The sequence below is a fragment of the Miscanthus floridulus genome, chromosome 7, assembly GCF_019320115.1.
Source record: "Miscanthus floridulus cultivar M001 chromosome 7, ASM1932011v1, whole genome shotgun sequence".
In the NCBI taxonomy this organism is placed as follows: domain Eukaryota; kingdom Viridiplantae; phylum Streptophyta; class Magnoliopsida; order Poales; family Poaceae; genus Miscanthus; species Miscanthus floridulus.
Window position 1 is genome coordinate 108,574,288 of NC_089586.1, and position 63,916 is coordinate 108,638,203.

The following is a 63,916-nucleotide window of genomic DNA, read 5'->3' on the forward strand; positions in this document are numbered from 1 at the left end:
AAACAATAGTGAGGGCCTGTGATTCCTTTAAGGAGGAGTAGCAGAAGGGTTGATAATGGCAAGAAGGTCATGGAATGTGCCCATGAATTTAAGAGAAAATGGTATCTAGAAGACAATGCAGGTATAAGCAAAAAACCTTCTAAACCCCATCATGTCTCTAAAAACCTGTTAATTTCTGTGGCCAAGGATATTGGCATAGATGTAGAGGATGGACATCCTATTTTAGACAAGATGGCACAATTAGATTTAGCTAGAATGGGTGATATGCTTTCTGAAGGTAGTCATGCTGGTTGCTCTAGTAAGGCAGTTAAATCTAGTTTAGGTTCTCAGGATAATATCAACAACCTAGATGGTAATATCAACACACCCGAGAAAAATGATTAGGATGGAAATCCAGGTCCGTCTAAGGACGACTAGGAATTAGGTTGGTCCAAAGTAGGGCCTAGAAACAAGAACAAGAAAAAATATAAATGATAGGTTTGCTTTGAAATATTAGAGGTCTGGGTAAGCTTGGTAGGGTTCTAGCCCTGATTAGTAGAATCAAGGATTCTCATGCTAGTTTTGTAGGCATTATGGAGACCAAGAAAAACTCTCTATCAGTAGGTTTTCTGAAGTCTTTGTCTAGTAATGTTCCTTTTGCTTGGCATCATTTACAAGCTAAAGGCTCAGCAGGAGGAATCCTGGTTGGTGCCAACATGGATATTTTTAACATGGTAGTTGGTGATGTCCTAAAGTTTTCGGTTAGTGTAATGCTTACTAACAAAGCTAACAGGTTTGTCTAGAAGTTTGTTGTGGTTTATGGACCAGCTTACGATGATCTTAAGCAAGAGTTCTTAGAAGAGTTAGAAACTGTGATGGGCGCTTGGAATGGCCTAGTTTTGGTTGGGGGTGATTTTAACCTTGTTAGATTTGCCTCTGATAAAAATAATGGAGTGTATATCATAGGTGGGCCGATGAGTTTAACAGCCGAGTTAACAAATGGGCTATGATTAAGCTGAATCCTAGTAATAAAAAATTTACCTGGACTAATAATCAAGAGCACCCTATTTTAGCTAAGATTGATAGGATCTTTGTCTCTGGTTTGTGGGATGCTGCTTTTCCTTTGTCCAGTGTCAAAGCTCTAGATAGATTTCTAAGTGATCATAATCCTCTAGTTTTAGATTATAGGATGAATACCGGTTTTGGCAAAAAAGAGGTTTCGTTTTGAGAAATGGTGGCTAGAAAAAGAGTCCTTTTGTAGTATAGTGGAGAAAGCTTGGGAAACTCCTTGCCCACTGTCTAGTTGTATGGACAGATGGCAATTTAGAGTGAGGACCTTAAGAAGGATGATTAGGGGGTGGGCAGCAAACGAGGTAGCTGCCTAGAATAAAGCCAAAGTGGAGTTGTCTAAGGAGTTCACTAGACTAGAAAGTTTAGCTAAAATGAGGGAGTTGTCTAGTGTTGAGAGGCAGGAGTTAGCTCAAATTGAAGATAAGTTAGAACAGATTTGGGCATTAGAAGAGATTAGGGTTAGACAACATTCTAGGGATAGAAACATTCTCGAGGGTGATAAGAATACGACATATTTTCAGGCGGTTGCTAACCAACGGAGTAGAAAAAAGAAAATAAAATGCCTTGAAAGTCCTACTAGTCTGGTTTATGACTAGAAAGGGATGATGAGAGTGGCAGTAGATTTTTACAAAAATCTGTTTGCTAAGGACCCAGAGCCTATCTTTAAGTTGGGACAAAATTTTTGGGAAGAGGAGGATAAGGTCTCTAGGAATGAAAATGAGTTACTCATAGCACCTTTTTCTGAGTCAGAGATCAATAACGCCATTTTTAGCTGCTATGCAGAAGGTGCCCCTAGGCCGGATGGCTTATCCTTCCTCTTCTACCAAAAGTTTTGGAATCTCATTAAAAATGATGTGGTGCATCTTTTTAATGATTTTCATAGGGGTGACTTAGACCTTAAGAGACTCAATTTTGCCTTGGTTACACTAATTCCAAAGGTAGGGGAGGCAACAAACATGAAGCAATTCAGACCTATCAGTTTGTTAAATTACAGCTTCAAAATTTTTTCTAAATTGCTAACTCTTAGGTTGACCTCTGTGGTTCAAAGGATAGTTGCTCCAACTCAATCTGCGTTTATAAAAGGAAGATATATTTTAGAAAGCGTAGTAGTAGCTCATGAGTTGGTTCATAGTGTGCATCAGAGTGGTGAACCTGGGGTTATTCTTAAACTAGATTATGAAAAAGCATATGATAGAGTGTCTTGGAGTTTTCTCTTTGATATGTTAGAAGCCTGAGGCTTTGATCTAGTTTGGATAAACTGGATTAGACACATTGTTGTGGGAGGATCTTTAGGTATTATGGTAAATGGGGAAGAAAGTTCCTATTTTAAGCCTGGCAAGGGCTTAAGACAGGGAGATCCTTTATCCCTTTTCTTTTCAACTTAGTTGGAGATGGTTTGTCTAGAATGTTGAAAAAAAGCTGTAGATAGAGGAATTGTGATAGGGCTCCTAGAAGACTTTAGGCAAGGGGGTATTATGGCTCTGCAGTATGCAGATGACACCATGTTATTTTCTAAAGCTGAGGAATCGATGTTGGAAAATCTTAAATGTATTCTTATGTGGTATGAACAAATTTCGGATATGAGAATCAATTTCCACAAAAGTGAAATGATCCCATTCAACTTGGAGGATGATGAAGTACATAGATTAGCCCATATTCTCTCCTGCCTTGTTGGCAATTTCCCTATTAAGTACTTAGGTATTCCGCTATATTTTGATGTTCTGACCAGGGATGATATACAACCTTTAGTGGATAAAATCATGAACAAAATTGCAGGATGGAGAGGAAGGCTTATGTCTCTTGCTGCTAGGGTAGTTTTAATCAAATCCTGTCTTTCTAGTATACCTATTTATCTCCTGTCATTTATCAAATTCCCTAAATGGACCATTAAAATGTTAAACACCCACATGGGTAATTTTCTTTGGGATGGTTCTGAGAATAAACATAGATGTCACTTAGCCAACCGGGAGTTAGTTTCTATACATAAGGAATTTGGTGGTCTTGGGGTCCCTAATCTGAGAGATCTAAACTTGTGCCTTTTGGTTTCGTGGCTTAAAAGATATAATTCGGATAGAGATAAACTCTGGAAAGAGTTAATAGATTTCAAGTATGATACTTTGAATCCTCATGTTCTGCTCACTAGAGCTTCTAATGCTTTTAGTTTTTTAAGGGTTTTATGTGGGCAGCACAGGCTGCTAAGATGGGTTATTTGTGGAAAGTTGGAAATAGGAGGAAAGTTAGGTTTTGGGAGGACACTTGGTTAGGTTCGTCCAGTTTGGCCATACAGTTTTGGCCTATTTACCGGATCATTAATGAGCATGGTAAGACAGTTGCAGAGTTGTGGGATGGATCAACTTTGAAATGCACCTTTAGAAGAACAGTAAGTGAAGACCTTTATCAGTTATTGTTAGAAGTAGTTGAATTAGTTTCAATAGTACATCTTTCGGATGAGGAAGATGAGATGATCTGGAAGTTTACTTCTAAAGGAACTTACTCTTCTCAATCGCTTTACAAAGTCATTAATTTTAGAGGTATTAAGCAAGTGCATGTATCGGCTGTTTGGGGGATTAAAGTTCCTCCAAGAGTCCATATGTTTTTATGGCTTTTGATTAATAACAGAACTTTAATTAGGGATAATTTAGCTAAGCGTAGAAAAATAGAGGATGCAACTTGTCTTTTCTGTGTTGAGAATGAAGGCTGACATCATTTGTTTTTTGATTGTGTTGTTACTGGAAGATGTTGGACAGTTGTCTCTGATATCTTAGGAATACAAGTAGGTGGTGACATAGTCAGTATAGGAAAGCTTTGGTTGAGTGACAAAAAGAATAGTGTTATTAATATGATAACCTCTGCTGTGTTGTGGTCGATTTGGAAACTCAGGAATGAGCTTTGTTTTCAGAGGTCTGGATGGAAGAGTATGGAGGTGTTGTTCGACAAAATCTTGGGCCTGCTGTAGAACTGGACAGTTCTGTGCCCGGTAAATAAAAGGGAGCTGCGGGATGGATTCTTGAAGAACCTGAAGACTGCGGCAAGGATGGTCACTTGGCTTCCCGATATCTCCAGAAGCGCAATGCAAAGTTCTTCAGAAGCATGACCACTGCAGCCCAAGATGATGGTGCTCAGTTGCCTGGGAAGTGCAAGGCTGCTGGTTTCTCCGAGCTTTACCTGATGAAGGGTTTTTTATATGAAGCTTTCCTGTGATGTAATAGGGGTGGTTCGTAGTGCTGTTTTTTAGTGGCTGCTTCTGGAGTTTAACTCTGCTAGTTTTGTTTTGCTTGGTAGTTGCTGATCGGATGTTCACCGCCTGCCAGTCGGGTCTGGACGCCCTTTGGGCAAACTGTGCTATAAACGGTTTGGTCTTTTGATAATATTTGAAAGGTCGGGGCATTATGCCCTTGAACTCTAAAAAAAGAATAGAAAGAAAAGTAGGCACTAAACATTGAGATCCATGCAGCAGAATAACATTGCAAGAGTATGTACAGTTCTTTTAATCACGGAGTCAGAGATACAGATGTATCACACTCCTAAGATTCAGTTGTAGAAGTAATAATCTAGTACAAAGGAATAACAATCCAGTAACGCTTTATCCTGTAATTCTGAACACCCCCTTTCATTGAAAAGATTACCAGCGCAGATCTTTTACAAAAGCCCAAGAAAGACAATGCCACAGGAAGATACAAACGCACGATTTTATTCGAAATGTCTCATGAGCTCTGCTGCGTCTGCATTTGTTGCTGCTGTTGCAAGTTGACGAGCTTGTGGTAGGCGCCGTTCTTGTTCTCGATCAGGTGCTGGTGCGCCCCCTGCTCGATAACCTTGCCGTCCTGCAGCACCGAGATGACGTCGGCGTTCTTGATCGTCGACAGCCGGTGCGCCACCATCACGGTGGTCCGGTTCTTCATCACCCGGTCCAGCGCCTGCTGCACGACGCGCTCCGACTCCACGTCCAGCGCGCTCGTCGCCTCGTCCAGTAGCAGGATAGCCGGGTCCTTCACGATGGCTCGCGCGATCGCGATGCGCTGCTTCTGCCCGCCCGACAGCTGCACGCCGCGCTCCCCGACCTTGGTCTTGTACCCCTCCGGCAGCGAGCTGATGAACGAGTGCGCGTTCGCCAGCTTCGCCGCCTCGACGACCTCGGCCTCCGTGGCCCCGTCCTTGCCGTACAGGATGTTGTCGTAGATCGTCGTCGCGAAGAGCGCTGGCTCTTGCTGGACCAGGCCGATGTGTTTCCTCAGAGACTTCAGCTTAAGCTTCTTGACGTCCTTCCCTGCAGATTGCATCAACGCACTTAGGCTTGGCAGAAGATTTTGTCGGGGAAAAAATGGAGCTATAAATTATCGTTGAACAAGACGTACCATCGATCAAGACTCTTCCAGGCGATCGGGTCGTAGAACCGGAGGATGAGCGACAGCACGGTGCTCTTGCCGGAGCCGCTCATTCCGACAAGTGCCATGCTCTTGCCGGCCTTCATCAGCAGGTCAAGGCCCTTGAACACGGTCACGTCGGGCCTAGCTGGGTATCGGAACTCGACGCCGCGCAGCTCGATCAGCCCCTCGACCCTCTTGATGTCCTCACCTGTGTCGATCCGGACGTCCGTCTTACGGTCCAGGATCTCGAACACCGAGGACGCCATCTGGTTCCCTTTGATGATATCAGGTGCCATTGCTAGTGTCTCCCCCATGGCCAGTGCCGTCACTATGAGCACCATGAAGGACTTCATCACGGACTTGAAGCTGGCCAATTCCTTGCTCATCAGCACTGAACCATACCTGAATTTTGGAACATTTTACGTCTGGATGCAGTACAAAAACTAAATCCATTGTGTTCCATCCAATATATAACAACGCTTTACCATAACGCCAGTGCGTAAGAGGAGAAGAGGAAGAACTGGGAGACTCCGTAAAAGAGTCCGGCGCCCTGGCCTCGCCGGAAGGACCTCTTAGAAGGCTCCTTCAGCTCGTCCGCGTAGAGTTTTATCACCTTCTCCTCCGAGCAGAAGGCAGCCACCGTCCGGATGTTGCTCACTGCCTCCGCGGCGAGCATGTTGGCCTTCAGATAGGACTTGCTGAGGTTGCCGCCATAGCCTTTCATGAACATTTTCTGTTCCATAGATCATACAGGATTCTTAGTTGATTGGACACTGATACGACGATTAGGCACGCGAAGACCTTGTGTTTAGTATGCACCTCGCTGATGTGGCCGCTGACCATGAGGGGATAGGTGGCGAGGACGACCAGCGTGATCCTCCAGTTGAGTATGAATGCAATGATGAGCGATGTCACGATCATACCGATGTTCTGGAGCAAGATGGTGGAGCGGTCGACGACGATGGTGCGCACAAGCGTTGCATCAGCCTCGAGCCGCGATGACAGCATGGCGCTCGTGTTGCTGGTGTCATCGAACCAGCCGATCTCGTTCCGCAGTATGGCTGAGAACATCTTCTCCCGTACCCGCAGGGTGAGCCGCTCGCCCATGATGCCAAAGCTGAGGTGCTCAATCACGTGGAACACGACTGTCAGCACGGCGCCGCAGCAGAAGAGCACGGCAATCTTGCGCACCTCCAGCTTCGTGGTCTCCCACCCCATGTAGTAGGACACCAGCGCCTGCGTGACGCCAAGCGCGAAGAGCGGCATCTGGGAGCCAGCCACGAACGCGCTGATGGTGCCCGACACGCCGAAGAACCAATCCGGGCGCACCATGGAGTAGAGCTTCTTCATGGACACGGGCTTCCCCTTGCGCACTTCGTCATGCACCTCGCCGGCGCCGTACCTGCTGATTGAGTCCTTGTCGGAGCGGAAGCTGGCGCCCATGCTCGTCCTCCCGGACAACTCCCTTGAATACTTGAAACTGCAAGCGAACGAATTGAGTTTATCAGATCATAATGACACATTTTGGCCTTCTTTTACGATGCACAGTAGAGAATAAAGATACCTTAGTGGCCTGGTAATGCTTGCGCTGTCAGACAAAGAAGGCTTGTGCTGAAGCTGGGCGGCCTCTTGGAGTTGGATCAGCGAGGAGTAGGCACTGCACGGGTTCGCCATGAGCTGCTCGTGCGTGCCTGTCTCGACGATCCTGCCTCCGTCGACGACTGCAATTGTGTCGGCGTTCCGGATAGTGGACAAGCGGTGCGCGATCACCACGGTGGTGCGGCCGACCATGACGCGGTCCAGCGCCTCCTGCACGCTCTTCTCGGACTCGGCGTCCAGTGCGCTCGTCGCCTCATCGAGGAGCAGTATCGACGGGTTCTTCAGTATCGCTCTCGAGATCGCGATGCGCTGCTTCTGGCCGCCGGAAAGCTGTATCCCGCGCTCTCCGACCTGCGTTTCGTACCGATCAGGCAGATGGTTGATGAATGTGATAGCCTCTGACAGCTTCGCCGCGTGGTTAATCTCCTCCATGGTGGCGTCGCCTTTGCCGTAGAGTATGTTCTCCCGGATGCTCGTCGCGAACAGGGCCGGCTCCTGATTGACCAGCCCGATCTGCCGGCGCAGCCACTTGACGTCGAGCTCCTTGATGTCGCGCCCATCAAGCAGAATGGAGCCGGACAGCGGCTCATAGAAGCGCTCGATGAGCGAGACGACGGTGCTCTTGCCGGACCCGCTCCCGCCGACGATAGCGACGATCTTGCCGGCCGGGAAGTCCAGGCTGAACCTATCGAGGATGACAACGTCCGGCCGTGACGGGTAGCTGAAGTGGACGTTGCGGAACTGGATGTGCCCGTCAACCGCCGGCAGCGTGCGGCCGGCCTTGGAGCTCGCCTTGTTCACGGTGCTCCTCTCGATCATCTGGAAGATGGGGTACGCCGCCGTCCTCGCCCGCAGGAACGTCGAGATGTTCGGCGCCGACTGGCCGAGCGACCTACCAGTCACACCACGCGCATAAGAATTTTTCCAATTGATTGCTTGGCAACGCAGACCGGGCACGAAGGGCATGGACTTAAAATCTGTGCACTCACAGGCCAGCAATGACGACGTTGAGCATGGTGGTGAAGGACTCGCCGCCGTTGGAAATCCGCTTGTGGACGACGACGCTGGTGAACCAGATGAGCAGGGCCCAGGAGAGGAAAAGCACCGAGTGCATGGAGCCGAGGCCGAGGCCCTTGGCGAGGCCGCCCCTCTTGCCGTACTTGTACGTCCTCAGCAGCGCCTCCCGGTACGACCTCACGGCCTTCTCCTCGCCGACGAACGCCTGCACCGTCCGCACGTTGCCGATCACCTGCGGGCGGGCGCACGAACCTACGGCAGCGTCAGTACGTACGCGCGTCCGCGATCGATTACAAGCACACATCTAGAGAATTTGAGGCGGCGGTCGACCTCCTCGGCGATCTCGCCGGCCTTGACGTAGGACTTGCGGACGCGGGCCATGAGGCCGATGGTGACGTAGGCGTAGGTGCCGCCGGCGATGGCGATGAGCGGGACGATGGCGAGGGTGACCAGGCTGATCTGCCACACCTGCGAGAAGCCGATGGCGAAGCCGGCCAGGAACCGGCTGATGTAGTGCATGAAGTTGCCCACCTGCAGCGAGCCACGGAAACACCATCCATCGCCATCAGGTTGTCAGAACACGCACATAAACACTGGCAAACAGGCACGCCATCCGCGACCAGCAAGGGCTAGTGGGACGGTGGAGGTTATGTGGGCCTGATTTGAGGTAGCTATGGGCCGAGGCGCAAAAAGATGGAGAAATAGAGTGCAACTCTCCAATCTTTGCGGCCCAACTAGCTATGATGAATTTTCCGCAGTCGACGATTCTTCTAACTATTTCAATGTGTTCAAATCACATGTTACAACATAACTGTATTTCGATGATTTTAGGAAAAAAAGTTTATTTCGATGCCCAAAATGAAAATATACTTAATTTACGGCATATATATGCATACATACATGAAAATAAAGTCACATGAACCGGTAGCTCAGTCAAACACATACATCGAGCAAGTCGTACCATGAAGATCTGACGGTGTCAGCTCGGGTTCTGCCCAAAACAGGCCCACTGGATACCCAGTGGTAGTGGGGGCGGATTCCACGAGTGGAAAAAAAAAATAAAGGCTGAGTTTGCTGTTCATGATTTTTACAGAGTTAACTGATGTTATTTTGTTATGAGAAAAAAAATACTATATCATGACTAATAAACTGGGTTGATAAGTTCAAGCGAACATGGGACCTTCAGCTCATGCTCAACTGCTGAGATCCGAGAGACATGCATTTGAGACGCTCTAGAAGCTGAAATGGCAGCCGGCTATGCTGCCATTGCTGAACCGTTCTTTTTTTAAAGAAAAAGAAATGTGGCAATGTTTTAGATATTTTTATTGAGTAAAGAAATATTTCTATCCATTTTCTAAAAGTATATATATATATATATATATATATATATATATATATATATATATATATATATATATATATATATATATATATATATATATATATACTCCCCCCAACCAAAAAATAATCCATATTTATCCTTGTGAAGAAATAAGTAAAGAAATATTTATGTCCATTGTGAAGAAATAATCTGTATTTGTCAAAGTCGCTCATCAACACTAATAATAATTCACCAAATAATTCATAGCTTTTCTTATCAACTGTTTTATGATGCAACAGTTTGTTTGCTAAACTCACTTTTCAACACCAGTACATTTTTTTCAAAAGACGGCAAAAGATTATATTACCCATATTCTCTGTTAAGGAGAAAACAAAATACATAATGTCCTTACCAACTATGTTAGATGCCTACAGTTTGTTTGTCAAACTCACACATCAACGTTAATATATTTCATTTAGCCCAAAAAATCTATATTTTTCCTTATCAACTAGGACTCACACATCAACGTTAATATATTTCATTTAGCCCAAAAAATCTATATTTTTCCTTATCAACTAGGAGTATCTTTGATTGAATAGAGCATAATCCTCTCTAGTTTATATGTATAGTATTTGGGAGCAAAAGTTTGATATAAAATGATACTCCCTCCGTCCCAAGTAATTAAACTCCTAGAGTAACTCTAAATTAAATTATGTTGAGTTTGACTAACTTTATAGTGATCAACAACAACATTTATAGCACCAAATAAGTAGATTGTCAAAATATATTTAATGATGTAACTAGTTATACTAATTTCATGTCATAAACATTGAAGCTTTTTTTCTACAAATTTAGGCAAACTTAAAATAATTTGATTTAACTCAGAACAACTCTAGAAGTTGATTTATTTTGATTGGAGAGAGTAATTCAATTTAATTTCTACTCCAATCTATATGCATTGGGTATGAACAGTTTTATTCTAAACAAGCCATAGGTGACTTCCATGTGAACAACAAAAGCACTCAGCGAGATACTCAATTCATGGACCAAGAATCGTGTGGAAAGTGATATGTAACCCATGTTGTGGAAGACAGTTGGAACGTACATGATCATGATCATACCGCAGGAACAGTGTACAACATGGCAAGGTACGTTCGATCCATCTAGACAGACGGTGCATCATGGTAAGCCATTGATTGTGCTTCATGTCAATCTTGAGACGAGGCCATTAATGCTCATATGCTATATTGAAAAAAAAACATTTTCCACGAGTCATGGAAGCGTTTGTTGTTTTTGGCGCAAATGAGCTATTGCAAAAAACACTTCCACTACTCATGTAATTAACTTTTTCAAACGTTTTTAGATGATGCCGTTAGAACCCTCTTTTCACGTTTATAAGTACTTAGGCATGTTCTATCGTCTAATAAAATCTGCGGTAAAGATTTTGTCGTTCTTTTAAAAAAAATACTTAAGCATGTTGTAACTCTCTTTTCAAACTTTTCACGTGTTCTTTTCCTCTTAACAAAAAAAAATGCTTACGTACGGTCGTAAAAAAAAAGTAGTACAAAAACACTATGCTAGTGATTTTAAAGGATCCACCTATCTCCGATTGCCACGTCTTAGCTGGCGAACACGTACGAACCGATAAGCATACGCTGAGGTACCACGGCTGCAATTCTCTTCATCTACTATCTACTGGGCGTGTTTGATTCAAACAAACTTTAATAGCTATTCCATCGGATATTTGGACATATACATAGAGTATTAAATATAGACTAATTATAAAATTAAATGTATAGATTGAGACTGTTTTGTGAAACAAATTTTTTAAACCTAATTAGTCTATGATTTGATATCGTGGTGCTACAGTAACATGTACTAATGATAAATTAATTAAGCTTAATAAATTCGTCTCGCGAATTACTGACGGATTCTATAATTTATTTTTTTATTAGTATCCTAACACTCCATGCGACACCCTCATGTGACACCTCTAAACTCTAGACCCAAACATATGGTGTGAACATGAACACCCACTGGTTGATTTTAAATCGGTTCCCGAAGAAATGAATCTCAAACAGATCGGGAAGCGGCATGTAGCTATTCTACTTCCTAATAAGGGGGTGTTTGATTCACTTAACACCTCCTAAATTTAGTAGCTTTTAATCCCTTTTAGTAACTTTTTTGTCAAATACCTTTACTAAAAGAGACTAAACAACGTTTAGTCAGCTTGTCACCCAAACTTTACTAGCAGCTCCTAAAACCACGTCTAGACAGGGCTTGCCCTTCATCAATGCACCCTGTCCGAGCGCACTGGTACTCCCTCACTCACAGCTCACTCTCTCAGCTCGCTCACTCTCTCCCTCTCACGCTTGCTCTCCTCTGCTTTCCCCGCCACCGCCACCACTTCGCTCCACGCCGCTGTCGCTCCTCCCAACCCCTCCGCCGGCGTAGCAGCTCCTCCGCTCACCGCTTCCGCCATGGACGGCCACGGGTCCGAGTATCCAGACTATTACTCACAGTCCTCTTCTCCGGTGGATCTGAATGGCTCTGGTCCGTCATCCCCCCCCCCCCATCGTCGGCGACTTCGGCGTCTTCTCCCAAGCGCCATCGTATGGTGCAGGCTCCTCCGCTCGACGTGGCATGGAGGGGCTGGATCTGAACACCGACGCTGCCGGCTTCCCCTACATGGGCTCTTACCAGGGGCTCCTCCAAGGTGACTTTGCTCCTAACGGTAGAGGGCTTCTTCCTCTTCGTATTGGCGCTAGATCCGGTGCTAGAGGGTTTGTTCCTCCTCGGCCGATCGTAGGAGCGACCGGATCTGGGAAACGCCCGGCTTCTCGCGCTGCTCCACTGTGGGAATCGACAGTAGCCGTGCCCGCACACCGACATCTAGGATGTGTGGCACAGTTGCTTCGGGCAGCTCGTATCCTCCAACTGAAGGAATGGAGCCAGAAGATGACGACGACATCCCGCCCGAGGTGAGCTTGTTCTATGATCTGATTTTGTACTTTGCTCTGTTTATTATTTATGTTATGCATGTCTTATTTATGGTTCTGCATGTCTATTTTTTACTAGATTCTCATACTTTTCATTGATCTGATGTGTTAGGTTTTATTTGTTTGATGTACAAGTGTTTATTTGTCTAATCTGTTTGATCTACAGGTGTGTGTTAGGTTGTATTTGTTTGATCTACAAGTTTGTATGAACTACTACTGTTTAGTTGTCTGTTATTGAAGTGTGTACATGTTTCATGTAGTACTGTGTATTTGTTTGATCTATATCTGTCTATTTCATTTTTTTGTCTCTTGTTCTCAGATATGCTTCTCTACTAGTTTGACAAGGCAAATTGGTCCGATGCAAATACATTTGTGTTCTCTTGTCTTGCTGTTGATGAAACAAGAAAGAGCAATTCAAGTAAGGGGACAATGAGGAGAGGTTATGATAATTTGAGAGATTTCTATGAGCAACAGACTGGCCTAAAGCATGATTTTAGATGTATGAAGAATAGATTCAGCCAGCTCAAGACCATGTACAGTTTCTACTAAAAGGTCCTTGTGTGGTTTTGGTAATTGAGTGACAACCTAGGTGGACTAATTGTGTTTTTGTGAGGTACACAGGTGATTAGTCCACAGATACATGTGTGTGAGCAACATATGCCATGAAGGTAAAAATGGCTTGAAGATGTTGCAAAGCTCACACATATGATGATGAAGGAGCTCATTGCAAATGAGACATGACATTGAGTCATGTGATCAAGGTGAAGAAGATCAAGACATAACTTGGCTTGATGGATGGGTTGCAAGCGTGGAGGGCAAGTTGGAGGCTTTAGAGCGATGGACCGCGTGGCGGTAAAGCTTAAGTACGACTTGGCGCCGATGGACGAAGGCAATGGTGAAAAGCAAGTGAAGTCAAGATCGATGAACCAATATGATCACGTGATGATATGAAGTGGATCATATCATTGTTGATCGTGTTGGTGCATGTGTTGCATCGACATTGGAGATGAAAAGAAATACGTAAGGCAAAGGTATAACCTAGGGCATTTCATTTCACCGGTCATAGGTGTGTAGAGAAGTTTATGAGCGAATTTATGATACATGGCCATACTATCAAGAGGAGCAAACTTGTTTGCATATCGATCATCTAGCATCACTCGAGTGATCTAACTTTGCATCGTCGCTAGGATCGAGTGGTGTGACAAGTTGAGTGGCTAATCCTTTGGGAAATGTTTGTGAAAAGTTAACACACATACACATGGTGGTGTATATTTGGTGGTGTTGGCACATTTGCAAAGGAGAAGAAGTTGGAGTTGATGTGGATCAACTTGGTGAAGGAACAGAGGCAAGGGTTCAAAACTCCACTGGCACCCTATACAAAAAAGACAGGGTTTCACAAAATGGACCGAACGCTGGTCACATGGTGGCCGGATGCTAGGGTCCTGTGCCCGGTCAGTGGCAGCATAGAGCGTGCAGGCGTCAGTCTTTGACCGGACGCTAGCAGGGTGCATCCGGTCAAGCTGACGTACGGTGACATAGGCGACGTAGAAAAGTTGGAGAAGGATCAGACACTGATGCTGCGTCCGATCGTGACCGACCGGACGTGTCCGGTCGCGACTGGAACATTACTGGAAATGATCATACGCTGGGGTCCTGCGTCCGGTCACTTTGAGCAGCTACGTCCGGTCATCACTTGATCGTTGAGATCGAGCGACTAAGTTTGAACGGAAGCGACACGTGGCGAGCATCTATTGACCGGACACTGAGGTCCTGCGTCTGGTCGATACGACTGGAGTGTTTGGTCGTCCCGAGTTTTGCCCAGTGAAGGGGTAACAGCTAGTTTAGCCCATAGGGCTATAAATAGAAGTGGGTCTCGGCCATAGCTTGTGCTGAGCACCTCGGGGGACTTTATGTCCATGCTTGTGAGTGCTTAGGAGCCCTCCATCTTACATATGCTTGATAGTGATCATCCGATTATGTGAGAGAGCGATTCTAGTGCGATTGCATCATGAGGTTGCATCGAGTAACACTAGGTGATCGAGTTGCAAGCCGATGGTGCTTGTTAATCTTGGAGGTTGCCACCTCCTAGACAGCTTGGTGGTGGTCTCCGTTGAAGCCCATAATAAGCTTGTGCGATGCTCTGGAGAAGAGCTTTGTGAGGGGCATTGTGCTCGTCCCGCAGGAACCATGAAGAATAACTCTAGTTGAGCGTGTCATTGAGCTACCCTCACTTTTGGGATAGGTTTTTACGGTGCTCAACGTGTGGGCTTAGCAGGTGATGCCAATTAGCCACCGAACCACCAAGTGAACGGTCGACACAACGGAGACATAGCATGTTGACAAGCACGTGAACCTCGGGAGAAAATCACCGTGTCAGCCTTATTCTTTCTGTTGGTTTGCAATCCATTTACACAAGCTTGAGATTACTTTTATATACATTGTGCATGTGTAGTTGCTCTTGTAATTAGTTAGCATGTGTAGCTCACTAGTTACCTTCTTGCTTGTGTAGCATAGAAGTAGCTCCCTTACGTGACTAATTTGGTTTGTGTAACCTTGTTAGTCACATTGCTTAGTTTGTGTAGCTAAGTATTTGCGCTCTCTAATTTAGCATTGGTTGCCTTGTTATTGAGCAATGCTAGTGAGCTTAGTTGGCTTTGTTCTTTTGCTTACTAGCATGTGTAGGACCTCCCTCATTGCTTGAAGTACTAGTGGCATAGGTTTATGTGACCTTGCTCCTATAATTGGTTAAGTGAGCTTTAGCTAGCCCGGCACCTTTGTTGCTTAATTAGGATCTTTAGCGATGTGCTAGAGAACATAGATAGAGGGGTGTAGTCTTGGCTATACTGATAGTTTTAATTTCACACTTGTTTCGGTTAGCCGGCGCGATTAAGTTTTAGTAATGACTATTCACCCCCTCTAGTCGATATCTCGACCTTACATCTACAAGTTGGCACAACTACAAACATGTGTTGGCTGCCAAGAAAACAGAGGGATAGATGCACCACTATCTTGGTGGGATAGACATACCAAGGTAATCTTTGTGCCTAATAATTTGTTTGCTTGTTCTACTTTCATATTGGTTTTTGCTAATAGTGGATTCTTGTGATTTTTCAGAAGAAACCAGAGTGTAGGAAATTTATGTATGGGTTGCCTAGATTCTTTCCTCAGATGGTTGAGCTCTTCCAGAACACTGCTGTTGATGGCTCAACTGCCACCATCCCTGAACTGTCATGCCATGACTAAGACACAGGGATAGATCATGATGATGAAGATGGTGCTGCTACTCTAGACGACTGTGGCTTACAGACCAGTTCACCAAGTAACACAAACAGACTCAATAGGGCAAGCAACATAACTAACACAGCCTCAAGTCCTAGCAAGAACAAAAAAGTTCCAGTGAATGTTATCATGCAGGGGCTGGTCACTTAATTAAAGATTGCTGCTGAGAAAGAAGTCAATGCATTGGAGCGAATAGCACAGAGCAAGAGAGGGGAAGCTACAAAAGCAAAGCAAGCCAGAGTTGATGATGTTGCTAGGTGCCTCAATTTAGCTATGGAGGCTGGGGAAAACAAAGCTTCAAATGAGTACTATGTGGCTACCATGATGTTTAGAAGTAGCTACAATAGGTTGGTCTTTAGTGGCCTTGATACAAATGAGCAAAGGATGGCATGGCTGAGGAGGGCTGCCCACAATGCTTGAGGATAGGATAGAATGGCAGAAGACTTGGCAGATGGAGTCTCTAGTTTGGCAGCCTTAATTTTATTTTCCTTGGGACCTTAAATGTATGATGAACTATGTAATCATAATGAACCATGATTTATGTTTGGAACTTGTAATGTTTGTTGAACAATGTAATGGGTGTTGCTGCCATTATTGCTAATGTTGTTGTGTTGCTGCCCAAGTATTTTTGTTCATGTCAACATTCAATGCTCTTTTAACATCTATTTCTTATGATGACCAGGGAGCATATGAAGTGGGATTTGCTTCTGGAGTGGATCATGTTGGACTTTCTGATGCTAGTGTGGGGGCTGCAGTTGGAGTGGCTGATGTTGGTGTAGGATCTGATGATGATTGGTGGAGTACTACTGATGATGGTATCCCTACTAAAGACTCAAATGATAAGTGGAGTACTGATGATGATTGGTCAGATGTTGATGATGAAGGGGACTGCACTGATGATGAGGAAACAAGTTTGATGATGCATGCTGCTAGGTGTCAGCTGAAGAGGAGAAGGATTGCTACTGCTGTGTTGTTGTTAGGTATGTACCACTGTGACAAGTTCATGAACAAGGCTGGTTATAGAGTCCCACTTGAAACTAGATATCAATAGACTATGAGAACCCTAGGATATATGACACAATGCTATAACATGTTTAGGATGCACAACGATGTTTTTTATATCCTTCACACTTTGTTCGTTGAGAGATATGGTCTGCAGTCCACTACAAAAATGACTTCTATAGAGGCTCTATCAATGTTTTTGTGGATGTATGGTGCCCCTCAGTCCATGAGACAAGCTGATAATAGATTTGAGAGGTCGCTAGGGACATGTAGCAACAAGTTTGATAAGGTATTGTCTAGTGTGATGAAGCTAGCAGTTGATATCATTAGGCCAAAGGATCTACAATTTTCAACTATTCATAGAAGGTTACAATCTCCTTGGTTTGCTCCTGTACTTTGATAAATACATTAGAACTATAGATGGAACATATGTACCTATCACTGTGCCAACCGAGAAGGTAGTCCAGTACATAGGAAGAAAAGGAATCACCACGCAGAATGTGTTAACCGTATGCGACTTTAATATAAGATTTACTTTTGTTCTAGCTAGATGGCCAGGAATCAGTTCATGATATGAGAGTGTTCAATGATACACTTGAGAAATTTGGTGACAAGTTTCCACACCCACCTAGTAGGTATGTATGGGACTTTTACATTTCTTCATTGTCTTTGTCATAATATTTGTCATGTTATTTACACAAGTATTGTGTTGTGTAGATAATTTTTATCTTGTTGACTCAGTGGTACCCAAATTGATCAGTGTTTTCTTGCACCGTACAGAGGTACAAAATACCATGTCCCTGAATGAAGAGAAGGGCCTACACCTAGAGGTAAAAAGCGTTGTTCAATTACACATATTCTTCACTTAGAAATATTATAGAGGTCTTTTGGAGTCCTAAAGATAAAGTAGAGAATTTTATTAGATTTGTCTAGTTTTCCCATGGCAAAGCAAAGCAAAATAATAATGACATGCATGGCACTATAGAATTTCATTAGACAGAGTGGTATGATGGATGACCTATTTGACTTGTGTGATCAAAATAAAAACTATATACCAATAGAGGAAGGAACTTCAACTCAAACAATTAGAGGCATCACACGTTTTGGAGACGAAGATGAAAACATGAATCAATTTCGTGATTGGATAGCGAATGGTTTGTTTGCAAGGTCATAGCAGCGCTATGGTTTGTAATAATAAAGTTTTTTTAAACCATTTAAACATTATTTGTGAGAATATACATTGCGGCAAACAGCTACCATAGTAGTCAAGCAAAGCTGTAAGGAATGACGCTAGTGTGCAGCCAAGTAGTGCAGCCAAGCATCTAGCAGAGCAGCAAGCCAGGCGTGCATTTGGCGCCAAGACCGCACGCGAGAGGCAGCGACGCTAGCGGGAGCCAGCAACGCGGCACCGTTGGCGCCAAATGCCAGGGGCACAAGTTAGCATTAATGAGGGATGTTTTGGCCTGTTCGGTTGGTATTAAAGCCGGCGGATAAGCCGGCTGAAGCTGTTTTATTATGAGAGAAAAATATTATAGATTCTAGCTGATAAGCCGGCTGATAAGTTCAAGCGAACAGGGCAACATGTACATGTCAGGTTTAGTCACCAAACCAAATATGGTCTTATTAAAATTTAGGAGACAGTTTAGCTACCTAGATTTAGGAGCTGTGAACCAAACGAAGCATAAGGAGGTGTTTGGTTTCTCCTCCTAAACTTTAGTCGTTGTCCCATCGAATGTTTGAACACATATATAAACTATTAAATATAGACTAATTACAAAACTAATTACACAGCTTGCGACTAATTTACAAGACGAATCTTTTAAGCCTAATTAGTTCATGATTTGACAATGTATTACTACAGTAAACACATACTAATAATAGATTAATTAGGCTTAATAAATTTGTCTCATAAAGTACAGACGGATTAATTTATTTTTTTATTAATATCCGAACATCCATACAGTACCCGCCTCCATAACACCTCCTAAGGGCAGTCCTAATGAAAAAAACTAGTAATTTCTATAATATAGGATACCGTACCAAAAAAGTACTGTTTTTCAACCCATGGTTTCTATGAGTAATAATTATTTTCTCTTTTTCTCTCCCAACTCTATCTTCTTCCTCCGATTGAAGTGCGACATGAGCTCCCTAAAAACTGGTGGTTTCTCTCCAATGACGATTTCATGGTTTCTGGGTACATTGGGTCAAGAGTAGACCTGATTTCTTCATAAAGAAACTATTTCTATAATTTTTACTCTTTTTCTTTATTAATTACGTTGCCATATCAACGTACGTGACAAGTCATTTAACGAGGATATAATCGAGGACTCGAATTCGTACACCCACTAAATCGGCGATGTACTTTGCGGACTGTGAATCCTGCGGCGTACTGCTGCTGTGCCGATCCCGAGCACGCCTTCAATGCCCCTCACCAACCCCAGCCCCTAGTAACTGCGCGCCGGCCCCGATCAGATCAGCGCACCGGCAGCCGCCTGGCGCGGTGGCGCCCCGGCGTTAATTCCTCTCGTCCTTTTCCCCTTCCGCCTCGCCTGAGCGGCTGAGCGCGGCGGTCGGCAGCGAGGCGCGCCACGGCGAGAATGGCAACGCGCGCAGGTAGTAGTAGCAAGGTAAGGTAAGGTCACGTGGGCGTACCTTCTCGGAGATGGCGTCCTGGACGACGAGGATGTCGCTGGTGATGGCGTTGATGACCTCGCCGGTGGACGCCTCCGTGTCGAAGACGGCGATGTCCTGGTCCAGCATCGCGCGCAGGTAGGCCAGCCGCATCTTCGCCGCCTGCCGCTCGCCCGTGTGCATCCAGCACGCCACCTCTGCAACACGACGCGCAGGGTCATCTTATTAATATCTGCACGCACGCACGCTGCTCGCTGCCCGCATTGCATAGTAGAAGCAGTAGTGTCTTGTTGCACGCACGCACCGGTCCACGACGAGAAGAGTATGACGATGCCGAGGTACACGAAGTCCAGCGAGTACTGTGTGCACGCGACGCGAAACAAATCAGCCCATGTCGCTGCGCCGTCGCTAGCTAGCTAGCTAGCTAGCGCGCGCCGAGATCTCTCCAAAACGGCCGGAGAGCTAGATGCGCGCGCGTGCCGGCGCCGTCTGGACGATCCAGTTACGTGGTACGTACCTTGGCGACGCGGCCAGAGACGGTGGTGGGGAAGAGGTAGGCGAGGCCGATGATGTTGATGAGCTTGCCGAAGAAGATGAAGAAGACCGGGACGGAGGCGCCGTGCGCGCACGCGCCCAGCGAGCCCACCGCCATCAGCACGCAGTCCCACCGGTCCGCGAACGAGAACAGCTTCAGGAACGGCACCTTGGCCGCCTCCTCCTCCGCCTTCTTCTTCTTCCCGCTGGCCTCCGGGCCGGCGCCATTCTCCGACGACGAGCTCATGGCGCCGCCACTGCTCGCCCCTGGCCGCGCCACGCCCCTGCTCGACAGGCCGGAGATCGCGTCGGTGAGGCCCTCTAGCTCTGCCCTCGTCGAGCCTGGTAGTGACGACGGTGCCTGCTGCGCCCGCTGGTGGGGCTTTAAAAGAGTTTGAAAAGGGGTTGGGTTTGGTTTGGTGTGCGCTAGCTAGCCTTCTAGTAGCTGCCGTGCGTGCTCGCTCGCTGTAGACTGTAGGGGCGGTGAGCTTGCTGCCAGCAGCATCTCGGCCGCGTGGTAGCGCAGAGAAACTGACTCGTTAATGGCGATCGGAGGAGGCGATAGGTTTGACTCGGTGTAGGGTCAGGGCGTCAGCTGCTGGCCTGCTGCTGCTTTGAAGCGGTAGTTTATTACTGGGGCCAGGGCAACAAGTAGTAGGTGCAGGAGTGACATGGATTTGTCTGAATTTTGATAATGCTGCTGGAACGGACATATAAATGTTTGCCTACTCTACTGTTCTGTTCATTTGACAGCTTAAACCCTTTAGTTTTTTCTTTTCTTAAATAAATAAAAAGGCTGCACGATGTCAAATTAATGATTTGTTGTGTGCTTACATACACACCAGAAAATTGTTTGATAACACGTGATCCTTTTTTTTGATAGGACGTGATCTGGTATCTGTTGCACTAGTTTCAAGAATGGTAGACGCTTGAGCGTTGATGTAATCCATACCTTTTTGCCATTTTTTGTGTCTCCTTGATGAAGAGGCTTGAAGCACATCCACGTACAGTCGTGCAATAAAGGATGCACAGCGCACTACTCTAGTTGTGTAAGTGCTCGTATGCCACCGTAGCTGATTGATGCAGTTGTACAGTTGTCCAAACTGCCGTCCTCTTTGTTTGGGTTGATTTGTCTTATAAATCATGATTAGCTGTTGGCTAATTTGGTGTGAGAAAAAAATATTGTTCGTTGACTAATAAATCATGACTTATAAGCCAGATACGAGCAAGCGAACAAGCTGTACAAACTTCAACTTCCAGTTACGTGTATAATAATTAGCGATGAAGTACAGATTAACTGAGTATGCTTACGAAGGTAGCCCCAGAGCCAGGATGTGAACCTATCTATAATCTACTACATGGGTCAAGAAAATATCTAACATTTAACTAATATTTATGTAAAAATAATAACATTTATGATGCTAAATAAATATACTATAAAAATATATTTCATGGCAAATCTAGTGATATTTATTTGGTACTATAAATATTCGAAGGGCGGGCCTGGTGCAAGCGGTAGAGTCTTACCGCCTGTGACCGGAAGGTCCCGGGTTTGAGTCGCGGTCTCCTCGCATTGCACAGGCGAGAGCAAGGCTTGCCACTGACACCCTTCTCCAGACCCCGCACAGAGCGGGAGCTCTCTGCACTGGGTACGCCCTTTTAGTAAATAAAACTTAATATTATGCTAGAACTCCGTTCTTTATGGACGAGAATTCAGCGAAACATCCCGTACTAGTAGTTTGTATTACCCTCTCCAGAAAAGAATGCAATTTAGCATAACATCGAGTCAAACATTTTACATTTGATCAAATTTATAAAAATATCAATATTTTAAGTGTTATTAGATTTATCACGAAATATTTGTTTTATGGCATATCTATTTTATGTTATGAATACTGGTACTTTTTCTATAACCTTGGAAAATTGGACTGAACATAAAGCTAGAATTATACTCCATCTGACCTAAAATATAAGGCAGGGAAGCATCCAAAATTTATCCTAAATTATAAGTATTCTTAATGAATTAACTCCTCCAAAACACCATTCACATACATAACATAACTGCCATTAGTATCTATTAACATGTTCAAAATATGATAAGCACAAGATTATGTATCGTTTGTTTTCACCAATAATTTGCCGTAAAATTAATTAGGGGGTGTTTAAATCTATGGGCTAAAGTTTAGAGATGTGTCAGTGTTTCGAACAGCCGACTAGTAAATTTGTATATTGCGCATCTGACCGGGATGGTGTGCTAAGAGGACACGAGGATTATACTGGTTCGGGCCGAATGTCCCTACGTCCAGTTTCAGACCGCTCGTGTTACCAGCACTGAGATTGTAGTAGGGGGTTATAAACTGGCGAGAGAGGGAGGAGCTCCCAAGTCTCTGTGGTTTGATTGCTCGATACTTCTAATGCTCGATCTATTGATCGATGATCTCTCTAAACGGTGCCCTGCCTTCACTTTTATAGACCAAGGGGAGAGAATAGGATACTAGAGACCGAGAGAAGGGAAGAGGGAAAAAAGAAAGAGAAATAAGGCTTCTGGGGGTGTGCCGTCCTCCTCTTTGCGTGGGTCCCGCTGACCCTGTAGATCGTGGTGGCAGCGGTGTCGCACCTGGATCCTGTTGGCCGTTGTAGCATACGTGCGGGCGTCGTGCGCCGATCTTGTCTTCCATCCCATCCGAGCGGGCGGAATGGTCAAAGGGTCCCCTTACAGAGACCATACGGGGGCTGGGTACAGTGTCAGTCAACTGACGCCGGTCGACTGACGTTGGACGGTGGTCAGATAAGGAGTTGGCAACACAGTGCTGTCCTGTTGATGCGGTGGGTGACGTGAGTCTCCCAAGCATGGCCTAATGCGACCGCCAGTCGCATCAGAATGCGCATCGAGACATGCTCCCGGACATGCGCCTCCACAGCCGTAGTGGTTGAAGCGGTTCGGGATCCCACTCTAGGGCCACTGCTTTTGTCTGGTAGCAAATCCGACCCCCTAGGGAACGAGCGAGGCTGGAAATCCCTGCCCTGGGGCCTGGGCGAGACTGAAATCCGACTCTCGGGAGTTGGACGAGTCGGAACCCGCTGCCCTGGGGTCAGGAGGAGTCGGAACCCACGCCTTGGGAGTCCGATGAGGCGGAAACCTCGTCATCGGAGTCGGACCAGGCATGGCCTGACCCCTAGGGGTCGGACGAGGCCGCAAGTTGCATTCTTAACCATCGGATGAGCCGACGTAACGCTCATTAATCCTTTGGCTCGGATACCTAGATATAGATATCCGATAAGATGTCACATCTTATGTCATGTGAAAGGTGTCACATCGAGTGTTCGGATAGTAATAATAAAACAAATTACACAAGTGCTCAGTAATCCACGAGACAATTTTATTAAGCCTAATTAATACATTATTAGCACATGTCTACTATAGCTCCATATTGCCAAATCATGGACTAATTAGGCTTAAAAAATTCGTCTCGTAAATTAGTCTCAATCTGTGCATTTTTTTTTTGCAAAGACTCAATCTGTGCATTTAGCTTTGTAATTAGTATATATTTAATACTTTATGTATATGTCCAAACATTCACAGCAGCTAAAGTTTAGGAGGAAGAAATAAACACAGCCTACGTCATCTTGTATAAGCAACGCAGGGCAGCGCAAAACTGATTTGACATTGTAAGAGCGACTCGCTAAAGTTTCAGGGAGTACTTCGTCGACGTAATGGAGAAGGGGAGAAAAGGAGGGAGGAATTTAATGTGGAATGAAAATACAGTTGGGGGTGGGGGTTGTGGATAGGTGACACCGTGGCGAGGTGGGCTCGGCGACGCGAGGACCCGCAGGCTTCGGTGACGCGCCCAAATTCGCCGGAGAAGCCACGATTTGTCTCGATCGTCAATTTTTTTGGTCCCCCTTTCTTTTCTGCGAGAGAGAAAAATGGGGCTTGGGGGGTATTACGCGCAGTTGCCGGTTTCAGGTATGTCTGTCTACGTTGGTATTGCTTGCCATGGAAAGCCGTGGATCCGCTTGCTTTCTCTTGTCCAAACACGCTTTGCGCCTGCGGCCTGCACTGCACCGAGGGGGGAAATTGCAGTCCGGAAGCGCTCTGCGCGCACGCTACGCACGCTGCACGCAAGTGTGCATGGTTGTTTGGGGGCTGATTTGTGGTTGCGGGAATCAAAGCTGATCTGGAGTGGAGCGTGCGGTCACGTCCTCCTCCCATGACGTGGTCGCTTTCTCTCACAGTGTGCATGGCAAGAAAGAGGCAGGCCTCAGGGCAGTCAGGCAAATCGGCCACAACTAGCGCACGCACGTCACAGCAGTGGTCCGGATAGGATTATCTCGACAGTTGCTCCAGTTTAATTAAACGGCATGATGTGTTCGCTTTGCTGGCATGGGGCAGTTGGGCACGATTGCTTTCAACTAGACGCGATGATATCTGTTGGGCCGGTCTATAAGCAGTTTATGCTGATTTGTATGGTTAATTTGTTGTAAGAGAAAAATATTGTATCATCACTGTTTATAATTAGTGTGTTTGCTTGTTGGTTTCAGCCAGGGCTTATCAGTCAACCAACAGTGTTTTTCTCTCACAACAAACTAGCACCAGTCACACTTATCAATCCAAAAATCGACCAACGAACAGGCTCAATAGCAGCCGAACAGAGCCCAAATTAGGACGGCCAACGGCGACGGTTTCAGTCCAAATCACCGACTTTTTATCGATCAATCGCTCGGGTCGTTCGAGGGCGATCCATCGGCAACGGCAACAGGGGCTCGACGTCGACGGTGCAGGTTCAGTCGCGACTGGCAAAACAAAGCCACAGGCAGTCTGTGCGGGTGATCTGAACTGAAAGCGGCAACACAGCAACAGGGGCTCATCAGTTGGGCACCGCGACATCGACCGTCCTCCCATCTCCACGTGAGTTTAGCTGGCACAAGGGGGGCCATCGCCAAGAAGAAATGGCTGTAGGATACCCGACGCAATATATGAAGTGATGATTTGTTTTAAAAAAAATGCAATGACGAGCATTCCAGTGAGATGGGAGGGTAGACAGTCTTATCTGATCTTGCTAGCAGTTGGGGCATTGAATATCAACACAAACAAACAGAAATGAAACACACGTACGCAAAATTGGAAATACGTGCTCGTTCGTGAAAAGAGCACGCAAATCTTGGAAGAATGAAGAAAACAGCAAGATCAAGGGTGACAGGTAAATATAGACAGTATATTCAGATTGTGAGACATGGTATCTATGTATGTATTCAGATTTGCCAATTTCCTCGGTGTTTGGTTTCTTCTGAATTTCTGATAAACGTTTGTTGTGCTAAAAGAATTTGCAGGGTGATGTGATGTCGTAACTCATGGCAAGGCAATAAACGTTTGTTTCGCTTTCACAAATGCTATACAATACACATGTGTTTTAGCATAAAAAACACATGGATTTTTTCTATCTCTCTCCCTCTCTCTTTCTCACCGGTGACCACCGGCGCCGACGCCGGCGACCGGCGAGCTCGCCCCGGCGCGTCTCTCCCCGCGCCCGTGCCGGCCATGGCAGTGGCGGTGGCGGTGGCGGCAGCGGATCTGTGATTTGTCATTCCGTAGAAAAAAATTATGATCTGTGATCTGTGGAGGCTGGAGGCTAGAGGTAGAAGAAGGGTGGGGGCATGTTGGATTTTAATCCTATGGTGCAAAAAAATCATGTGTTAAAACTGCATAAAACATATGGTTGTGTAGAAGACAGACTCTTCGCTTTTGGGTTGCCACTTTGCCTGAGCATCCACCTACACGCACTGTTCTTCAACAGGACGAAGAGAAGGGAAGAAGAAAACAGAATGCAATTGTTTGAGGAATTTAAAAAACCATCTTTTTCCTAAATTATTGTTTCCATTAGTTTTATATATACAAGACAATAATTTATATAACTTGCCATTTTAGATAAACTTATACATTAGTTGAAATGTTATGAAACACCTATACTGATATTATAATTGTGAGCACTCTATACTTTTTTATAAAAATACTAGTACACATAAATCTTTGATAAGAAAATTCAACATCTTGAGTGATAGAGGAAGTTAGTGCAAACCAAAATTAGCTATAAGGTTCATGGTCTTCGAAAGCCCTTTGTAGTAAACACTGTTGACCCACCTAGATCTCTTTTCAAGTTCTACCGCTCGTGGTGTAGGCTTAAATGACCACCTATAGTGATTAAAAAAATGCAATAAAGCACAAAATAAGAGTTATAAATAAAAGGAGAGTTTCAAATTAACTCTTGAGGATAAAAGTTTGTAGCAACTAATAAAATAACATTTGAATGTCAATCTAGACTCATGACATCATAAGACACTGGCTGCAAGAAAAGCCTCCATAATTTAAGCTAAGCTTTTGACTAAATGCATATCAAAGACACAGAAGTGTCACACATAAGGAGAAAAACTATGCATCACATAGTGTATTGACAAGTTTACCATCACTAGATCCTTCTAATTAACATGTTGCATCTAAACGACAAGACCAAACAAGGACTAAGGATGACAAGTTGAAAACCTAAACAAAAAACTAGTGCTCATTACATATATATACAAGTCATGGCATTACATATACAAGGTAAGAGCATCTCCAAGAGACTCTCAATATTCTTTCTAAATGTTAGGAATAGAGATTTTGGTGAAAAACTACCCTCCAACAGCTCTTCTAAATGATCATCCAAATATAGCCTATCTTCTGTTCTAGATTTTTTGCTAGCTAAAAATAGAAGACGAGAATGACTCTCTAGAGTGCGTATGAGATATAGAAAAACTGTTGGAGATTGAAAATATATAGAAAGCGAGTTTTATGCAAATGGCTCTCCAAATAATGATTTAGAGAGTGAGATTTAAAAAGGCTCCTTGAGATGCTCTAAGGTTGTTAAATAGATGTTTCATTTTCACCTCCCAAGCAAGATGAGGGATTTGGATGGCCCCTTGTCCAATAAATGTCAACAGCTCAATATGAAACAAATGGATTAAGAAGTTCTGTCCCTACTCCCTAGCTCCCATATTCTTGACTACAAGATAAGCGGAGGTGTAAATAAAAAAAAGGATATAGGTGATTCTCAAATGGCCTTGTCATGAAAAATGTCTTCAAATTCTATTCATCCAGAAAAGGGAGAGATCAAATACCCAGTCAATCAGGGAGATTACTGAAACCATTGAATTTCTAGGAGAATTCGTTTTGGATTACAAATGAAAACCCAACCATGGTGTAAATCACAAAAGGATAAGCTGAATTGGCTGCAAAACGCCCATATCTAGACATGATGCAGTTCTGGGGAACTAACTAATTTCAAGGAGTAAAATTTCTTATGAAGCCTACATATCATTCTGTCATGATCAATTAGACCAAGTCAAAGCCAAACAACATCCTTTAGGTCCTCTACTCCTCTTATTAGATATAGAGCGGTACGATGGTTGGAGGTGGATTACATTGCCTGCTTCTCCACCAATTAGTTCACAACAAGACGGTTAGTGTCGGGTTCATAAACCCGGGGTCCCTCGCGGACCGGCTTCCCAACAAAGGCTCGGCCCAGGCAGACAACATGCAACTCATGGGCCAGCCCAAGTATCTAAACGACAGGCCAGAAGGCCGATCCAATCACCGACCGGAAGGTCTGGCCGAGGAGGAACGGCGCCCGTTTTCCGACTCTGGCCCACCTCTCCGACCGAAGCGCTCGCTTCGGTCTCCAGCCTGCCTCCGGACGGCCTCTCCGACCGGGAGGCCTGGCCAAAGCACTACTTCCAACTCCAACCTGCATCTCCGACTGGGGATGCACCAAACCCCTGCTCACTGCTCTTCTCCGACTGACGCGATTAGAGCCGACTGGGACCAACCGACCGGAGACGCCTGCTCGGTAAGGACCAGGGAACGAATGGAGCAAGCAAGGCGGGGTGCACAAGTCAAACCGTAATACTAGGGACCATACCCTGCGTGCCTGCCAGACAGTACCCTATGACCTTCCTGGCACGATAGAACCCAAGCAGTATTGTAGGCGTCGATATTTCCCCTACAATATTGTGGGCGCCATTAACTCCCATACGGTAAGGCTCCCTCCACATGCCTCTAGGCATCGATAGTGTCGTGGACGCCGTCATTTACCGTACCAAGCGAATATGGTAAAACCCCTTGCATGCCTCCAGGTATCAACAGTGTGGTAGGCGCCGACGTCTGCCATACCCGAAGAAGACAACACAACCTCCCACGTGCATCTGACATCCAACAGTGTTGTGGGCGTCTACCATCATCATGTACCCACCGGTGTGGGCAACAAGGCTTAGTAACATACATACTCTCTCCTTCTCACTTGTAAGGCCATCCCCTTCATCTATAAAAGGGGATGCGCTCTCTCCCAAAAGACCAAGTTGATTCAGATTCAACAGATCGATCAAGTTCACTAGTACACAACCACAGAACCGTCAGGTTCGAACCACAAACATACGCTTGAACACTTAGCCCATAGCGGGGCTCCTGTCACTCTCGGCCCTTCCAACCGGACCTCTTATGCCCCCCATCTTTCTCCTTCTCGTCTGTAACTCCACTGCAAACTTCGAGCACCTGGGCTCATGAATAAATTCACCGACCAACTCAAAGTGGACGTAGGGCACATTGCCCGAACCAGTATAAACCCTGTGTCATTGAGTGCTAAGCCACCTCCAACCACAACATACGACAAAACTACAAATATTTACTTGTTGGTCACTTTCTGCACCGACAGTTGGCGCCATCCGTGGAGAAGACGTTGTACGTTCAACACTTTTTGGTCATTGGATGACCCACTTTTCTGCCACCTTCGCCATGGCGGGCTCAAGCGATACGACTTGCTTTGGCTCACTGGAGTTTCCCGCACTCCCACCTATTGGGATGTGGGTTCCACCCGTCTCCGAGCCATCCTAGGCCTTCCTCTTTGGAAGTCTGGACTTCATCACCGATCGGCTCGGCGTACTACACCTCCGTGAGGAGGTACTCGTTCTGGTGCCTGTCAGAGGGGCACCATCCATCGGCTCCGTGACGCATGATGACTTCAGCGACGAGGCATCTACGCTTCATTCCGAGCAAACTCTCTGCTCAAACCCCGCTGTGAGTAATGTACATGCTGTTATTTACTTGCTATTCTCTATCTTCCACTGATTATCCAGAGGGACCCTATTGTCCCCGCCGCGACTGCCATGCGACTGGTTCCCCTATGACCTCACATCTTCCCGTGGACACATACGCCCGGGGGCTCCAAAGGATGCCGGCGCCGCCCCCTCTCACGTCCGAATTCGTAGGGATGACGAGCTATGCTCCCACCTATTTCCTCAACCTCATGGATGATGATGTTGAGAGTGATGGCTCCAGCATCGGTGATGTGGCACCTAGCCATCGTCTTTCCTAGGAGTGCGCTATGGTGGATGCTCTGGGACAGCCACCGATGGTAATGGAGTCATTGTAGACTCACACCCCTTTGGACCCTCATGCAGAGACCCCCATGCTCACATGGGAGCACAGCGAGGAGCTACGACAACAGCGGTTGAACCAACCATCGACTGCGCCAGCACGCTCGACGCCCCACACTGTGCTCCGTGCGCATAAACCGGCGAGCGACGCGCGAGGTCGCGCTTGTCGGGTCCAGCGCAACACCATGGATAGGGGGAACAATCCCCCATAGTTCGCTTGGGCCAATCAGAACATCACCGCTGCGACAATGCTTCTACGTGGCCTTCCCTAGCCGAACGACCCCTAGGAACAGGCGATCCGCTAGAACCTTTGGGTACTAGTGGAGACCACTGTCATTCAATAGGTAGAGAGCACCGCATCATGACATCGACCCATGGCCTCTCTCCCCACCAGGGGAGTGGGGACGCACTAGATAAATCGCTCCACCCGCTCACCGCTACAGCCGCCGAGCGTGGCATAGGAGGCTGCATTTGCGCCTCATCTTGACTTAGCGACTACTCCGCACCGATCGCCTATACACGAGCGGCTCGAGCTGAACCAAGACGCTCGCGACATCATTAGCACCTGGAGTCCTAGCTCGGATGGCCTGGGACCACGGGCCTTTGTCTGGCGTGAAAGCATCTAGGCCCCTAGTTGGGTTTCGGTGATTAATGACAATGCGTGATTACTCTGACTAACGTGTATTTTGCTGAGGCAATTAAGTTAGGTCACGGTAATGGCAATTGATTGGACAATCATGGTGGTCATGCCCCTACGATGGAAATTGTTTTGGTTTTCAAAGGATGGATGACAAGGTTAAGGATGGACTAGTTCTAAGTGTCGTTTGGTGTTGAGGAGACACTTAGAGTAGTTTAGGACTTTGTTTTTCCTTTGGCCGTACTATTAAGGGGGGTATGGATAGATAGCTTGACCTAGGTGAGTCTAGTGGGTTAGGTGTGGTGCACACTTGTTAAATCTAACACTAGGTAGCTCCTAAAAAGCCCTTAGATCAATTGGAGCAAACTTCATTCACATATGATTGCGAGTTGGAAGTGCCTGGAGGGTCAAATGCTAATTGAACGCTGGTTCTGGTGTGACCGGACGCTGGCGCAGAGTCCAATCAGTTCATTTGATCAAGGTGAAGTCATCTAGATGCGACCGGACGCTGAGAGGTGAGTGATCGGATGCTGGGTGCCAGAGTCCGGTCAACTCCAGTAAGGTTCCAGAGAGGAAGAATACTGATCGGACGCGTCCGGTCAGTACTAACCGGACGCTGGTCAGGTTCTGGCTACTGACTAGACGCTGAGCATCAAAGTGCTTGGACGCTGGGTGCCAGAGTCCGGTCAACATTAGTAAGGTTCCAAAGGACAGTTTTCATGACCGGACATGTCCGGTCAGTGCTGACCGAACGCTGGCCAGTGTTCGGTCACAACTTAAACTGCACAGAGGCAGGTGAACTGACCGGAGCGTCCGGTCACCTTGACCAGAGCGTCTAGTCACCCCGTAGAGGCACATAACGGTTAGTTTTGATTGAGGGGTTATAAATACTTTCTCTATTCACTCAAGGGATCACTTTTTCTCATTCCAACAGCTGAGAAACACGCTTGAGACTGCCAAGAAGAGCAAGGTCCTAGTGAGGTGATTGAGATTTGAGAATCCAAGAGAGAGGCCTCGTTAGTGAAATCAAGAGTAGCAAAGTATGCATCCACCCTTCTCATTAGGCTTATCGTGGTCAAGTGAGAGTTCGTGCTTGTTACTCTTGATGATCGCCATCGCCTAGACGGCTTGGTGGTGATCGGGAGATTGGTGATCATCCGATAGAGCTTGTGGATGACCCAACTCAAGTTGTGAGCGGTTGTGGGTGATTCACTGCGATGGAGTGTCGAAGAATCAACCCGTAGAGAGCACTTGATCCTTACACGGATCAAGGGGAAGCTACACCCTTACGTAGGTGCTCTAATGAAGACTAGTGAGGAGTGGCGACTCTCTGATACCTCGGCAAAACATCGCCGTGTTCCTCCTACTCTCTTTACTTTAAGCAATTCAATTCTTGTCTTTACATTCATAGAATTGCCATGCTAAAGTAGGATTGGAACATAGGTTGCTAAACTTTTGTGCGGTAGAACAATACAAACACTTTCTAGGCACAAGGGGTGAAGTGGGCTAACCGTAGGGTTTAATTATTGAAAAGATTTTTAGAATTAGCCCAATTCACCCCCTCTCTTGGGCATCTTAATCCTTTCACGACGCATCTAGAGAGCGCCGCTCCCGCAGTGCTCCAATGGAGGCCGAGGCAAAGGCAAGGCCAAGCGCCAGGATCAGGACGAGGGCCCCTCCAAGCAGAGGGGGAAAAAGAACAGAAAAGATCGCCGCCGATCGGCCAACTCCATGTTGGTCGCCACGGCTGATCACACGGGCAAGTAGCCCCAGCAGGACCTTCCAGGCCACTTTCACGAGCTCATGGAGAGCCCATGCACGAACCACACCTTCCCCGTTAAACACCTCTACAAGGATTGCGAGCTCCTCAAGCGCCTTCTGCGACAGGCCGGTGGGCCAAAGGAAGAAAAAGGTGAAGAAGCAGCGGCCAAGAAAGGGGGCGTAGCGGGCAAGGATCCGGACGACTGAAGGCCGAGATGCTCCGATCGGATGCCTACCGACCACTGTTTGCCTAAACAGTCATTTAGCCCGTTTAAACACCGTGTAAACGCTACACAGTGGTGCGCCGTTTCCGTTTAATCGTCCGTTTACCCCGTTTAATTGTCCGTTTAGCCCGTTTAATGGGACGTTTTGCCCGAATAATGGCTAAACGGTAGGTGACCGACTGTTTACCATTTAGCGTTTAGAAAAACACTTCTACCGACTGAAGGACGACAATGACAACGTTCTCACCAGTGCTTGGAACAGCTATGCCATTTCTTCCCCTGAAATTCAGTCTTACCATTGTTTACTCAACATTTGCTCCTATAAAAGCGCCCCGACCCGAACATTTTCGGCCTGAGTCGCTTGGGGGCTCCACGAGGGTGCACTACTACCTCCCTTTTTCATTTACTATCATATGGTGAAACTCCTTCCTACCCAAACAAAAGGATAGTTCGTTCCTTTAAATTGCCATACGTAGCTTTGCTTTAAAATATTCCGACCGATCGCACCCCACCTCTACCTACGGTTACGAGCAGCTGATCCTCGTGGGCCATTCCTGGGCTCCAAAACTTGCAGCCTATGGGACGAACGGGCAAGTACGAAAAAGAAAGAATAAAAAAACAAAATTGTGCTAAGGTAAAATTAAGGAACAAGCTTCCCCGAACGGAGTGACTCCATTACAAAAATGAAACCGATTGTAGTCATTGAGTACACAACAACGTTTACATAGGGGCTCCCCCACGAACTTAAACTTTTTGCATCTACTAAACTACTTATACTTTTACAAGCTATTAGGGTGGCTCGGCGGCATCTGCTATCGGTGCGACCGGCGAAGGCGCGAGCAGCTCACTCCCCGGCGAGACGACATTTGGCTCGGTTGAAGGCAGGGTGATGTCCACTTCCGACCCAGGCTCTGTGCCATCCATAGGCTAGGCAATGTCCCCCTAACGCACGCTTCCGACCATGTCCTCATGGTGGGCATCCATCACCCATTGCGTAGAGACTTGCTCTGCCACCAACCTTGTGTGCGGCAGCAAGCTCTCCCCTAGCGATTGGATGTCCTCCATGCTCAAGCCGTCGGCATACCCGCTGCAGATAGTGGCGAAGTCTAGGTTCAGGTGGTACGTCACCACCGAAGTCAACACCCCCGACGCTCCGTAGAATAGCCCGTACGTGTTGAGGGCCCAGACCTCATCTGGGTCCTCCACCAGCTGGATGGCGGGCGAGCTAGTACTTGGTGCCAACCCGAAGACCTTCGAGACGACAAGCTAGGCAACATTATGGATCTAGTCAAGTTCCCCCTCGAGAGCACGTCGCTCTTCAAGGGTCTTGGCCAGCGCCTCTGCATTCTAGCCAAAAGTCATCTTGACCGTCTCTAGGTCCTGCTCCAACGACTTCACCTTTCCGCCCAGCTCTGCAAGAAGGGCAACAAGCTTAGAAACAAGTTGAAGCAAGAAACCAACATGACAAAAAATAGAGAAGGTACGTACCAAGGCGAAAGTTCTCAAGGGTAGAGAATTCCTCCACCTGCCGGGCCACCTGCTCGTGCAGCCAGGAGCTCACCTCCTCCATCCTCATCACCTAGCCCCGAAGCGCGAGCACTTCCTGGTCTACCTCCGACCGGGCCTTTCGCTCCAACTCTAGGGTGTTCCGCATCGACTCCAGGGCTTTCCGCTCTGACTCAAGGGTCTTCAGGGATTTTTGGAGCGCCACCTCGGTGTCTGCCAGGGATTTTCATAGCCTCGCCTCGGTCTCCACCTGGTAGGCCTTCGCCGCGTCAAGCCCCTGCTCGGCGGCGATTGCCCGCTCTGCCACACGCTGCTCCTCCGCCCACACCGTGGTCACCTCAGCTGCCTGGTCCTAGGACTTATGGTGGGCAGACTCCAGCTAATGCTCAAGCTCAGCCATCTGAGCATGCTCCATCTGGAGGAAACGGGACTTGCAGGAGACATCTCCTTCAGACCCTATGAAAACGAAAAAAGCATGCTGAGGCAACCAACAAGAGACTAAGAGGTCAAGGACAAACATGGGAAACTCACCTCTGCGGTGAGCTATAGGTCGACCTTGACCAACTACTGGCCAGACTCAACCCGCTCCTAGGCATCCTCAAGCTTCACCGACAGCTTGGCGAGATCAGACTCCATGGCGAGTCCTTTCCCCCTAAGGATGTCCCAGAGCTGACACTCTTGGGAATCCCGAAGGACGAACCACACCTTTGATGGTCCTCGAGGCAGGGTCACTCTAGATCACCCTCCTGTAGCCCGTCATAGGGCCTAGCCTCCGACCGAATCACCGCCAGCACCTACGATGGCACCGGTAGCTCCACCACGTCATCCGCTTCGTCGTCAGATGGGATCTCCACCACCTCGGTTGTGTAGGCCACCGATGGGTGTTCTAACTCCATCACGGTCGCATGTCCCCCCTGGCCCTTCAGCTCTGACCACGAGGGTAAGCCATGCAGCCCTCCATCTGGCGAGGCAGGGGCCTCGGTCTCCTTCTCCTCTTCCGCCACAGCTGGTGGAGGATGGGCCACGAGGGACACCACCGGCGAAGCCTCCACCGTCACCACCAGGATCGCTGCTAGCATCGTTGCCGCCGCTGTCGCTGCCGCCGTACTAGCAACCGACCCGAGGAGCACCACCCCCGGAAGGGAAGGACTCGCCGCCACCACCCTGTCCCCCCCCACCGCTCGCCGCGGTGCGCTGCAGGGTGGGCCTCCAAACCTCCTACACAGGAGTTGGGCGATGCTCAACCCTATCATCGTCTGGCCACTGACAAAAAGTACAGGTCAGTCATACTCCAAAAAGACTCAATAGCAAAAGATAAAAAAGAAATAAAGAAAGGCTACCGGGAGGTAAGCGGCACGACTCTAAAACCAAGACCCAGTGTCGATGGGCCCGCAGGGCGAGGATCGCTCCTAGGCTACAACCCATGCCTCCTCACTTCAGCCAGGGGCGAAATCGTCCCAATCGGCTCCTGCCCAGCCTACGGGCCACCATGACCTTTGGCTCAGGATGCGCCGACTGAAGCAGTAGGCATGGCATCCTCCCACTGCGAGTCATGCGCTGGCACTGCTTCCGGTGATGCACGAGTGTAAGCCCACTCCTTTGACTGCCTAGCCTGCTCGGCCATGCCCACAGCAGGCGGGGACAAGACTGGCGATGCCACCGAGGGGCGTGGTGACCGCGTCCACTTTGCCTCCCATTCGCCAACGGCGTCCGCGCTCGTAGCATGCTTCCTCGACACGAGAACCTCGGCGCACCTCTCCACCTCCTGCTCATCGCTAGTAGACATCGCCATAGGGTCGTGACGCTCCATCGAGGTCACAACGACCTCCCAACTTTCCTCAGAAAAAATCATGTCATCCACCTCTGTGGGGTCCTCCGACTCGAGCTCTGACTCGACGTCGCTCCTTTTCTCGGCCTTCACGCGTCGGGCGACCTCCTTCTCCTTCTGATACTTTCGCCGACCCACCTTGGCTTTCTTCTTCTTCCTAGCATCCGCCGCCTCCTTCTACGTAGCCTACCGGGCTAGGCCCTCTGGCCCCTTCGGAAGGTGTGGTTGGGACATGTAAGCATCAAGTCCCTACGAAATAGGCGATTTAAAATAAAAAAGCAGGAAAGCAAAGGGGAAAAGAACACGAAGTAAAGAGAGAGGAGCACACCAGTTTGGACACCACCAAGGCGTTGAGAGGTTCAGGCTTTCCATCGACCCTCTCCTTGGGCTTCAGCTATAGCACCTGGTCGAGGCGACTCCAGATCTCGTCGCCTGGCAGCTCCTCCGGTGATGCAAGATCGAGGTCTGACGAGCCGCAGTACCTCCACATCGGTCGTGCCCTCTCCGCCAACAGAGCAACCCAATGGCGATAGAGGGTGTGGAACACCCACACCCCATCAAGACCGTACCGCACGAGCTTCTAGACCTCCGCCTTGATGATCTCCACCTTCTTCTTCTCCCGACGGGAAGGGCCCCACGACCAACTATCCCGCCTCTCTGGCCTCCCACCAGTGAACGCCGAGAACGGCGCCTCCACCTAGTTCCTAATATAAAACTACTCCCTGTGCCACCCCTGGTTGGAGTCGCTGGGGATGTACGCGGGATACAAACCTCCCACGCTCGGTTTTCTCTGCAGGGCGAATCCCCCCACCGACACGGCCTTGGGCGGATTCCCCATCGGCAAAATTCGCCCAGAGAAAAGCCGCTGGAAGAAGTCCATGTGTGTCTCCCTATCGAGGAAGGCCTCGCAGATGGTGACGAAGCCGGCGATATGCAGCACCCCTGTTGGATTGAGGTGCTGCAGCTCTAGACCTCACTCATTGAGGAGCCCGTGTAGGAACCAGTGCGTGGGGTATCCTAATCCATGCTCGTGGAAGGCGAGGAAGGAGACCACCTCGCCGGGCCGATGTTACAGAACATCCTCCCTCCCGGGAGCCCTCCAGTGTGCCACCTCCTTCGATGGAAGAAACCCCTTCACAGCGAAGGCCTCCAGCACCGACTCCCCCACAGTAGATGACCTCTAGTCTGACATTTTGCTCTGGGTTCACAAAAGGATCTGTGACTTTTCTCCTCTCCCTCGCTCTCCCCTTTTCTTTCCTAGGAACCACCGCGGCTCTCAAAGACACTCTCGGCAAGAAGGAAAATGAGAGGAGGAGACAGATGGGGAATAGGCAAAGGAACAAGGCAAAAACCTTATCCCTTCTACTTAAGGAAAAGGGCGCAACAGTTGGGGAAGGTGTGCCAATTGGGAAAGTCAAAACGACGGAGCGAAAAACCCTCTCCCTTTCCCATTTAATGCAGATAGGATACGATGGGACGCGCCCTGACCGATGAGACGCGTCCCGCCCGATGGAACAGCGCCTGATCAGACAGGACATGGCCTGGGTATGGCCCACCACTATCGCACGCCGGACGCAAGAACCAAAGTGCCACCGCACACAGGCAGCTCCCCGCATCCCTAGGCGGGACTTGGAAAAAACCTAGAACAGGATCTCTAGCAGGAGAGACCATCGGGCTTCCTAAGTCGATCGAACGGCTCAGGATAACACCGAGAGATAGGTAAAGAGCAAAGGGACACCCCATGTAGGCCATGCCAATTCCATCATGAACGATGAGTAGGGTCCCGGTCGGATATTTCCGACTGCAGCTCTTCAAATCCCGTCACTCGAGTCATCAAGGTAACACTACCGACCCTACCTATTTTCTATATATAATCATCCATACATTCGTACACGCATTCATTCCATACGCCCGTGCCCCCCAGACAATTCAGGCCCTAAATCGCCCGGGGGCTCGGGAACTAAAGCATCGCACATGCAGCGAAATGCATCATAACGCTTCGTGTTGCGTCACGAAGCGACAGTTGCCTCATTCAACATGAGCAACGACCGACCGGGGTTCAAAGGCTGGCCCACGAAGGGCTCGAGGCCGCCCCACGTCAAACAGAGCTAGGGGAGAAAACGCAGATGAGCCCCGTGTGACCCTCGCCCAGTCTGCCCCAAAGCAGACAGGGTCATCTCAACCTTCTCGTTCGATCCTAAACCTCTTGCCAAGCCCACAGAATCTTCATCGAGGGGAGGCCAGCAGGCCACCTGGGTCGGTCTCCAAAACGACCCAAGCATCTGTCGGGTTGCAAGTAAAGGAGCAGTGGAATGTCACAAGAGGGCTATGCCGACCCCGTTACGAACGACGGACCCGGATTCCACTTGATCATATCCGTTAGCGAGCTCACCGAGCGCGTCACTCAAGCCCGAGCGATCGAGGCAAGTGACAAAGCTCAGCCTCTCTGGTTGTGAGAATTCGGGGATGGGGTAATGCACACAACTCAAACCAGCCCCTACCAAGGCCCAATAGGGCTCGGGGGCTTAAGACACCAAAACACCTAGGTCTGCGACCCCGAACTCGCCCCATCCCTCGGCTATACTTCGACTGCACACCAAACGCCTGGGTCTACGACCCCAAACTTGCCCCATCCCTCGGCAACGCCTCAACTACACACCAAAAAACACCTTGGTCTGCGACCCCGAACTCGCCCCATTAGGATCCACGAGCTCTGGCTCGCCCGATCCCTAAACTAACTAACTAACTGCCTCGGTTGCGCAGGCTGCACCGAGGCTAGGATCCACGACTCCGACTCGCTCGATCCCACGGCACGCACCGACGCTAGGACCCACGAGCTCCGTCTCGTCTGATCCCTGAACTAACCGCCTTGCCTGATCCCACGACGTGCACCGATGCCAGGATCCACGAGTTCCGTCTCACCTGATCTTAAAACTAACTACCTCGGCTGCGCAACAACGCCCTAGTTGACGACTCTATCTCGACTAAAAAACACGCACACACACCCGCTAACAAACACCCCCACATGATTCTGCCCGAATTGCCTGGAGGCTCGGGGGCTACACCCACGGGTGCGCTCGCGCGCACCTGCTGACGAAACAAAAATCTCCCCCACTGGCAACATGAAAAACCCCTTAGACGATTCTACCCGAATCGCCTGGGGGCTCGGGGGCTACACCCGTGGGTGTGCTTGCGCGCATCCGCCGTCAAGACAAAAATCTCCCAGACGATTCTACCTGAATCGCCCAGGGGCTCGAGGGCTCCTATCGGGTTCATAAACCTAGGGTCCCTCGCAGATCGGCTTCCCAACAAAGGCTCAGCCCAGGCAGACAACGCGCAACTCATGGGCCAGCCCAAGTATCTAAACGATAGGCTAGAAGGGCGATCCAATCACCGACCGGAAGGTCTGGCTGAGGAGGAACGGCGCTCGTTTTCCGACTCCGGCCCACCTCCGGACGGCCTCTCCGACCGGGAGACCTGGCCAAAGCACTAATTCTGACTCCGACCGAGGATGCGCCAAACCCCTGCTCACTACTCTTCTCCAACTGACGCGATCAAAGCCGACTGAGACCAACCGACCGGAGACGCCCGCTCGGTAAGGACTAGGAAACTAATGGAGAAAGCAAGACAGGGTGCACAAGTCAAACCGCAATACTAGGGACCATACCCTGTGCACCTGTCAGGCAGTACCCTGCGACCTCCCTGGCACGACAGAACACAAGCAGTATTGTAGGCGCTGATATTTTCCCCTATAGTATTGTGGGCGTCATTAACTCCCATACGGTAAGACAACCCCCACATGCCTCTGGGCATCGACAGTGTTGCGGACGCCGGTATTTACCGTACCAGACGAACATGGTAAAACCCCTTGCATGCCTCCAGGTATCAAAAGTGTGACAGGTGCCGACGTCTGTCATACCCGAAGAAGACAACCCAACCTTCCACATGCATCTGACATCCAACAGTGTTGTGGGCGTCTACTATCATCCTGTACCTGCCGGCGTGGGCAATAAGACTTAGTAACATATGTACTCTCTCCCTCTCACTTGTAAGGTCATCCCCTTCATCTATAAAAGGGAATACGCTCTCTCCCAAAAGACCAAGTTGATTCAGATTCAACAGATCGATCAAGTTTACTAGTACACAACCACAGAACCGTCAGGTTCAAATCACAAGCATACGCTTGAACACTTAGCCCATAGCGGGGCTCCCGGCACTCTCAGCCCTTTCGATCGGAGTCCGACTAGACCTCTTATACCCCACATCTTTCTCCTTCTCGTTTGTACTACAAACTTCGAGCACCTGAACTCAGGAATAAAGTCACCGACCGACTCAAACTGGACGTAGAGCACGTTGCCTGAACTAGTATAAACTTTATATCATTGAGTGCTAGGCCATGTCCGATCATAACGTACGACAAAACTATAAATATTGACTTGTTGATCACTTTCTGCTTTCCCCTCTTCTTTACCATGAATATGACTACAACTATTTGAGAACTTATGTACCCGTATCAGAAGTGTACAGCAGCAGCGGTTGTTTCAATAAACTCCTACAGAGAGAGAAAAAAAATGAAAAACACGAGATAATGTCATCACAACTAAAATTATACATGACATCTGGTATTATCACCGCTGATCATCCGTTTATTACTTTGTGTTGCCAAGAGGATGTTTGATTCCTGACATCTGGCCCATCTCGGATTGCAATGGTCCTCTTTGCTCCAGAACTTGGCATCCAGCATCTTCACGAAAGCCCTGAAGTCAACAACAAATGAAGTTACAATCTCCCTGCACAAGATTGCCATGTGTTGTTCACAGCATTATCATTTAACACCACGATAATCTTCCTAGGAACATGAGATGGTTTCACAATACTAGAACCTAGAAATATAAATTCATACCATTTGGATCTAGATTTAGAGTTTAGCCGCTCCAATCACAAATTCTAGAATGTCTATTATGGCATGTCGTATCCAGTTGGTGTTACTAAACCAGATGGCAAGAAAAGTAGGAGATTGGGCATCTCCAAGAGCCTTTCTAAAATCTACTCTCTAAATCAACATTTGGAGTCCTTTGGGTAAAAATCGTTTTCTATATCTTTGTATTCTCCAACAGCTTTTCTATATCTTGTGCGCAGTCTAGAGAGTCATCTTCACTATCCATATTTGGCTAAGAGAAATCCGGAACAGAGGATATCTTGGATATCTAATTGAAGATGCCGTTGGAGGGTATTTTTTCACCAAAATCTCTATTCCTGTAAATTAGGAAAGATATAGAGTCTCTTGGAGATGCTCCCACTCTCTAAATCATCATTTAGAGATCAATTTGCATAAAAATCGCTTTCTATATCTTATTTCCACCCTAGAGAGTCATTCTCATTTTCTATCTTTGGCTAGCGAGAAATCCGGGATACAAGATGGCTATATTTGGATAAGCTGTTGGAGGGTATTTTCTCACCAAAATCACTATTCCTAACAATTAGGAAGGATATGGAAACTCTATTGGAGATTGGAGTTGCTCTTAAACTCACCCTCTATTGGAGATTGGAGTTGCTCTTAAACTCACCCTCTAAGTCGAGAGCCATTTGAATAAAATCGCTCTCTATATCTATCCATCCTCCAACAGCTTCTCTATATCTTGTGGAGGAATAGAGGATGACAATAGTTGGATATCTAATTAAAAGAAGCTGTTGGAGGGCATTTTTCACCAAAAATCTCTAATTCTATCAATAGCAAAGTATATAAAGAGGTTATTGAAGCTGCTCTGCAATGAAATCGATGTTCTTTCATGAAGTGAACCTGTAAATTAGGAAATCATGTCCAGACAGCAAACTTTGCAAGCCTTATCCTCACATAAACCCTAAAACACAACTTTAAAAAAAATCTAAAAGCCCTGAATATCTAAAAGAAATTAAATTAAATAGCTCCATTTATTAAATAGTAGTATAAGCTGCAACCCGTAACATCAAAGAGTATTGCTGCACACCTAACTGAAGCCTTACTTGATCTTTCTCATAAGTATTTTTGATAAATACCTGCCAGCTGATGATTTTGTTTTATGTCAAACAGTTAGTTATCCCCAGTCTGAATGATGAGAACTTAAGTACGTTATGCTCACACCGTGACATCAAGGTGATGGTGTGATGTCTCTTTGAGCAATCAGGTACTGAACAGTGTTGTCAGTTCACAACAATCGGTAAGCACAACTATCCTTTTGAAAGGGAGCTGAGCACAATTATCGTATTATAAGGCATAACTTGCTACAATTTGAGAGGGAACTGGAAGCGTCTTGGCATTTGTATTAACAGCATAGTAAAATAGTTTAGCTGTAATATTGCATGTCATGTAACACTTTAGTGAAACCTAGTTCATGCTCGTGTCGTCCATTTAAGATGCTTTATGGAAGTACTAACGGAAGGTTACAAGACTGCTTGCCCTTTCAATAAATAAAAGGCACACCCAAGAACGCAAATGATGCATAAGGAGGTAATCATCAACAATACAAGCAAAGAAAGCTTCCTTAGCTTATAGGTTGGAACTTGATTGATACATTAGGGTTCAAGATTTATATATTTGCTATCCAGATTAGATTTAGCTTTCTATGGGCAAAGAGCTTGATGAATCTCATTTGTCTATACGATGAAAAGTTGAGTCCTTCTAAATTCAGCATTGCAGTAGCCCCTTTCAGAAAAAATGTGCAGAGTAAAGCTAAAAATGTGACTGAGAAATGAAAGGACCAAATACGCCCTCCATACTAAAATAAATCAACTTCTAAAGTTGTCCTGAGTCAAACTATTTTAAGTTTGACCAACTTTATAGAAAAGAACACTAATATGTATGACATCAAACAAGTATATTATGAAATTATATTTCATGATGTATCTAATAATAAAAATAAAAATTTGGTGTCATAAACAGTGGTGCTCTTTTTAATAAATTCAGTCAAACCTAAAAATGTTTGACTTAGGACAACTTTATAAGTTGATTTATTTTGGGGCAGAGAGTATATATATATGAAGCATGGGCAATATGCAAAATGGAAGGACCTAGTACATTTGATCTCACAAAGACAAATCCTTAGAAGAGGTGAACATCCATGTGGCAGGTTCAGGTCTGTAGATAATTGCCAGGATCAGATCGAAACATTAACAGTCCTAAACCTAACTAGAAAATCAACCACACTGGAGGGTTCAAGCAATTGACTGCAGAAAATACGTGGGTGAGTTCACATATTATCCTGGAATTGAGCATCACAAACAGGAAATAAAACACAGTGAAACATTGGACAATTACTGAATAAGGAACTGTATGATCCTCGGACAAAGCAAAAGGAAATACTTACAGTGGTGAGCAAGGCGAACGACCACCGTTCACATAGTACACAAACAAGTATGAGTCATAATGTTGTCCTCTTATGTAGTAAAACATTGGAAGCCTTCTGACTAGCTTAAATAGCATCTTCTTATAGAAGCTGATAGCAGGCTCGTTGCATGAAATGACATGTAAATAAACACCTCTGCAATTTGATATGCTTGCTGCATATTTAACCACTTCTCGAACCAGTGATGATGCTGCAAGTTAGAATTATCATAGGGATGAACCACATCAATTCACAAGGCAAACCTTAAAAGTAAGACGATAATACAATGCAACTAACCTATCCCAAGGTTTCTGTAGCCATCCACCACACCCAGCGTCAATATATACACAAGTGTTAGATCTTTGCGCGAACTGTTATACCTAAACAGGTCCTCAATCTGCATATAAAAACCATTAGCTCCATCAAGCTGGCCATTTAGATATACCATAATCAGGACCTCCTGTATGGTAATACCTCGTTATCTTTTGCCGCAATCATCCTCGTGGTTACAAAACCTATTATCTCATCCCTGCGGTCATCTGATCTGCTGGTGTCCACGGCGCCCCAGGAAACAATCCCATTGCCGCTGACAACGTTCAAGAAGAACTCCCTCTCGTACCTGAACAAAATGAAGAAGAATTATAGCATCGAATGAACGGTAAGAGTAAGTAGGCGATGTATTATATAACGGTAAAGCAAGTAACAAGCTAGAAAAAGTAGCATCCGTTTCCAGTAGCTACCTTATTGGAAAGAGAGCAAGATGAATCTTCTCAAGAGCTTCTAGGTCGGAGGGCTGGACAGGGCGATACTCTATGGTAGGGTAGATTTCGGATCTCGGGTCCAACATGAGCAGCTCCCGCAGCAGCGATGACCGACCAGGTTCTTAGCCGGGATGCCCGGGAACCGCCGGGATGCCCGGCCAACCTTCGCGTGAGGGAGAGGGGTCTCCCCTCTTCGAGGCGTGCCCGCGAGTCAGGCGCGCCACGGCGAATTGCAGCCGGCTCTGTGGTGGCGCCGCCGCCGCGAGGAAAGGGCGAGAGGGAAGAAGAAGTCGACGGCGCGGCGTGTGGGACAGGGAGGGATAAGAGAGAATTCCTTTCACACCAGACAAATGATCCGTTCTTTTTTTTCTAATTTTTTTTTGTTTTCTATTTAACATCGAGTTTAACTTTGATTTCTTTCGTGACACTCCATTGTATTTTCCATCTGGCCACCATTAACTACGCTATGAAAAGACGATTTTGCACCTGTGAGCCCCACCACCCTTCTCCCTCCTTTCCTCCTCCAGGCCGCAGTGCTATCCTAGTCGCGCGCCGCGCTGGGGCTCAGCCTCCGCGCCGTGCTCCGCGTCCCCTCCGCGGCGGCGGCCGACAACGATGGCGAGTGCGAGTGCGACGAGGAGGAGGCGACGTTGGCCGTGCGCGTGCGGCCGTGGCTGCTGTGGCGGCGGCGCGGGTCTAAGCGCTTCCATATGCGGGGCCGCCGCTTGGTGGACCTGGCCTGGGACCTCTCCCGTGTGCTTCCCGCCCTCGGGCGGCTCCCCGGAGCCCTGCTCGGGGTACTTCGTCGCCGTCGTGGTGGACGGCGAGATGGCGGTCGTCGCGGGGGGACATGGCGGAGGAGCCCTACAGGAAGACCACGGCGCGACGCCCGCCTAGGCCAGGCCCCGTCCTCGTCTCGCGCCGCGAGCACGTGTCCATGCGCGACGGCAGAGGACGCGGGCACCGGACCTGCGTTGTCGTGCGCGGCAAGCAGCGGGAGATCTCGGTGGATCTCGTCTCGCGCGCCGCCGCCCAGGGCGGCCAGGGGCGGGAACGGGACAGGGCCGAGGTCGGCATGTCCGTCTCCGTCGACGGCGATCGCGTGCTCCACGTTCGCCGCCTGCGCTGGAAGTTCCGCGGCACCAAGAAGGTGGACCTCGGCGGCGGCAACCGCATCCTCGTCTCCTGGGGGAGGATGTGGCGGCCTAGAGGAGGAGAGGAGGGAGAAGGGTGGTGGGGCCCACAGGGGCAAATTTGTCTTTTCACAGCGCAATTAACGGTGCCCGGATGGAAAATGCAACGGAGTGTCACGTAAGGAATGAAAGTTGAACTCGATGTCAAATAGGAAACGAAAATTTTTTAAAGTCAAGAAAGGAACGGGTCATTTGACTGGTATAAAATAAGGAATTCTCTCTGGGGATAAACGGAGGAAGGACCAGCTGCCAGGATCGAAAGGGTGGATGGGAAGGAGGGGATCAGGGGAGGTGGTGATGGACGAGCGGCGTCGACCTTGACGCGGGCAGGAAGAAGAACCCAGGAAGGAAGCAAGGAGGTGAGGAGGCTAACCGGCTGATTTGAGTGTCATTAGCGTATTAACCCATGCTGAACTGTTTAGAGGATCCTCGTGTTGATCCAAAAAAGAGGTTAATGTTTTCCTATTCTTTGGTCAGCTATCAGCTATACTAGGTTCCATTTTTTAGCGAGCAATTTTTTCTACCACATGCTAATCAGTAATCACTTAAGCTATTACTTGGTTCTCTACTCTTGTGATTTCTCTATCTCATTCTAAATTTGATTTCATATCACAGGTTTTCCTTTGATTTCGTCTGATAGCTTGATGAATATTTAATTATACACTCAACGGTGACGTACTATGATTTACAAGTAGCTGGGCGATTTAATTAAAATAATATATACTCCCTCTATTTTAAATTATAAGTCTTTTTAATTTTTTTAGAGTCAAAGTATCTCAAGTTTAACTAAAATTATAGAGAAAATTATAATTATTCATGACATCAAAAAGATATACTATGAAAATATAATTAATGAAGAATCTAACGATACTTATTTAGTATCATAAATGTTATTATTTTATTATATAAATTTAGTCAAATTTAATATTCTTTGACTCTTGAAAAAAAATTGGATTGACTTATTGCAACGGAGTAAGTATCTTGTATTGATTTTTTGTTATTTTTCTTTCAATTGACAAACCCTAGGTCAATGGCTCCCTCATCTTATTATGCCTCAGTCATTTTTGATATTAGCAGACATGTCCATAATTTGCAAGTGCAATTTATGTCGTCTACTCTAATATATTTTAGCGAAAATTTGACGGTAGAAATTTCTTCTTTAAAATTAGGTATATAAAATTATCATTTACTTTTTTATTGTTCATTATTCTTTTCTCTCCACCTTGATTGTCTCCATTGTATGTTAATTCATCAAATTGTGTTCCCTAGGCCCTGTTTAGTTGCACCCCAAAATGCCAATTTTTTTAAGATTCTCCGTCACATCGAATCTTTGGACGCATGCATGAAGCATTAAATATAAATAAAAAATAAAACTAATTACACAATTTAGACGAAATCTACGAGACGAATCTTTTAAGTCTAATTAGACTATGATTGGACACTAATTGCCAAATAACAACAAAAACGCTACAGTAGCGTTTTGCCAAAAATTTTGGCATCCAAACTAGCCCCTAGTCTCATCTCTCTTCATTCGGGATGCTTGCTCCTCCACCATTAATTACGTCTTGTTTCTCTGTTGTCTACTGGACTCTACTCTCGAGTTGGTCTTCCTTTAGGGGCCGTTTGGTATGGCTCCTCGACCAGCTCCGGGAGCACTTCCGCAGCTTCACCAACCAAACGCTAGAAAATGGATCCGCTCCGCGTCGGGAGCCGCAGGAAACCCGCTGAGAGGAGAGGAGAGAGAGAACGGGAGCCAGAAAAACGAGCTTCGCCCGGCTCCGCCCCTATTGCCGTGGGCCCAACGCGGGGCATGGGCGGATTTGCCCCCACCAAGCCGCGCGGGCGCGCGTGGGCACGCGCGGCCGCCGCCACCGCACGGGCGCGAAGTCGCCGGAGCTCTGCGCGCGAGGCCGTCGAGGCGGGCGGCGCGGGTCCGTCAGAGTGGCTGGGAGGCGGGCTGCCAGGCTAACGCGGGGCTACCGGGCGTGCAAGCGACGGAGTGGCTGGGAGGGCGGGGTGGAAGTGCGGCACCGATGGCGCAGTGGCGAACTTGCGAGGCATCCACAGAGGCACAGACCGGAGGTTGAAGGAGATGGGGTGCGTACGCGGCCACGTGAGTAGATAAGGTTGGGAAAGAAAAGAAAAGAGAAGAGAAAAATAGAAAGAAAAGAAAAAAAGGTAATACTGACATTTCATCTTTGTGCGGCTCTGCGTGCATCGGTGATACTGGGAGGGAGAGAAAGAATAAAATAAATAAAAAGAAATAAAAGGAGAGAAAAAAGAAAAAAGGGTATTTTGGACCTTTCATCTCATTCCATCAGAAAGAGAAGCTGTTTTGCCAAACTGTCAAAAAAACAGATTCGACTTCCAAAGTGAATCTGCTCCTCAGATGAAGCCACAGCTAGAGCAGTTTTCGCTGGAGCCGGAGCTCTACCAAACAGGCCCTTAATCATCTCTCTCTTCACCCGGGATGCTTTTCTCCTTCACCAATAATTACGCCTTGTCTCTCTGTTATCCAGCCCACTAGACTTTAGTCTTGGCACTACTGCACAAATGATTTTACGCGACACCCCCCCCCCCCTCGAGGCCACCGAGGCAGGCACCTATTTTTACCCGTCACGGTAAATGCCACAGTTTACCTCGGCGGGCATTTTTTATTTACCATGGCGGGCTTTTTTGCCCGCCACGGTAAATCGATTTATCGTGGCGGACGTTTTAAGATGTCCGCCACGAAAAATACACTATTTTCCGCAGACGTTCGCCACGGTAAATCGATTTACCGTGGCGGACGTCTTAAGATGCCCGCCGCGGAAAATGCGCAGGCCCAATAGCCATCTCCAATATAAACCGAGGCCCTCGCACCATCGTCGCCGCCTCCCCCACTCTCTCTCTCTCTCTCTCAGCTCCCCGCCTCCCCCACTCTCTCTCTCAGCTCTCCGCCTCCCCCACTCTCCCTCTGCCTCCCTCTACTCTCCCTCGATGCAGGCAGCGGCGCGCGGCGCAGCTCTCCTCCATAGCGTCGCCCCCTACAGCGGCGCGCGGGACGACGGCGATGGCTGCGCCCTCCTCCTCCCCCACGGATCCTCCATGAACGACGACGGCGTGGGGCTAGGGTTTCAAATCCAGTGAGTTCATCTCCCTCTTCCTCTCCATCTCCCTCTTCCTCTCTCCATCTCCCTCACTCCTCCCTCTTCCTCTCTCCAGATCCGGCGACGGCGACCTCTTCCTCCACGGATCCGGCGGCGGCGATCTCCTCCCCCACGGATCTGGCGGCTGCACCCTCCTCCTCCGTGGATCTGGCGGTGGAGCGACCGGATCCGGCGGTGGATCTCCACCACGGCCACGACGCTGGGACCTCCACCACGGCGCGGTGGGATCCGCGAGGAGGCGTTGGCGTGGTCCCCTGCAAGCGACTGGCGAGGTGGTGGCGGCCGTGGGAAGCCCGGATCCGTCGCCGGTGGACTCGCCAGTGGGCTCGAGAACGGGCTCACCGGCGGGCTCCTGTTTTTTTTGTTTTTTTAAATGATTAACCGCAGCGGGCATCCTAACGTGCCCGCCGTGGTAAAAGTATATTTACCACGGCGGGCACGTTACACCGCCCGCCGTGGTAAATCGATTAACCGCGGCGGGCAAGGCTGCCCGCCGCGGTTAAGCCACGATTTACCGTGGCCTCTAGGCCGCGGCGGATGGCTTTGTCCGCCGTGGAAAACCGAAAATGCCCGCCTCCAGTAAAGTTTGTGTAGTAGTGTGGGTTGGTCTTCCTTCTAAGCGAAGAGGATCGTCGAGTCAACCCCTCGGACTCTAACCTTACTAGAGGTAGAGATGGGGATTGGATTCGACCATAGACACTGTTGGATCTAGTAGGAATAGGATAAGGAAATAAAAAAGAAAGGATAGAGAAAAAAACTCAATTTTGATATAAAATGAGACTGTTGGATCTAGTAGGAATAGTTATTAGAACTAGGCTGGACCGGAAATTAGGATTTGAACCAAAACAAACCGGATGGCTAGCACTGTTGCGAATGTGAAGGAGAGGAACAGGAGGGAAACCGAGGAAAATTAGTGTAAACAGATGTAGCATATGGATTCAAACCCTGGTCTTTGATTTATGATTCGTACTGTGTTGTGTTTCCATTGCATGACTTATTATCTATAAAAGTCTTTATAATAATATAAATAAAATTATAATTATATTATTATTATTATTAAATTAAATTAAAAGTCTTTAAACGTGGTGATTGCTCCTGGATGATTGCTCCGTAGATCAACGGTCCCCCACCGTTTCCTCCACCCAAAACTATTCATCTACAGTTCTTTCATTCTAGCTGTCTGATCCCGCCTGCTACCAGCTGATGCCCCCCACAACCAACGCCCAACCTGCCCACCTCTGCGGGTCCCACCAGACCCCAGGCCACCATGCCTCAAGCGTGGCGCACCGAGGGCCACAAAAAATAAGACGGCCTCCACAGAAAAAAAAGAGCAAGAAAGACGACGACAACACCGAGGTCCTCCACCGTCCCTACGACCTCCGCAGGCTGCGGCATCCCCCACCGGAGCACAGCCCCTCTTGCGACCTCTAGACGCCGCATGCCGTAGCTGCACGTCCCCGCAGTAGCCCCGCTGCACCCCTCCCCCTAGGGTTGCGACGCTGGCGCTGGTCGCCATGACGTCGGAAAGCTGCAGTTCCTCCCGCCTCGACTTGCTAATGCGCTTCATGTCAGTGTTTCGAGTTGCCACCGACTAGTAAATTTCTAATATTGCGCATCTGGCTCAGATGGTGTGCTAAGAGGACACGAGGTTTATACTGGTTCAAGCAGAATATCCCTACGCCCAGTTTGTTGCTGCTGCTCGTGTTACTAGCACTGAAAGCTCATAGTAGGGGTTACAAACGGACGAGAGAGGGACATGTCCCAAGTCTCTGGTGAGCGGAGCAAATGGGTGCCGAGAACTCGGTCGCTTCCCGACTATGTGCTTGTGTGCTTTGATCGGTTCGAGGTTCGATGGGTTCGAGTCCCAATTGAGGCGATGTGTTGCGATGTGTTCAAGTCCCCTTCATGGGATGCCCTGCTTTCTCTTTTATAGGCCAAGGGAAAGCACAGGTTACAGTGGAGGGAAAAGAGGAGAATGAGTAGAAGAAGTTCTCCAGGATCGCCGGGTCCTTCTTTTCCTTCACGTGGGTCCCACCGACCCTGTAGATATCAACAGGGATAGCTCGATGCCACTGCCCGGTCCGTCATTGGTGCCATGCGCAGGCGTCGTCTCCCGGTCGTGGCGCTCCACTCTGTACTGGCAGACATCGTTGTGAACTGACGTGTCTATCAGTGTTCGTACGAGGGTTAGGCAGAACAGCACCGGTACGCCCGACGCTGTTCCTGATGTGAATCTCTAGGTATGGCCCATCATGGCCACGGGTTATATTAGGGCATGCCGATCACCTCCCTAGTGTCAAAGCATTGACCCAGGCCCATTCTTTTGGACCTAGAGTGGTTGGCGATGGTATGGGTCTTCGTCGGGTGAGACAGATCCCTCGGCCTTGGGGTCGGTCGAGGCAGAGTCCCTTCCTAGAGGCTGGGTGAGGCCGAGCCAGCCCTCAGAGGTCAAGCGAGACGGAGCCAGCCCTCAAAGGTCGAACGAGGTGGAGCCCGCCCTCAGAGGTCAGGCGAGGCGGAGCTAGCCCTTAGAGGTTAGGCATGGTAGAGCCTATGGCCTCGGTGTCGGGCGAGGCAGAGCGCAAACCCAAGGGTTGAATGAGGTGGAGCCCGCCCCTAGAGGCTGGGCGAGGGGAGCCCGTGGCCTTGGTGTTGGGCGAGGCGGAGCCCGCCCTCGGAGGTTGGGTGAGGAGGAGCCCATAGCCTCGGTGTCGGGCGAGATGAAGCTTGCACACCTGGGGTTGGTTGGAGCTGTAGTCATGCTCTTGACTACTCAGATGAATCAATGTTGATGGTTATTAGCTCCTCCTATTTTGGTACCCAAGTATTGTTCCCCGACAGTAGCCCCCGAGCATGTGGAGGAGTAGAATACTCCTTCAAAGGCTTTTTCGAACAGGGGGACTCTGAAGGCCTCAGCCTTCTTTTGTTGCCCACAGCGTGACCTAGTGGCGGTGATTCCCTTTCCTCGAGCCCCCTCCTGTAGCAGGGGCCCAGGCGAGGATTGGTTTGTTTTTTGGGATCGTCTTCCCTCAAACGTTTTTTTATAAAACGGAGGGGCCGAGCCATGCCACGATTTTCCTTTAAGGACGAATTATGGCACCTGGTGAGCTGGGCCCCCCGACATCCCGTTTGTGAGGATTCGGCTTGGGTCAGCTTGGTGACTATCCCTAGATTCTCAATGATTAATCCATATAGTTCTCAGGTCTGTTCGATCGGTCCTGAGGGCTCTATGCCTTTCTTCGAGGAAAAACCATGGATTGTAATTGGCCAAGACTCGAATGTGGGTCGAGATGCCCACAACGCTCATGCGCCCGGGTACTAGCCACTAGCGGGCCCATTCCTTTCTAGCTCTCACCCTAAAGGCGCCTGGAGCGGTTGTCGAACCCGTCGATGGGTGACCTATGAACTCCTAGGCCTAGTCAGGCCGTAGAGGCACTTTTAGATCCATATTCCTCTTACTCGTGATAAGTCATGGCCCATCCGGAGAGGCAAAACGTCTGGCGAGTTTTTCAAGGGAATGGTCAAAGATTGCGTGCGTACGTCCTACGGCGAGATGTGGTGGCAGATCATGGCAGACGCAGAGATCTAGGTGGGTGATTGGTTTCCTCGCACCCATCGCCCCTATAAAACCAAAGGGTCCGCCTCCAGGGTTCTATACCTTGCATCCTTGCCTCCATAGCCATGATCGCCACCGCCAATCACTTGGGTTTCCTACCTCCACATCCCCATCGCCATCGAGCTCGCATCCGTCCACCCCACCTCCAATGGATCTATGGTGCCACTCTAACATCACCTTCCAGCGTATGGAAGGCCTCATCCATCGCGGTCTTCTTCGTGCACAAACCTCAGCCAAGGAGTGGCTGTGGCCCGGTGAGGAGGATCTGTCATTGCCGCTCGATGGCTATGTGGTATTGTTTGCCCACTTCCATGAGCGTGGGTTCATGACCCCCGTCCACAAATTTCTTTGGGGGCTGCTGCATTATTACAAGATCGAGCTGCAACATCTCAACCCCAACAGGATCCAGCACATGGTGGCGTTTGTCACCCTGTGCGAGGGGTTCCTAGGGATCAGCCCCCACTTTGATCTATGGAGGTACTTCTTCACTCTCACCCTCTAGAAGAAGAGGGAGAAGAGCGACAGACAGGAGCTGCATATGCCGATGGGGTGCATTGGCATCCAGCTCTAGAACAATTGGGTCGGCGAGTACCCACCCATGTGGCTCTCGACATCTAACAAGGGGTGACACTCATAGTGGTTCTACCTCAAAAATGATGCCATCGCCCCTTTACAAGAGTTCACCGATCACCTGATCAAAGAGGCCCCAGAGCTATGGAGGAAGTGGGGCATCCCGAAGAAGGACAAGAAGAAGATCTAGGACCATATCACCACCATCCACATCCTCAAGGAGAACAGCCTAAAGGGGTCAGGCATCATCAGGGCCTACCATGCAAGGAGGGTGGTGTCGTTGATAATGCGCACGCTCCCGCTATACACGATGGCACCCGAGGTGTCGTTCGATGGAATGACGCTCACCGAGGGGGTGCTCCCAAACTCTGAGATCGCGCAATGCATCAATGAGGCCATGGAGCCCTCGTGGGATGATGTGAGTGCCCCCTTGATTTCATCTTCTCGGTGCCGGGACATCCTCCGATGCGGCCGGAACCAGTCCACGTCATCTTCGTAAGTTTCCCCTTCTCTTGCTTTCTCTTTAATCAATTTCTTGATCTCTTGATACTAACTTTGAGAGGGGTGAGACCAGCCAAGGGAACTCATCTTCATGGATCACCTGGCACCGTTGTCGAGGGATTCGTCTATGAGGGCAGTGAATCACGTTGAGGGAGAGCGACTGAGGAAGGCGAAGGAGGACAAGAAGAGGAAGAGGTAGCAGAAGCTGCAGGCACAGGAATGAGGGGAGGACACCGACAGTGACAACGATGATGATGATGACAACAACAATGAGGTAGCAGACAATATTGAGTGGGACATCCTAGAGAACAAGGATGCGTTGATAGGTATCGGTTTGTCCTTCAGGAGTCAGGACCATTCCTGTTCCACAAAGGGGAGGGTATGACCAGGGAGCCAGCGAAGGTGGGATGTACCATCGGCCTCCCTCAAGAGTCAATGGGGGTGGGCGGCTCTGCTGCCGCACCTGAGATGTCAGTGGAGGTGGGAGGCTCTGCTGTCACGCCCCAAGAGTCAAGGGGGTGAGCCCCTCTGCCCTAGAGTAGGGGGTGGGCTCAAAACGGCCCTACCCCAATGAGGTGGAGTAAAGGTGAAAGGTCCTAATGGCTAGAGGGGGGTGAATAGCCTATTAAAAATTTCTACAACAACACTTAATAAACCGGTTAGACAATTATAAGGTGAAATAAGTGTTGCGCTAGCCTACTAAAAATACAAGCCACCTACCACGATTCTAGTTTATATAGTTTCTATCCACACAATTTCTATGTCACTATACTAAGTTAGTGTGCTCTCAAAGGCTAACTAAAGAGCCACACAAACCAAACTAATAAGCTCTCACAACTAGATACACTAAAGAGCTTGACAACTAGTTTGCGGTAATATAAAGAGAGTGAGCAATTTGTTTATACCGCCATGTCGAGGAAGGAGCCAATCAATCACAAGAGTGAATACCAATGAAAACCAATCACCTCGGAATCAAATGATGAACACAATGATTTTTTACCGAGGTTCACTTGCTTGCCGGCAAGCTACTCCTCGTTGTGGTGATTCACTAACTTGGAGGTTCACGCGCTAATTGGCTTCACACGCCAAACCCTCAATAGGGTGCCGCACAACCAACACAAGATGAGGATCACACAAGCCACGATTAATCCACTAGAGTACCTTTTGGCTCTCTACCGAGAAAAGGTCAAGAACCCCTCACAATCACCACGATCGGAGCCGGAGACAATCACCAACCTCCGCTCAACAATCCTCGCTGCTCCAAGCCATCTAGGTGGCGGCTACCACCAAGAGTAACAAGCGAATCCCACAGCGAAACACGAACACCAAGTGCCTCTAGATGCAAACACTCAAGCAATGCACTTGGATTCACTCCCAATCTCACAAAGATGATGAATCAATGATGGAGATGAATGGGAGGGCTTTGGCTAAGCTCACAAGGCTGCTATGTCAATGCAAATGGCCAAGAGGGTGAGCTTGAGCCGGCCATGGGACTTAAATAGAGAGCCCCCATGAATAGAGCCATTGTACCCCTTCACTAGGCACAACACGGGGTGACCGGACACTCTGGTCATATCGACCGGACGCTGGACCTTAGCGTCCAGTCACGCGATGCGTGCCATGTGTCCCCTCTCTTCAAATACTGGGCGCTCGATCTCAACGGTCAAGTGATGACCGGGTGCGCTGTTGTGAAGTGATCGGATGCTGGACCTCAGTGTCTGGTCGTTTCTAGTAAGCATCCAGAAACAATTTTTCATGGCCAGACATGTCCGATCATGCTCGACCGAACTCACCCAGCGTTCGGTCACTCGGTGTCTTCTCTGTGCACTGCCATGTCAGTAGGACCGGATGCAACCCTCCAGTGTCTGGTCACTAAGTGACCCAATGTTCGGTCAGAGACCGACGCCAGCATCTTCGCTGCTTCTTCTGATCGGACACACCGGTCCTACCGAGACCAGCGTCCCGTCACTTACAGTGACCTCCATCTTTTCTGTCTAGGGCACCGGTGCCACCATCGGACTGTCCGCACTCTATGGGTGGACACTCAGCCGGTGAAGTTCCTAACCCTTGCTCAAATGTGCCAACCACCAAGTGTATCACCTTGTGCACATGTGTTAGCATATTTTCACAAACATTTTCAAGTGTGTTAGCACTCCACTAGATCCTAAATGCATATGTAATGAGTTAGAGCATCTAGTGGCACTTTGATAACCGCATTTCGATATGAGTTTCACCCCTCTTAATAGTACGGCTATTGAACCCAAATGTGATCACACTCTCTAATTGTCTTGATCACCAAAACAAAATAGCTCCTACCATTTATACCTTTGCCTTGAGCCTTTTGTTTTTTTTCTTTCTTCTTTTCAAGTCCAAGCGCTTGATCATCATCATGGCATCACCATCATCATGATCTTCATAATTTCTTCATCACTTGGAGCAGTTCCACCTATCTCAAAATCACTTTGATAAACTAGGTTAGCACTTAGGGGTTCATCAATTTACCAAAACCAAACTAGAGCTTTCAATAGGTCAGGGGGTTCACCCCCAAATGTATCTGCCACTCGATGACACAGAGCTGAGTTATCAGCTTCTCTATTTTCCCCTGTTTTGGTCAGATTTCATCATGACTTATGTTTTTGGTCCCTTGCAGCATTGGCAGGCAGCAAAATCCTTTGGCATTGGTGCCAAAGAAAAACATCGCCCTTTAGGTGAGGCAGCAACTGTCGGCTAACGCTACACCCATTTTGGGCGGGGATGGTGCCAGTGCGACTACATCTCTGACCAGACAGGCGCTGCCCATGGTGGCGCCCGTGCCCTCAGCAGGACAGGCAGACATGGGGGCTTAAGGGGCGCCTTCAGAGGTCATATAGCAGCCAGTGATGGCGGCGATACTACTGCCAATGATGAGGCAGATGGGGCTGCTGACCGCACTCGTGGCACTAACCGTGGTGGGCGCAACACAACCGGTCAAGGCCCTACTGATGTAGGTGGAGGTGGCAGCGGCTGTGATAGGCGGGCCATAGCTGGATGCAACCATGTCGACGCCTGAGGCACTAGCGTGATCCGCGCCATCGGTGGGCTAAACGATGGTGCCTGGCATGGCCTGGACAGAGGGGGACGTAGCCGAGGGGTCCCCGGATGTCGTCGTGTTGGGAGAGGGGTCGGTGTCCATACCGTTGACCCCTTCCATTGCTAGCCGGAGGGAGTGTCCCAGCGGGGATGTCATGGCGAGAAGGGTGGGCGGCGCTTGGAGCCCACAGGGAGCCATCCCTGGCACTGACATTGGTAGGCAGCGACTCGCCTACATGGGGCGAGCCCCTGCTCTGGTGGACAAATCCATAGGATCCGACATCGACGGTCTTCACCCTCGACGCTGTCACCGAGAGCATAGAGCGGGAGAGCCTCGACATGGGGATCGTGTCCATGCTGGAAGCCTTGGACCACACCACGGGGGCCTTGCATGATGTTGTCATTCCCTCTAGATGGGTATTCGCCTGATCCTACTTCTTGCACTTTTCTTTCTCTTTATACTTTTTGTATTCTGACCATCGTTTCTTTGTAGTCCCTCATAGCTCGCAACCGGGGGAAGTCTTGGTTCCTTCGTTAATAGATGGAGACCTAGGATCGCCTCATCGAGGAGGCACGGCTACAAGGGGAGGTGACTGCTCAGCTTGTTGCCGCCTAGTAGAGGGTGGCCGAGCTAACTCACCTCGTCGAGGAAGCAAACAGTCTTTGGTTGTGGGTGGCCAAGGCCCGTTGAGACATTGACGAGGCCAAGAAGGCGTTCGAGGCCCTATCGACGAGATTGTGGAGGGGCGATGAGGAGGCCACCCAGGTCAGGAAGGAGCAGGACGAGCTGCTCTAGAAGGACGCTGAGATCCGCTAGTGGATCCTTGATGTTCTAGTTGAGGTTGAGAAGGAAAGGGAGCTAAAGCTAGGGGCCAAGGAGAAGCTCGTGGCCTTAGAGAAGAGGGTGAGCCTAGATGCCGCGGCGGTCGCTCAGCTGCGTAAGGAGCAGGATGAGTTGCTCCAAACCACAGAGAGGCTCCGCTCAGAACATGGCATGGCTCACGAGGAGCATGACTAGGCCTTTCGAGAGCATGACCAGGCCTACCTGGAGTAGGACGACATGCAACAGAAGGTCAGCTCTCTCTAGGCCGAGCTTGGAAACGCGACAGACTAGAAGCTAGAGGCCAAAAGCGTTTTTGTTGGGCTGGCCATGGAACTCGCCAAGGTGAGGAGGAATCTTCAAGCAGAGAGTGATGAGCTCGGTATCCTGAGCATCGCCCTCAGAGTGGTCTACGATGACCTTGAGGTGGTGTAGTTAGAGGGGACCAGTTTGCTCATGGCCCGTGCCATCGAGATCATGGCACGGGTGTGCCAGCTCAAGAGGAATGCCCTTCGTGTTGGGGTCAATCAATCCTTCATGATTGCTCATTCTCACTATGGGGATAGCATCGATCAGGAGACGATGAGCCACGGCTTCGCGCCTGGCTATGAAGTCCATGAGCTGGAGGAGATGGAAGCAGCGGTGGCTCCCCTTTCATAGGACCTGGTGGACAAGATCAAAGGCATAGTTCTCCCCGGAGGGGTTAGTTACTTCAATAGGTTGGTCGATCATTCTTGTAATGAGCGAACAAGTGCTGACCCTTGTGTATCATTTAAACAAACTTGTTATTTTGTTTCATTTGACCAAGTCTGTTCTTTTGTTTTGGTGCAAACAAATTTGTTTTTCCTCCCTTTTTATGTGTGAAAAGGGGTTCATGCATTCCGACCCTTCTGTTTGTTAAGACCATAGAGCTCGAGGTGTTGGAGGGAAACTTTGATCACGCTAGTAAGCAAGGGTGCCGTAGCCATTGGGGAGTAGGTCTCTGCAGTTTGACTAGCCCTGCTCAATTGTTCATTTCTACAGACCTTGCTACTAGGTTTAATGCGAGGAAGGGTGTTAGGCATGGCAACTATTTTAGAAAGGGTGTTTGTATACCCTTATCAGCCCCTGAGTGAGACCCAACCCCTTGTTGTTGCTGGGGTCAGGTGCCACTAAAGATCGAGAAGAGGATAGCGAAACTAGTAGGAGAAAGCATCTCTTATTTTCATGCATAGCCCCTCCCTAGGATCTGAGCCATTGTTCTATGACCATGAGTTTGGTCTCCTTGTGAGTCCAACTTTCCTTAAGCCCCCACATGTAGCAGGGGTCTGATCGAGGGTCAGATCATCTTTGTGATCGTTGCCCTGTCCATAGTTTTCACAACCGAAGGGGTTGAGCTAACATCGCTTGCCTCGATGGCTCGAGTGACATGCTCTGTGAGCTCGCTATCGGGCATGTTTGAGTGGAATCCAGGTCTATCGTTCATGACGGGGTCGGCATTGCCCTTATGTGGCATTCTACTGCTCCTTAACTCACCTCCCAGCAAATGCCTATGTTGCTCCAGAGAGCGACTCAGGTGGCCCGCTGACCTCTCCTCGATGGAGATTCTACAGGCTTGGCTCGAGGTAAGGATCAAACGAGAAGGTCAAGATGACCCTATCCGCTTCTAAGTGGGTTGAGCAAAGGCCACTGGGGCTCATCTACATTTTCTCCCTGACTCTGTTCGATGTGAAGTAGCCTTGAGCCCTTGGCGGGCCAGCCTTCGAACCCCGGTTAGGTGGATTCCTAAGTTCGGGTTGGGCAGTTCAAGCCCCCGAGCCCTATAGGGCTTGGTGGGGGTCGGCCATGTTTCATGCATCACCCCATCCACGGTTTTTACAATTGGAGGGGCTGAGCTAACAACATTTGCCTCTATGGCTCGAGTGTCATGCTCAGTGAGCTCGCTAACAGGCATGTCCGAGTGGAATCTGGGGTCCATCATTCACTGACCGGGTCGGCATAGCCCTCATGTGGCATTCCACTACTCCTTAACCCACCTCTCGATAGATGCCCATGTCACTCTAGAGAGTGACTCAGGTGGCCCGCTGGCCTCTCCTCAATGGAGATTCTATGGGCTTGGCTTAAGGTTAGGATCAAACGAGAAAGGTCTAGATGTCCCTATCTGCTTTTGAGCGGGGCCAGGCAAGGCCGCTGGGGCTCATCTACATTTTTCTACCCTAGCTCTATTTGATGCAAGGTAGCCTTGAGCCCTTCATGGGCCAACCTTTGAACCTCGGTCAGTCGCCGCTCATATCGAATGAGACGACTACCGCTTCGTGACACGATGTGAAGCGTTGTGATGTAGCAGTTGCATATGCCATGCTTGGATGTATGGGATGAATGTATGGATGAATGGATGAATGAATGATCATGCAATGGAAAAGAAAAGTGAGGGTCGGTAAAGTTACCTCGATGGCTCTATGAGTTCCCCACGAAGATCTATCTCAGGTTTGCCCAACTTTGGATTCTATTGGGCAGAAGGTGTTCCAACATGTTCATGCTGAATCGGCCAGAAACAATGAAAGGTTGTGGATGATGAAGTCATCATTATCCACTCCACCGGCTTAGAAAGCAAGCCGATAATCCTTAAGCCATAGTCCGGGATTCGTTTCCCTAGAGTATTTTAGGATCTTGATTGGTGGTCGGTACCATGGTGGGAAGGCGACATTGAGGATGTATCGGCTGAAGGCTTGAGGTCCCGATAGGCCAGTGCTTGGGCTTTGGTCTTTGCTACTGTTGTAGCATCCGCCATGATGAGGGTGGTAGCCATGGCTAGCTCCCTCCCCCGCATCACCATGGGTATGCCTGTGGGAGTCGAGGGTGTCACATGCGTCATGGTTGCGGCTGAGATGCTCATGCACTGGGACCGCGGTGCACAGCCTACCGCCTTGCGGTGCCTGGTAGACTGATGCGTCATTGTTGGGTCGCTTCAAGGGTGTGCGATGGTTGGCGTCGAGCTCGTGTCATCGAGACAATGAGCTTTTGGCTTGCTACGCCGCCGCACGCTTGAGTAGCATGTGAATCTTATAATAGGCCCAACGATCCTCGGGTGTCGTGGGCCCTAAAAGCCCATGGAGCAAGGCCACCACAGTAGCAATGTTCTGGCTCACCTAGGCAAAGTGTGGGAGGGCTTCATTGTCCTTGATGATCCTCTAATTCATGTCATGGGCCATGGCGCATGCGCGCCCATCGTGTTCATGGCACTCGATCCCTCGATCGAGCTTTGCGCATTCCTGCTCGAGCTGGAGTCATGCTTCCTTGAGCTCTTGGTGCCGGGCCTTCAGCTGCTCCATCCACAACCAGGGTGGAGCCCCTGTATCCCCCTTGACCTCATCGTTGAGGTCATTTGTTGGGGTAGCCTCCTCCTTGTGGATGCTTTTAACATGTCCCATGGAGGTACCTACCATAAAACATTCATAAGACGGGTGATGGCTCCCCCTGCTAGAGTCAAAGGTGGAGTGCGACTCCATTTCTTCTGCGAGGAGGTCATGGAAAGACTCCACAACATATTCGGTCATCCCCATGAACTCATCGTTCGTGGGGGATGGAGGCGTGTGTTGCGCCATAGGGTGGTCATCGGTCTCTGCGATGTTGCGAAGACCAAACGGGAGAGCTATCGAGGTGCTCTAGATGAGGTATTCTAAAGAGAATGGCTCCCCTCCGGCAAGCTGTGCCATGATGTTGGCGAACGAGAAGGTGAGGTGGCGTAGGTCCTCCTGGGATGGTCAGGGTCCTAGGAAGACACCAAGCTGGTGCTCGAACCTCCCATAGTCGAAGTCGAGGAGCTGGTTGCTTTCGGGGGCGTGGGCCTCCGGTGCGTACAGCTGTAGCTCCTCAAGTGCCTCGGTGATCGTGTCGAGGCCGACGGAGTGGAGAGGTCGGACGGCGGTGGGAGCCATCGCCAACTCTCCCTCCGTCGTGACAATGAAGTCCAAGTCCCCAAAGCACACGTGCACGCCTGAGACCCAGCTGAGGTTGTGACTAGCCATCCAAGGCCTAGTGTGGATGTCAAGACACGCAAAAGGCCCCTACCTAGCATGCCAACTGTCGGTGTTTCGAGTTGCCACCGACTAGTAAATTTATAATATTACGTGTCTAGCTCGGATGGTGTGCTAAGAGGATACAAGGTTTATACTAGTTCGGGCAGAATGTCCCTACGTATAATTCGTTGCTGCTACTCATGTTACTAGCACTGAAAGTTTATAGTAGGGGTTACAAATGGACAAGAGAGGGATACGTCCCAAGTCTCTGGTGAGCGGAGCGAATGGGTGCCGAGAGCTCGGTCACTTTCCGGCTGTGTGCTTGTGTGCTCTGATCAGTTCGAGGTTCGATGGGTTCGAGTCCTAATTGAGGCGATGTGTTGTGATGTGTTCAAGTCCCCTTCATGGGATGCCCTGCTTTCTCTTTTATACGCCAAGGGAAAGCATGGGTTATAGTGGAGGGAAAAGAGGAGAATGAGAAGGAGAAGAAGTTCTCCAGGATCGTCGGGTCCTTCTTTTCTTTCATGAGGGTCCCGCCGACCCTATAGACGTCAACAAGGATAGCTCCATGTTGCAGCCTAGTCCGTCATTGGCACCATGCACAGGCGTCGTCTCCCGGTCATGGCGCTCCACTCTGTCCTGGCGGACGTCGTGGTGAACTGACGTATCTATCAGTGTTCGTACGAGGGTTAGGCGGAACAACACCGATACGCCCGACGCTGTTCCTAATGTGAATCTCTAAGTATGGCCCGTCACGGCCATGGGTTATATCGGGGCATGCCGGTCACCTCCCTGGTGTCAGAGCTTTGACCTAGGTCCATTCGCTTGGACCTAGAGTGGTTGGCGGCGGTATAGGTCTTTGTCGGGTGAGACGGATCCCCTGGCCTCAGGGTCAGTCGAGGCAGAGTCCCTCCCTAGAGGCCAGGTGAGGCGGAGCCAGCCCTCAGAGGTCGAGCGAGGCGGAGCCCATGGCCCTGGTGTCAGGCAAGGCGGAGCTCACGGCCTCAGTGTCGGGCGTGGCGGAGCTTGCGCACCTGGGGGTCGGTTGGAGCTGTAGTTGTGCTCTTGACTGCTCGGATGAATCAATGTTGATGGTTATTATCTCCTCCTATTTGGGTACTCTATTATTGGTCATGTTCGCTTCTCTTATAATCCATCTTTTTCAGCTTGTTTTTCAGCTGAAACAGTGTTTTTCTCTCACAACCAATCAGCCGGAACAATGTTTTGGCTTGTTTTTCTTTGACACTTCGCCTTCATTAAATTACTATGTGCTCATTTGCTGATGGAGAAGACCAAAGGGCGATGATGCGTGTGTACAAGCTGCTACCAGTTGTCAAACAAAAAAAGGATCAGTACTAGGTGGGGCTTCTCGGTTCTGCTTCCTTGATCTATTCCATAATTTTGGTTACTTTTAATGTTAAAAGATGCACATATATCACAGTCAAATTAGTTCTTTTCATTCGTTATTGAAAATATCATTGCTTGCATATGGCGTGCCTACCTACATGTCCTCTAACGAGGATCACAGAATTCAGTTTTATACGTTCTTGAACAAATTAAATTTGTCGTAGTGCTTACGGTTTTCCTTTATTTTCAGAGGTGTACTTATTCAGGGTTTCATATCCAGTTATGGCAAAGTGTGATCATCCAATACCGTGACAACATGCCAAAGTAAATTATCTAGGTGCAGTATGGAATTAATTTACTGTCATAATTTTGTATTGCACAGTTTACCTTACATAATTCTTACTGTATTAGGTTCCTTACTATATTTTAATATAGGCTATAAGAAATTTGTGCAGCCTTAGATTCCACTCACATCTCCCAATTTACAAACATTTAACTTACTGTCATAATTTTTGGGTGCATATTCTAACTTTTACATAATGCTTCATGTATTAGGTTTCTTGCTTAGTCCTTCTATGATTACAGTCGCATCACGACTTCATTTCTCTGGTAAAATGCTTACTGTTAATAATAGTTGTTGTTCAGTTCATGCGATTCTTGCTGGTGTTAGCTTCTGTGCATCCCACATAATACTGATAGGTTGTGCACTATATCATCTACCATGGCTTTTTACCTTCTGCCAACCTCTTCCTATACGAGTTGTCTTAGATTGGGTTCACAGTTATGAGAACCTCTTCCTATATTGATGATACAAATTATACGAGTTTATGATACTTTTCTCAATTGTGTTCACTTGCTTAATACCAGTAAGCGGGATACAGAATGATGCAAATTAGATTCTATCCCAGCAACTTCTAGGGCTCTCATATGAATATGATGTTTTCAGATTATTTGCTTCAATTTTTTTTGATGTGATTTGTACGGATTTCAGTATGATGCAGAGTAGATTCTAATATAAATTCAGCAGACTCTTCTTACTAACAATATATTTCAGATTGGTTGTCTATAACTTGCTAAAGATGTCCTGATGCTAATCCTAAAAAAAGGGTCCTGTTGTTAATCCTAAAAAGAAAGGTATGCTGGTGTTACTTAATTAGGATTAGGCTATGCGCTTTGTATTTCTCTATGCCATGGCCCCGTTCGCTTCGCTGAAAAAATAAGCCGAAACACTGGTCCGGCTGAGTTGATGTGAGAGAAAAACACTGTTTCGGCTGAAAAATAAGCTGATAAAGACAGATTATAAGAGAAGCGAACGGGGCGCATGTGAACCATCTGATTTGTGTTTCTTAAATGTCTTATAGTTTTCTGACCCTCAAACTCTATACAAACCCAGCTAGGCTACATGGTACAAGCCAGGTATCCATGCTGACCTTCTCGCTTGAATATGATTTATCAAAGCCTTTTCATGTGGATCAAAACGACAAAACACATGTAGTTCAAAATTCGGTTCTACGATGCCAGGCCCCGTTCGCTTCGCTGAAAGCCAAAACACTGTTCCAGTTGATTTGTTGTGAGAGAAAAACACTGTTCTGGCTGAAAAAAGAAGCTAAAAAGTATGAATTATAAGAGAAGCGAACAGGGCCCAGCTTAGCAGTGATTATACCTAATAAAAGCACATATTCCTTTCCGCTGCCTGGCACCATTTTATTGTGTAATTAATAAAACAATATATGCAATTGTTATATGTCCCTTTAGTCTGGACATGCTCGGTATGAACATAGTTCCCTTATGCTGATGTCCACCTAAATTCTTCTACAAATGCTGGAAACAGTAGTTGTCGACAAAATATGGTCGGCAGTCCATCTAGGGGTATGCCCATGATGGTAGATTGTCGGTAGACAGATGCGCAAACTCTAAACAAGATGGCGACGCAAGACAGACACAAGATTTTATCCAGGTTCGGCCGCCGTAAAGGTGTAATACCTACGTCCTGCGTCTGATTGTATTGCTGTATGTCAATGAGAGATGCTTTTTAGAGGGGTCCCTTGCCCGCCTTATATAGTCCGGGGATAGGGTTACAGATCTGGAAACTAATCCTAACCAGTTACAATTGCCATAGGTGGCCGGATAAGGATTCATATTCTAACCGACCAGGATCTTGCTTGATCTCCAAATCTGCCTTGATTCCTTGCGCGGGATTCCGAACAGGTTGGCCGGGCCGCGCGTCGTCTTCTAGTGGGCCGGACCCCCTGATCCGAGCCAGCCCAAGCCTGGCCGTAAGGGTATAGGGGTTAATACCCTACAGTAGTAATGC

At 48.3% G+C, this 63,916-nt stretch overlaps 2 protein-coding genes and 1 pseudogene across 6 annotated transcripts; 1 reads left to right on the forward strand and 2 right to left on the reverse strand.

Moving 5' to 3' along the window:
- Window positions 1-4,489: 4,489 nt before the first annotated feature.
- On the reverse strand, window positions 4,490-20,310 carry LOC136467506 (ABC transporter B family member 2-like). Its single transcript, XM_066466232.1, is given in 11 exon segments — window positions 4,490-5,317; window positions 5,406-5,430; window positions 5,432-5,819; window positions 5,903-6,150; window positions 6,237-6,897; window positions 6,982-7,908; window positions 8,006-8,265; window positions 8,364-8,564; window positions 19,287-19,462; window positions 19,570-19,624; window positions 19,783-20,310. Coding segments are annotated over 11 exon segments (3,768 nt in total). The 5' UTR covers window positions 20,047-20,310; the 3' UTR covers window positions 4,490-4,754.
- Window positions 20,311-39,348: 19,038 nt separating this feature from the next.
- On the reverse strand, window positions 39,349-43,660 carry LOC136467512 (histone acetyltransferase MCC1-like). Of its 5 annotated transcripts, none has more exons than XM_066466240.1 (6): window positions 43,319-43,660; window positions 43,053-43,197; window positions 42,876-42,975; window positions 42,561-42,789; window positions 39,850-40,007; window positions 39,349-39,769 (listed from the first exon to the last, which is right to left on the reverse strand). In XM_066466240.1, exons 1-6 carry the CDS (start codon window positions 43,423-43,425, stop codon window positions 39,759-39,761), a joined length of 750 nt encoding a protein of 249 aa, XP_066322337.1. In that variant the 5' UTR covers window positions 43,426-43,660; the 3' UTR covers window positions 39,349-39,758. The 5 variants fall into 5 exon arrangements, with proteins under 5 accessions (XP_066322337.1, XP_066322336.1, XP_066322339.1 ...); XM_066466242.1 differs by having other exon boundaries at window positions 39,350-39,769; window positions 39,871-40,007; XM_066466243.1 differs by having other exon boundaries at window positions 39,352-39,769; window positions 39,871-39,974.
- On the forward strand, window positions 43,446-44,654 carry LOC136466030 (uncharacterized; annotated as a pseudogene).
- The last annotated feature ends 19,262 nt before the right edge of the window (window positions 44,655-63,916 follow it).

Bases quoted from the DNA above. Each gene is read 5' to 3' on its own strand.
- LOC136467512 (XM_066466239.1), bottom strand. From the start codon at position 43,425: ATGTTGGACCCGAGATCCGAAATCTACCCTACCATAGAGTATCGCCCT. The intron at 43,198-43,318 runs GTAGCTACTGGA...CATTTTGTTCAG, and splicing joins CTTGCTCTCTTTCCAATAAG to GTACGAGAGGGAGTTCTTCT. The intron at 40,008-42,560 runs GTAAGTATTTCC...AATCTTGTGCAG, and splicing joins CGTTCGCCTTGCTCACCACT to GGAGATTGTAACTTCATTTG.